This window comes from Mya arenaria, chromosome 10, assembly GCF_026914265.1.
Source record: "Mya arenaria isolate MELC-2E11 chromosome 10, ASM2691426v1".
Taxonomy (NCBI): domain Eukaryota; kingdom Metazoa; phylum Mollusca; class Bivalvia; order Myida; family Myidae; genus Mya; species Mya arenaria.
Genome location: NC_069131.1, coordinates 36730739 through 36799868, shown reverse-complemented (window position 1 = coordinate 36799868; position 69130 = coordinate 36730739). Strand labels below are relative to the sequence as shown.

Sequence of the window (69130 nt, the reverse complement as noted above, 5' to 3'; positions counted from 1 at the left end):
CAACCTGGTCATAATCAGGTTAGCTTGTCTTTTTTCAAAGATGTTTATGAAGAATTCTGACAGAGGAAAGTACACCATTTTGTCCGAAATCATTGGAGAAAATTAACGAAAATGTTCTTTGGCATAGCAAAAGCTTAGGCGGCGGCCCTCTATTAACGTCCAAGACGACATATTTCATGAAGATGGTTACCAGGGTTTTCTCGTTGGGGCTTCATGTATAATAAAAACTTAATCTACTGTAATATTTAGAATAAGGTGTCCGTTAGATAAAATCGCAACGCTTTAGATCGTAAATTTCCAGGCGTAACCCCGTGTTGTACGTAAACTGTGTTTTGGTAATAATATCATAATACAATGTCCGTAACTTTACGGGTGTCTCCGAGCGCACTTTTATGCATTATAAGGTTAAAGACTAAGACATCTTATTGGACGGATTTTGAAAACGTTTATAAAAATGTTCCGAAAGTAATATTCTGCAAAAGTATTTATAACCGCTGCACTTCATAAAATGCCTTGGCTCGAACGTGTTTTATAAATCGAGTTAAATTAAAACGAAACTCAATTGATGAACTATCTACCCTGACGTGTGAGTTTTATCTTAAAGTATCGCTTTATCTTAAAAACATTTTGCCCTGCCACACCACTAAAGCAGTTTGAAGAAAAGAGTCATCAAACTAAAATCAGTTTTTCGCTTAAAGACGTTGCGTTCAATTGAAAACATAACAGAAATATACCCTTTAAATATGTTTCATCATTGAAATGAAACATTTCTTTAGAGCGATATTATTTAAATTCAGGGGTCGACACTTACTTTATTCCCAAAGGATCCCGAAGGAACAATACCAGCTAAAATAGATTGTCCCTTATTAGAGTCAAGTGTCCAATCGAAAATATGTCTTTGTGGTATGTGTTTGTATGAGCGTTTATATGCTGTTTTACGAATAATGAATAATGTATGTTGAAGAAGGAATTATTTAATTTAACATGTGACTTTAGGTCTACGATTATATTGAAAATAAATAAAAACTTATTATGCCCACAACTGCAGAACTTCTTACCAAAACGGCATACTATTGGACAAATGCTTTTCATTTAAGAAATTCACAAAAGCTGGGACAAAAGTTCGGTTATGGTTATGTTGACCGAATTAACTCCATACCCAGTGAAATATTGTACTCACTGAGCGTCCAAGTCGGTATGGGAATCATTTTTTTACCTTGTGGCGCTATTTGTCTCCTTTAAAAAAAGTAAATTATGTTATTCATCATTCTGACTTTTAACATAGTTGTTGAATAATCCTGGAGTCATTGCTTAAGCTTCTATTAACTTTATTTTGTTGAAACCTTGATTAAAACAATATATGTTTTTTTTTATTGAATACGTGCATTTTATATCAAAGTTTTTCTTAAAAGTGCCGGTCGTTGTCCATTAATATTCACAGGAGTTGAAATAATAGTGTGTTATTGTTGTATTGTGTGGTTACATACACTTGTGTTACAACGTTGAAACAGTAGCGACCTTTAGACCATTACTTTTCACTGAAACGGCGTATACGCAAATCATCGTATTATAGATTTAGCTCATGACACTTGTCAAGCTACCAGAATTTACGCTGTTGATGCTCTTTGATTAGTGAATTTCCACAACGTATAGATGTAATGGATAATTATAGCCACTCGATTGCTGGTTTCGAAGTTTTTCTTTTTTTCCCTAACAGTTGATATTATATAATTTGTGTCAATCTTGTAATTTTACAGTTGTCAAGTGCTTTAAACTCGGATTTGGGAACACGGTGATTGTTGTATAATCGACGAAACATACTAGAATTTGTAGTAAGGAGTTGAAGAAGAAGAAAACGTGATTGATAAGTTATGTTTAAATCCTTTTAAGAAGTCGTCTAAGTACCTTAATGACTAAAAAACCGTGTGACGCAAAGGTCAAAATGAAGGACGACTTGAATGACAAGCATGTTAATATTTCGAAAAAGCATCCTTTTGTGTAATTTAATACATAATGGGAATTAAATAATTAAATTGCACAAAAGGATGCTTATTCGAAATATCGAACATGCTTGTCATTCAGCTCGTCCTTCATTTTGAACCTTCTGCTCGGATAGGGAAAATATTCGATATAACCAGAAAATCGAGATATCAGACAGCGACACAGCGAGTTTAGATTGTATCTGTTTTATTAACTCTGTTTGCAGCTATGTTCATGGGGCAATTATAAATACATTATGTTAGAATTAGCAGAAAAGGATTCATTCATAACAATATATTCAAATATATGATAAAATTACGTCAATATAACCCTCTAAACATGTAATTCAAGTCATATAATGCAATATGGGTGGATGTGAATTCAAACAAATAGTTTGGTTGAACGTGTGCATAATTACAATGATAATATGTACAATTCAATTTTAATCAATATTAATTATACTACATTATACGTAACAGTTAGATGACTTATAATATTATTGATTAAGAATTGGTTGAGTGAGCAAAGCAAACGAGCATTGTCTTAACAATACAACCTTTAAATCAAATACTCTTACTGACTTAGAAAAATAACTCATTGACTGACACATTGTCAGCGCAAAATTTGGAGACAGTGGTGTAAATCGGAAAAATGACAGTACGCGGACCTTTTAACACCGTCGAAAGTTGGAATTCTGAATGATTGAGCATAGTTCTTAATGACTGCCTATCCGCAATGGCATTGACTGAATATGTGTGTTATATTCTAAGATTGTGGGTTGTATTCTAAGATAGGATATTATATTTTCAGTAAACACATACATATTTCGGCTCATTTCTAAACATTACGAAACAGAATTACAAGTTTTACTATACAAACATATACTTAACAATATTTTCTTCCAACGTTGTTGCATATATACATGAATTATACAGTATGTCCCTTTCAAAAGCATAAGGAAACACTTTAGACAATCATGAGATGTTGCCAAACAACACAAAACTAAATGTATGACCATAATGAAGAAAGAAGATTATATCTTTCTCCATGACATGTAAATCGTTATATGTATATCATATATTTTATTTTGTTTAATCACACATCTGCGTTAGGCAGTACTATCTTATTCTAGTAGCACGTACATGTTATTAATTTAAAATTCAAGTGTAAATTGTACATTCTGTGTTATGCATTGTTTTTTTAGGTCTTAACACTATATATATATCTTTACGAATATTCTCAAAAATATTAACAAACGTTTCGGTTATGTTTACAATAACACTTATTGATTAGTCAGATATTTTGCTTTATATCGCGTGTTGAACGTACGAGGTATCCACGTAGTCGTTGTGGCATACATTTCTGTTTAAACGGACTTGGGTGTCTTCAATAACCGGAAGTGGAGGTGTTAGTAAGTTGTCAGGGACAATTGCAGTTGTCCTTCTCTTTAAATAATGCAATATAATTTAGATTCAATACATATAAGACGATTAAAAAAACTATGTAAACATTAATTCCATTTCAGAAATGTCATAAATGATACAATCGACTCAAGTGGTATGAAGCTTATCCAAACAGTGTAGCGATTTTATCTCTACATAATTTTTTCTACATTTAATTGCATTAGATTAAAAAATACTTACTAGATCGTGAAGCACAGTTGTCTCAACAGTAGACTGTACACCATCGTACACATGTCTACTAGGATCGCTGGCTACAGGTCCTCTTCGGTGCAGAAACCTTTCATACGCTGTGTAAAACAAAATTGTCCGTTAAAATTATAAGAACAAACACCTTAGCAATCGAAATCAAATACGTTCAAATATGTCAAACATTGAGATAAAGTTGAGGATTCTTGCGGAGTGTTATTGAATAAAATATTGACAATGGGCAACGAGCGATAACGAATCACCCAACTTGAAAAAATAATTATATTATATAAACCAATTGAACATATATTGAAAGGAAACATATTTTCATTTAGGTGTATTCATAATTACCATGAGATTTGCATCGACAAAGGAGAAGCACGGTCAATGCTGTTACAAGTGAAAGTAATACGGTTCCAGATAATGCATAAAGGACCGACGTATGCCATTGTTGAGTTACAACGGATGCACAGATGGTAATTGATTCTGCAATTAGACAAATGTTCCTGCTCAGGTATTCAGTTACATTATGAACGTTTTTGTAACTATATTGTTTAGTCCATCTATTTTTTTGTTTTTATTACGTTTCATTTATGAAATATAATGGCAACAAACGTACCTTTTAAAGCTTGAAAGGAAATTGTGTATGTTTCATGATTTGAATCAGATGAATCGTTCCCGCATTTTGCTGAACACTGTATCCGTTTTCCGTCTACTTCTTTAGTAATGAAGTAGAGAACATTTGAAACACTTATATAGCCGGAGGTACTGATCTTTGTCCATTGTGATGTCGATATAGGGTAAAGATAGACAGAGCTGCTGTTCCATGCAATTACACATGGTATGCATGGTCCACCAGAGTGACAGGTTAAGTTAAGTATTTTGGGACTGCTCTCTTTTACAATAGCTGTCTCCATAAAAAGGACTAAAGGGTAACCGAAAACAACAATCGATCAATGCATAAATGGAATAGTAAACAATAAAATAATGTCAGAATTCATTCAGTTTTGCCTATTTTGTGTTGATCATTGTTTTAGAAATACTTATTGAACACAAAATGCAGTGAGTTCATTTATGCCATGAACGTTCATGATATTTGCGGATTGAAGTGGCACCGTAAAACAACTCATTATATTGTTATTCCTTCGAGACAGTTAGTAAGACGTTGTCTCGTGTTTGAATATATATATCTCAGGAATCACAACAGTCGAATTTACAGACGTTAACTGTGTTGTTGTTGTTACCAGTGCTTTAAATAAATATTATATTTCAAGTAAAATTAGTGTTTACAATTAGAGTAGAAAGCAGCAAACCAAAAACAATTGTTATTTTACGTATGTTTGATCAGATATAGTCGATTTATCTCGTCGATAAAGGCAGTCTCGTTTGATTGACATACAACGTTATCGTTATATAATTTCAAAAAACACTCTCAGGAAAAACTAAAATAAACTATTTATTTGACAATAATGCAACAATTCACCATGGGAAATGTAGGTTTCTTAAATGCGTTATACCTTATCTTATACAATCGATACGTTCCGAGATCAACTTACATTTCATACAGATATTTTTGCATACTGAGTCATGTTTTAGACCAAAATCATATTTGCTTTTCCTGGTGCAGCACATCCTTCTTCCATTCCACAATTTGTTAGCCTTTGTCACCTTTGCTAAACTTGTAAAAGTATGAGATGATTCATTAAATGTATAAGTGTATTGAACATCACCGAGCAAAATGTGTTCAACGTATATGGATATTATCGCAGCTGGGATAGCATTTCGCACTTCACAGATAGATGCAGAGTTTTCACCATCAAGGAATTTAGGAACTGTAAGAACAGGCGGGCTACCTGTCTCTGGAATCGAAACATGATGATTTAACAGCATTCAATTTTATACAAAGTCCATTTTATTCAACAAAAAGGAACAAAGCTTGTCACAATATGTCTCCTATTTGCTTACCTACGCTACATAGAATGCCGTGCACTTCGTAAGGTGTTTCAAGGGTTGCATAAAAAACTTGACATGTCACATTCCGTCTAGACATTCCGGCCATTTTTTGAAAAACGTTTTGGTATCGGTACCACCCTTTATTCCCTTCGATTTCAGCAGGAAGAAATGAGTCCTGTCCTAATAAAAGTATAACATGTACAGGTTCTGCTCCATTTCCAGTTTTGCAATAAACGTCCGAGCTTCCATAAACATAAATGCATTCTATTGTATCAAAGTCAGGTGATTTTGGACCAAGAACTGGGTTACCCGGTCTCTCTAAAAACACAAATCTTTTAAAATCGATTGGAATACATTATAACATTTTAAAATGCAAACGAAAACTAAAGATTACGAATTGATATCTTGAAACAGATTATCAGCAAAAGCAATGTAACTTTAAAGCTGCACAGAATCCGTATTGTATGATAAATAACAATTTAAAATATACGCTCCTTCATTTCTTTCTTCGAAGTTATATATATTCAATATGTACAAATATTCAGATACTTTTTCCTCTTTGTAAGAATCTTTGCGTAGATCTATGTCCTGTTTTTGGAATGTTCGTGTAGTGTTAGTTTGGCGCTGTATAAATTGGTCAAACAGAACTGTTTGACGTCCAAGCCGCGAACAATCGTACTTAGAAGCACAAGAGCTCCACATTGTCCAATAATATAAGCAATTTATAACTAAATAATAAATGTAATTGTCGCAACAAAATCCTATTTTATTGTGGTTGTATAGAGACAATATCCACAAAGCAACAATTAGTAAGTAAATGGCAAAGTAACAATTGCAATTTTTATAACAACGAATATTTTAAATTATTCCTTAAACAATTAAAGTTAATTGATATGAACTGATTGATTAGATTGAGGTTATCTCGTTTTTCGCCTTGGTAGCTTATCAACATTTAACACGTTTTGATTTCTTTAAACTTCCAAAGATCACGCAAATAGGTGTTTTATGAATACGGTCACAGAAACAATAGCAACTACAGGGACAGGCCTTGTGGCAAAATCCTACCAAGATTGTGTAAGAAGACTTAATAATGATAATATACCAAATAGAACCCCAAATGATTTCAAATAGGAAACATGATACAACAAGCACAACGAAACATAAATGAAAGTTTATGTTACCCACTTGAAACGATCAGTGATATATACCTTTCAAATTTAACGATATCATGGATGTTTTAATTGTTTCGTTTGTTGAACATCCAGCGTAGAAATAAGATCCGTCGTATTCGATTGAAGCCGTCCATTTTAAAATGAATGACGTATCATCAGAATATCTTTTAACATTTGTCCCATTCATTGTTTGGAATGTTGTGTCCCCGTCCTTTATGTACCTCCATTCTACGTCACATCCCCAAGGGAGGAACGGTGTCGCTTTCAGTGTTACCTCCGTGTTCACAAAAGCTGCTCCTTCCACTGATATCGTTCCATACCTGTTTCTCGATGCACAGACGTAGCCAAGAAGAGCTGAAAGGTTTCATACTAATTACAATACACATCTCATCCTCAATAACGAAACAGTACAAGTTGAACTATAATTATGTATTAATATTGAAAATCCGATGGCTAACAAACGAGAGGTACACACAGGCTATCGATATGAATAGTCTGAAATTATAAGAACAATTCATGAACCATAAACGTAGGAAGAAATATACGTTGCATTGCCTTTTCTTCTATTACATTAGCATTTAAAGTAAACCTTATACAATTATAAATTAGTAGTGGTAGTGGCAGTAGCAGTAGAAGAAGTAGAAACAGAAACAGTAGGAGTAGCAGTAATAGCAGAAGCAATAGAAAAAGTAGAAGTAGCACTAGTAACTTGTGATTGTAATTATCATAAGAACTCTTTTCTAATATTTAAATTAAAAAGAGTATATCATTTGACGGATTTTACTTATCCAACATACCGCAATTGAGTACGGCAAGTTGAACACATATAATTATCCATTGTCGTGGCATATCTCCGCAAAATTATTCAACCATAAAAATGTTGTTTTTTAGTCTATTTAATGCAAATGAGTAACATTCGTTACTTATTTTTTCAAGAAAATAGAGACCGACCATCCCTTGCATTTTCATAAGGGAAGATATTTGTGTGTTTTTCCCGGTCTATCCACAATTGTTTGACTGGAGTTCCGGAAACCCTTAAGTTATACTTTCGATTTGACAATGAATTGAGTTGTACTTTTATGTATATGAAAGACGTTTTCATCCGCAGAAAGGCCTTATATTTTTTATCATTGTGAATCATACTAGAAAGGAAATTACAAACGTCTTACACTGTTTATAAATGTTGCATCGTTTTTTCAAACCGCAATAAAAAGGACAATGAATTGAGGATGTTCGAATGTTCGAGTTCGTATATGGTTAACAAAGACATTTTAAATTATCGGTATTCTATACTCACTCTTTTCTCTCAAGCCAAAATTAAGGTATCTGATGAACAAATAAGCTCCTTATTTTACCGAGTCATTGGTAATAATGTTTAATTCGACAGTGACCAAACATCTTTTTGTCACCTTAAAAGACAAGCTAATTACTGATAAATAAAGAAACCATCTTACAAGGCCATAAAAATCTCGTTGGTATCATATTTTTTCTCTGCTCTTTGTAAACGATACCAAAATATATGAGGTAGCCAGATTGCCAAACTTTCCATAATCGTACATGGAATACCTTGAGTAGAAGCTTTTAGGGCAAGCAGAGTTTATTGAAATATGTTTGGGGTATTGTTTTACATATTATTTTACTACTCTTTACAATAATACCAAGATATTATTCAAAATAACATTCAAAATTCACATAACTGTTCGTAAGATACCTTGAGAAGCATTTATGTTAGCATGTTGTGCAGTTATGACGTCCATCAACGTCAGCTAGTAGTTTATAAATTGAGAAACGTAGCCTAAAACGTTTTTGTTTTTTTTAAGAGTTTTTTAAGACCACGTACCAATTGCGGAATCGATGTATTGTCATGGCTTTTTTGCCGAGTATATTAATGTAATTCGCTTACAACTGATAAACCAGAAGTGTAGCCTTTTTTATTTATGAACTCTTTCGAACATAATTTCTCCAATCCGAACGTAATTCTTCAGACGTGATATATTTTCCCTTAAATTGAGTAAAGGTGTGTGGGTTTAGTTTAGTTATGTGACACCTAGATGCATGATGTATGGCAACATTGATTTGGCTACTGATTATGTCCTGGGATATTAGGTTGTCGGGATATCATATTGTATTATGTTCCAGCCCCAGAAATGTAGATTTGCATTATACATCCAAGAGTCTGTGGTTTACCGCGTATGTACGGGATGGATATATCGATCCCGTACACGCAACGTATACGGGATGGAGGAACAAACCCCGTACACATAACGTGAACGGGATATGAATGTACGAACATTATACGGGATAGACCTAGGTAGGATGTGACACGGATGATAAAAAATAACAAATACATTCGACTTTGTTATAAAACATTCTTTAAAGACAAATGAAAACGATTATTTATTCAAATTCATAAGATTTAAAAAATACATTTTTTTTAAAAGCAGTAGCATTAGTAGTAGTAGTAGTAGTAGTAGTAGTAGTAGTAGTAGTAGTAGTAGTAGTAGTAGTAGTAGTAGCAGCAGCAGCAGCAGCAGCAGCAGCAGCAGTAGTAGTAGTAGTAGTAGTAGTAGTAGTAGTAGTAGTAGTAGTAGTAGTAGTAGTAGTAGTAGTAGTAGTAGTAGTAGGAGGAGGAGGAGGAGGAGGAGGAGTTGGGGGAGCCGTAGTAGTAGTAGCAGCAGCAGCAACAACATCAGTAGCAGCAGCAGCAATAGCAGCAGTAGTAGCAGCAGCAGCAATAAACTAAGCATCTTGATCTTAACTCCGTTATAGCAATGGGTGTGTTTTGGTTAACCGCTATCAATGAACATACAGTTAATAATGGGAAATATACTCTCTGGTTTGTTGCTTCTTTAAATTCGTTTTAATTTTTATATTTATTTCTTTAAACAAGAAAATGAACAACAATTACATTGTTGTAGCTTCAAAAATAAAAAAAAGTGGACCAAAAGGGGTTGTGCCAACTTTGACCCAAGGGACATACTTTGATGAAATTTGGTAGAGGGCTATCATATGATATAAAATGCTATACATGTATAACAAATATGAAAGGTCTGGGCCATGTTGTTTGAGAAAGGAAGATTTTAAGAGTATATATTCAAATTTGACGAATCGAAAATTTCAAGGGCGTCCATGCCATAAAATGCATCTTCATAGTATTAGTATACATCAAGTCGTAATAACATATTCTATCCCTCACGCCAATTATATTTAATGGTTATTGTTTGTTTATTTTAGGTTATTGTATTTTCAAATATTAAGCATTGCACGCGTGACCAGTTATGGTTGGCAAATACTTCCCTTTCAATACTCTATAGATCACAAAAGCGTAATTTCACCGGTGTGGCGCTTGCCGGTTCACATTGTATGTCGTTTATATTTCTGGATCAGTAAATACTCTTTTCTCGACTCTACTCTTGCTTGATTTTGAGCAATAAACATAAAGGAAGGGAAATAAACGGCAGAAGAAGGCGTTCCTGATCACTATAAGCTTTGTTCAAACATATTTTATTTATCAGCGTACGCACACATAACATAAAGACAAACAGAAAACACATGTTCAATGTAGAGAAAAGGATTAGAACAATAATAGATATATCCTTATAGAGGTTCTTATCCAAACCTTAGCAAAAGTACATAGTTAGTGACGGACATATGTACAGCTTACAATGTAGATGACACAATGAGATTGATATTGTTGAATTTAATAAAAAAGTTATATTTAAGTTAACAGTAAGACATGATTTGGCTAAATTTAATACTATTAAATATGTAAAGAGAATGCATTTACAGAAGACGTACACTGACAAGAAAGTAGCTAAAATTTGAACAACTTTGTGTGATTAACAATCATGCTATGTAATCTTAGTTTATTTTCACTAATCGAATACAACAGTCAATGATTCCGCTTGAGAATAAAATAGTTAAAGGAGTTAAAGAAGATGAAAGAGAATTTAGAGGGTAGGGTGGTTGGTTTAAATGAAATACTTCTAGTGCCTTTTCTTCACTAAGACCTGATTGGTAGTGCTTAACATGTTTTTAGAAAGGAGACACTCCTGAGTTTGGGTAGTTATAAGTAGAAGGAAATAACTGTCACTGGCTATCAAATCCCTTTGAATAAAAAGGTGAACTTCACCGAACAATGTCTTGTTTTGTTCTTCTGTAAGGGAAGTATCAACGTATAGTAAATTCGCTTCGTTTTGGTAATATTGACAAAGAGAGTCCTGTAGACGATAGCTATATTTCGATATTTTTATTTACTTTTATTTCCTTGTGGATAACCCACTTTTAACTCAATGAATGTCAGTTCATGTCTTATAATTGATGGTTTGTTTATATGATTGTACTCACCGGATAATTTCATCCACAAGTGCAACGACCGATAAAATTACATACTGTACTTGACTATACTTATACATATATATAATGTCACAGCACAGTCTCAATGAGGGCAACATTTGTACCAGTTTATATGGTAATCCATCAATACATTAGTAAGTTATAAAGCCGACATTAGCCTGTGTACCTTGACCTTAAAATGTCTCGTGTGACCTTGACCTTGGAGGTATGGACCCGGGTCCAGGTTACTGCACATTGTCTCAACGATGACAACATTTGTACGAAGTTATATGGTAATCCATCAATGCATAAGTAAGGTATAGCTCCTACACGAGTATTTGAACTCGGACTTTTAAATGTCTCGTGTGTGTTTTAGCCCTAACACGAAATGTTTCGGACTTATAGACAGACGGACAGAAAGACAGACAGACAGACGCAGACGCAGACGAAGTGCATTCGAATAATCCTTTCCCAACTCCGTACGCTGCTGGGCTTGCCTTCAGATTAACATTATTTTGGATTTCAACTGTTCATAAATTATCAACAGGGGAGATCAATGTATTTGATCTTTAACGCACATAATTTCATGATGAAAATTTTGTTTATCAATAATAACCGCCATGAAATTGTCAGCGAAGAAAAAGCTATGGAGTGCTTAGATGAAGGGGTTAAACACTCTCTCGAACGCTCTACCTGTTTTTTTATGTACTTGAGTTTATACAGGCCTGTCTGTGCCCTATAATGGTTGCATTATGGCTGGACACCGTCTTAATTTGACTGGTATAGAACGCTTTACTTCGCACATTCAGTCAAATAAATAAGTAAGTTGTGAAAATTCGTGGTTTAAAGGTATGATTTAACATATGTCACTAAAAGTAAAAACAATTGTAAAACAAGTTATTACAACATTTAAATACTCACTCGTGTTGGCGTGATGTTACGCGAGAATGTGGTCTCGTTTTCTTGGGGAAACATACTTGTCATGCTTGGTGACCACAAACCAATTTCATATTCACCTAAGCAGGGAATCGAACCTGATCCCTAGTCGCCTATGTTAAAAGCGTGTACCGCAGCGCTAGCCGGACATTGTATTTGTTACATATTACGATTTTTTCTCATTTAAGTTCTTTTCATTTTCATTTACTATGAATGTTGACCATATTGACTCCTATATTCTTCAAACGGGAATCATCATTGGTGGAACAAATAAACAAAAACAAAATTGTTTTCTGCTTAATCGCCGCCATCTTCCAAATCAAGTAAAAACATTACCCTCCATGTGGGCTTGTGTTATTGGGAAAATATCGGTGAGAACCCACTTGTCACGTTTGATGCCCAACAACCAAACTCACATGCGCCAAGGCGGAAATATAACCCAGGTCGCCTTCTTACCATTGTAACAACCAGACAACAAAATAGTTTTGACTCAATGGATAACATTTTGCTGATTTTGCCAGGTAATCATAGATTCATGTTCTATAGTATCGAATGCCTTTTCACCATCTCGAAATTCTTCTTGGATATCCTGTTTTTGGTCTAGTCTATGACATCTTGTATATGTATCATGACATAAACATATTTCTTACCCACCTTAAAATATGCTCTTTTCTAAAGTCTCTTTAAAACCCTGGTAGTTTGTCTGAAGAGAAGTGTAATGTATATGATGAAGTAGATGTAGATTTCTTTATGAAACACTATAATAACAAGATTATAGCCATATATCATTTGCAAAATTTAAAGAGCAAAACAATTGTCATTATGCAGTTATGCAAATAATATACTAACTTAAATATAGTAATTATAATCTGGGGGTATTTCACTGATTATTGAAAATATCCACCCAGGCCCAAATTCCGATCCCATCTCCCAGCGCCCCCCCCCCCCCCCTCTTCAATATCACATCTACGAAAGCAGGAAAATAACTGCTTTTAAAATGTTTGCGAGTAGAAATGCTCTTCATGTAGTATCACATATCTAATAAAAACGTATGCGAAACATGTTATCAATCGTCAAGGACACTCTTTTGGAGATAATGACCAGTAGTTTTCATATGATATCGGGTTATTTTTTAAAGGGACTGTACACCATATTGGCACCAAAAAAGTGTTTTTCTGTAACGAATCTCAGGACACTTACTTAATAAAATGTTTTACTCTTTGATATCATAATTGTAAAAAAATACCAAAATGTAAAATAAAAATCAAGTCAGAGACCATCTTCGAAACGGTGTCCCCAAAATTACAGTCCAGCGTTATATCAACTGTGTAACGAAGGCTTACCCCTAATGTTGGAATATTAATTGTAAACTATGTGGTACTTTAGTTAGTAAGTTTCAATGCATTGTACACATCGATACCAAATATATGTCAGTTTTCGACAATTTTCTTTTTGTTCGCTACTTCATCATACGGAGTACAGCCCCTTTAGATTGAAAGATTGAAATGTGCAGCTAGTTTTTGTTTTCTTTACATGAACCAAGAAGTACCCAATGTCTTCAGAACCTATCTAAACTCCTTCTAAAATTTATACGTAAGATTTCAAAGACGTTATTGAAAGACTCGCATTTCCCATGGTAAACTTAAATAGTTTTGGTCTTCTAGCTACGCGCTGGGCATTTCTCATGGTACACATAGAGTTTTGGTCTTCTAGCTACGCGCTGGGCATTTCCCATGGTACACTTATAGAGTTTTGGTCTTCTAGCTACGCGCTGGAAATTTCCCATGGTACACTTAGAGAGTTTTGGTCTTCTAGCTACGCGCTGGAAATTTCCCATGGTACACTTAGAGAGTTTTAGTCTTCTAGCTACGCGCTGGAAATTTCCCATGGTACACTTAGAGAGTTTTGGTCTTCTGGCTACGCGCTGGGCATTTCCCATGGTAAACTTAAATAGTTTTGGTCTTCTAGCTACGCGCTGGGCATTTCTTATGGTACACAAAGAGTTTTGGTCTTCTAGCTACGCGCTGGGCATTTCCCATGGTACACTTAGAGAGTTTTGGTCTTCTAGCTACGCGCTGGGCATTTCCCATGGTACACTTAGAGAGTTTTGGTCTTCTAGCTACGCGCTGGGCATTTCCCATGATACACTTATAGAGTTTTGGTCTTCTAGCTACGCGCTGGGCACTTCCCATGGTACACTTATAGAGTTTTGGTCTTCTAGCTACGCGCTGGGCATTTCCCATGGTACACATAGAGTTTTGGTCTTCTAGCTACGCGCTGGAAATTTCCCATGGTACACTTAGAGAGTTTTGGTCTTCTAGCTACGCGCTGGGCACTTCCCATGGTACACTTAGAGAGTTTTGGTCTTCTAGCTACGCGCTGGGCACTTCCCATGGTACACTTATAGAGTTTTGGTCTTCTAGCTACGCGCTGGGCACTTCCCATGGTACACTTAGAGAGTTTTGGTCTTCTAGCTACGCGCTGGGCACTTCCCATGGTACACTTAGAGAGTTTTGGTCTTCTAGCTACGCGCTGGGCATTTCCCATGGTACACTTAGAGAGTTTTGGTCTTCTAGCTACGCGCTGGGCACTTCCCATGGTACACTTAGAGAGTTTTGGTCTTCTAGCTACGCGCTGGGCACTTCCCATGGTACACTTATAGAGTTTTGGTCTTCTAGCTACGCGCTGGGCAATTCCCATGGTACACTTATAGAGTTTTGGTCTTCTAGCTACGCGCTGGGCACTTCCCATGGTACACTTAGAGAGTTTTGGTCTTCTAGCTACGCGCTGGGCACTTCCCATGGTACACTTAGAGAGTTTTGGTCTTCTAGCTACGCGCTGGGCACTTCCCATGGTACACTTAGAGAGTTTTGGTCTTCTAGCTACGCGCTGCATATCGTCTCAATCGACCAAAATAAACATTAACTATTCCATAAATGAATAGGGAAAGAAGCACGCATAACAAACAGTATAAACATCGTACTGTTTTAAAACACCTAGTTGCAAATTATTGGAAATATAAATAGCAAAAGATGTATCGATTTCTTATCATTCATCAAGTGATATTTCACCATTTCGCTACATTCAGAAAACCTCGACTATTTTCTATCGAAAACAATGCCGGTACATCAAAATATAATTTGAAATGAAGGATTGATTAATTGTAGTGCTTTAAGTGGATTTGGTATTACTTTTAAAATGATTGCCCTTGAAGTGTTTTCTTGCATGAATAATAAAGATAACCAGTGTAAAGTCATCAACTTTCTAAATTTGAATTACTGCGCGATCTACTTGCAGCGTAGTAAAATGTAAGGGTATGACATTGTAAACCGTCTATATTCATCCAAGGTTGTTTTCGATGAAAAAAAGGTCAAGGAGCTCCGAATGCCTTTCGCAACATTGTTATAACCTTATCGATAATACAATTTATCATATTTAAATAGAATCACAATGGTATCAGAGCTGAGGACGAATAGAAAGTCAAAACTGTTTATTTTCTTTATCTTGATCACTTTAATAATTGTTTTAAGTGGAACTGGATATGTGTATACGAGACACAGAGTGGGATACAATGAATGTAAGTCGATAATTTAAGCTTCTCTAGTATCAACATATTACACAATTTATATTATTTTTTATTATATGAATGACACACTAACTTTTTTGGCAGTCTCAATACCATAGTGAGGGAGAATCTTTGGCAGTGACATTTATAAAATGGAACAGCCTTACAATTGTCAAAAACTTATGGTTGGTGAAATCATGTCTGAGTTTCAACAAATTTGGTATATTAATTTGTTTTGTTAAATTATCATCGGGATATCTAAATGCAATTTTGTCTAAATAGCGTGTGCTCTCAAAAGCTTAAAAAACTGCAACGATTTTCAAATGTTGTATATAAAAACACATTTTCTGAAATTAAGTTCGATGTTTCAGACAGAAACCATTATCTTTGGTTACGGAGATTGGCGGAGGAATCAGTAAACGAAAGCGGATATTCCTGGAAGAACGTCCGCGTTCTCTGCCTTATTCTCACTTCTAGTTCCGGTAAAATAAAAATGGCCGCCGTAAACGCAACCTGGGCGAGCAAGTGCAATAAAAAATACTTTTTATTGTGTAAGTGTTTAACAAAATTTAATATACTTTTACGTTTTCTAAATTAGACAAACGTGTTCTTTTAAAAAGAATATTTACCGTGGATATATAATATTATTGCCGTCTATTTAGTTGACATATAAAGTATACCACGGTAAATGTTGGGCAAATTGTTCAGAACTAAAGTTAAAGCGTTTTTAACGACATCGACAAAGATGAACTTTTTATTATTGGCTTCGGAATGCAAATGAAACTGATGAACTTCCATTTTCACGCACGAAATAACTTTGAAGTCTCATATCTTGATGAAAACACTGCAGTTTACAAATGCAATGAAACTTCTCAAGTAGTAAAGAGTGTAAACTTATCAATCTGATTTTCCAACCATTGTTGACTTCTAGTCAATTGGTCCGTTATTTTTAACATAATTATAAGTATCATTTTAATACTGAGATTTATTTATTAATATTCATTATTCCTTTCTTCAACGGATAAGGTCTTATATGCCTGCTGTTAACATTTGCATGAATAATTTCTAACCAATGAAACACAGAGTTTTCTCTTAAAGGGGCTGTCTCGCGTATGATTAAATAGGGGAAACAAAAGAAAATTGGCGAAAACTGACATAAATTTGCCATCGATGTGTACAATGCATAGAAATTTACTAACTGAAGTACCACATAGTTTACAATTTATTTAAGTTAAGCAGTTATTTTGTATTGTTTCTATTAAAAAAAGATTACTGGGTATGTCTACCAGGTAGAATTTATTCCTTGTGCGTGATTGGCTAGTCGGTGTTATCACGTGATTTAACCGAGGTAGGTGTATAGCTTATTTATATCACCCGATTAGTATACGCCACGAGCTCAGTGAGTAAGACGATGGACTTTTGGCGACGCGGGCTCTAACCCGGTCTCCGACACAATTTTTTTTTACATTTTGGTACTTTTTTTTACAATTATGATATCAAAGCGTAACACATTCTATTAGATAATTGTCCTGAGATTCGTTACAGAATGAACTTTTTTGGTGCCAATCTTTGACAAAGTCCCTTTAAAAACAATTCCCATTGCCAAGACATTTATAGTTTTTAGTTAAGTATGGTGATCCTGTACAAACATTCTTTATACAACCTAACTTCCCTAGTAACTAGCACGTTTCTTCACAATCACCATAGCAACCACGAATTTTGTTTACAACACTGTTTTTGTAGCTCCCTAAGCAGCAGCTTGCGTCCGACTAGCAAACGCATATTCCCACAACACCCATGGTCATCCTAAGCAACCATCAACCGACTACCTTGGTAATGATTTAGTAGTGAACTGTTCCCTAATAATAATTACATTCTTTGCAACAATCGAAATCCACTTAATTGACTCCAATTAGTATCCAATCACTTCCTTGGTAATATATAAATGTAGCTTTCCTCCCTAGTTCTCTTCACAACAATGAACCTCCTAAGGAATATAAATCTTCCTTAGAAACCACATGTTTCCTTAAAAACCAGTGACCACCTTGCCTTTGGCTTGCTTTCCTATTAATCACCACATCGATTAGCAACCGCTAAAGTTATTAACTTGTTGAAGAACCAACTTTTGCCTCAGCGTTTTAACTTTTAACATAAACCCCGTTTAATGGCACAGGTCAACGTCAACGACATATAACACAAAACAAAAAAGTGAATGACCCTCTTGTCACGTACAAAACCAGTTGAATTGTTTAAAGGTTGATTTTAACTCGTTGTTATTTGTTCGTCTACTTTATGTACATAAACATCAATTAACACAATGTAAGCTATAGTGAGGAGTCTAGGGGTCAGAACTTGAAATATGTTTCCTGTTTAGAGACACATGGTCATGGTCCAAACGCCAATGGACGAAAGACATAAGCGTACAAACACAAACACGCACATACAAACACCACAAACAGGTCACGTACGCCTCAAATTAGCTTTAGGGATTACCACCTTGGAACGAGATTGATACTCGAGTTCTCACATTACGAGTTGACTTGGACTTTAAGCTAGGTTATATATATGACCATATCCTTATATCATCGGAACATGCTAGATATGAGTATTGGTCAATGCATGTCAATGTATTAAATAAAGGTTTATATATCCATGAGCTTATTAAGAGTCCTTGATGGTGAGTGGATAAGGTATATTTTTTCTTTTCTATTCTTGATTGCACCGATATAATTATGATATGATTTAATTATCGATAATGAAGAGAGAAAAACCAAAACTGCAGAAGAGCTATCGGAAATTGGTTTTATCTGGCTATCAGCGATTGTATGTTTATTGAAATGTTGTTGGTATTGTAATATACAGGTTACATGCCCGGCTGGACAATTAATATGTTGTATGTAACCAGCTATATTAGCTCCGTCTTATTTGTATAAAAAGTCCACACTAGGGTCCGGTTTTTTACGGGTTATTGTAGAGAGTTCAACTTGTAATAATGATAATCATAATCGTGAGAATAACCACGATAATCATGAGAATCGCATTCTGAAAAAAGACATATACAATTATAAGAATAAGTTAATACTTAATCTTATATAAATCATATGTATAGACATATATCGGGTATAATTTATACTTCTAAATCAACTGCATATATCAATATGATAACAGTTTATAACACTGAAACGTGACCTAAATCTAGTGGCAACGATGAAAACAAAGTACATAAAAACAAGTATAAACGCAGTACAATGACATTCAAAACATAGCCAACTGTAAATACAATAGGCTATCAAACAAACACATATATAGCTTACCATTTGTGGAATGAAAGGATATAAACAGTTCAATATCTCTCTCTCTCTATCGTGTCTGGTTATGCATAGTCCATGACAGGTTTAGCAAAACATATGTCCAAATCCTGAACAAATACCAAAGTTGACTTCTGAAAGAAGTCCAACCCCCCTCATCAAACTCTGAATAAGAACTGCAATCACGTGACAGATCACATGATTGAAATGGCGGGATAAACTATAATCCTATGCCAACACGGTTATGGTCAGAAGACAGGTAATTAAAAATACAATGGTCACAGTGAATGAACTTAAAGAACATGAAAGTGTACATACAACCAATTCTTAATTAATACAACGAATTGTACTCTGTTACAGTACTAAACTCTAGTGAAATATAAAACGATAAAATTAACATTTCAGCTGGTGAGATACAGAAAACGGATAATGCTGAAATGCTTATCATCCCAGTTAAAGAAGGAAGAGACCATTTAACGGCTAAAGTAAGATATGCCCTGAAGTATGCATATGAAAAACACAGGCACGAATTTGATTGGTTTCTGAAATGTGACGATGACACATACGTCATAATGGAGAACCTACGTCATATGTTGGCTAGTATAGACCATAACAATCCGAGTTATATGGGATTTCACATGAAGGTAAGATTTATAAGACATTCTCATTCTATCAAGGAATGAGGAACAAACACAGCTGTCAAACCTTTTATTGTTATTTAAGGAACCCATCAATCATTAACAATATTATGTCGGTTTTTCTCTTCGCTGGCTTAAATCTTCCAAGATTCCCCTTCCGTCATTGGGTGCCGCTATTTTGTGCGGACCCGGATTTAATACCTAGATACCGCAAAACCTGACGTATTACAAAGTCATCTTCTCAAAATGATCGTTATTGTACTTCGACATACGAAATTACGAAATAAGTCGGAAATGCACGATCTAATGTTGGATTCATAAGAGAGACACACGCCGTCAGATAAGAATCATTAACATGTCAAATGGGTAGCGTTATCAATGAAATACTAAACTTTCGCTCCCCCAGTTTTAATTTATAGATGTATTGTCTCAATTCGATAAAAATTTACAAGCCTGATAGTATAGTGTGTTGTTGCAAGTAAATTATCTGGCATTAGGATGACAGTCAGAATTTCCAAGCGGCTATCGATAATAATCGGAAAATTAAGTTGATAAAATGTTGTTGTTTTTTTCTTTTGAGTCACCTAGTTTAATCTGGGAGTGGGATCATTCTTCCGAGTTTTAATGTGCATTTCTCATTCATCATTCATCATTTTTTTCTTGTTCCATGCTAGTTTAAGCCATATCTCTTTTAAAGATAGTGTTTACTTTAAGTACAATAATTATAAATTTCATAATTAACACCTTATGTCAACAACCATTCGTTCCTTTTTTTAAATATGAACTTCCTGAAAAGAATGTTACGCTTCATTTATAATTTCTTAACAGCTGCATGTCAAGAATGGCTACATGAGTGGCGGTGGCGGATACGTCATCAGTTCTCGTGCCCTTCATGACGTAGTACGCATAGGTTTTAAAAATGGCTCCTGCTTGCTCGATGGCGGCAGTGAAGATGTGGAAATGGGAAAATGTCTTCAGGTAAGATCACCAGCAGCATGTTTCTTCTTAAAATGATAATGGAAATATGAATACTCTATAGAGATTTATATACTGGTCACTAATGTGACTCTTTTGAATTGAGGCTATATACGAAAGGCTTTATAGTGTACAAGTGTTAACATAGCTTGACACGCACAAAATCAAAATCGCGGACACACACACACACTTACACACACTTACACACGCAGGCACGCACACACACTATGATAATGAAAGCGGTAGAATGTTTCGTTTAATTAAACTGTGGAAACTTCAGGGATAATCACTACATGCAAGCACTCTTTTGAGTTCATATATATCATCATCAGTGAATATATATGTGTGTGTATGTAATTTACATTTGTTAATTAAGTGATCTAATATTTAATTAATATCCTTTGTAAATAATTCAAACTCTTTAATTCTTATTTTATGTTGGAACATATGGCTTAAAATATGAACTCAGCATAGCAATTTTGCTTAAATAATTGCTACCTTTGCAACACATATTTTAAGTACTGGTCACTTCCTTTCTGATACAAATCATGCATGTGTATAGAAGTTACAGACAATTTTCTAGTATAATGTCCTCGATTGTATAACTTCCATGTGATTAGGTAATCTGGTGTGTTATATTCAATGCTTTAAATACGATGGATAGTAAAGGATAAATTTTGTAAAACTGTCCGACTTTGCACTACATATGTTTTACCATTTTTTTTACAAATGTAATTTCGATTCTATGTGGAAAACTAAAATAGAACACCTTATTAGTATTAGAACGGATATTTAAGAGAATTTTGGGTTTCAACTGACTGAGGTCGTTTATTTGGTTTAAATCACAAATAAGCTAGCTTCATTGACAAGTAATGTACGTGAAACAAGTCTAAAAATAATTGTTTTTATTGTAAATATTTTAAAATAATTGTTTTTATTCTAAATATTTTAGACCTTCCCATTAACAATATCAGCTCCTGGTTAAAAAATCAAATACCTTTAAAAAAAGTTGATTTTTTTATAAATAAGTGAACCTCCGAAACGCTTACACATGTATAAAATCTTGGTATCTGGTATTCTTGAAGAAACGGGCACCTGTAAAGGCTCTGTGTGGTATTCAAAATCTAGTTCTTATCCTTATCCTTAGACACGCCTCAGTGATTCCATTCAGTCCATTGGCCAGTTATTTTTACAGTCCAATCAAAACACTTGGATTCTACTCTTAGGTTCAATCTAAGGATCGTATTGCATATGGCCCCTAGAGTCATTTTAGAGGCCCATTTATAAGTATATGACATGAATTTGTAAAAGTACATACACATTGCAGACACTTAATATTGACCATTATCTATCACCTTTAAAAGAGTGTATAATTAATATTTGTTGACACCTCAGATGATTTGCTTTCTTTCGTTTATATTTACGTGCACCATTATCATATACAAACATCATAAGTACAACTGAAATTTCTATTTTTACCGTCCAGGCTTCCGGTGTCAAAGTATTATCAACCCTTGATGTGTCTGGAGAAGAGACATTTCACGCATCCAAAATGTACGATCACCTTACGGCAAATCCAAAAACCTTCTGGCTGAAAGACTACGCATGGAACAATAATTCAATGGTAAGTTTAAAACAACAACACTCTTTAATGCACTGGCGATATAACATTGCTGTTTTTTGTTTTCTGAATATGTCAAAACTCTAGAAATGGCCACTTTTTGACGTTGAATAAGCAAAAATGTCCTGTCCTTGCTTTTGACTGCTCATCGTCATCAGTGTGTATGTTTTAATTTATGCACTTAAAATCTGATATGTATCATATACCATAAATACAATGTATAAAATCAGAAAATAAAAGTCATATATTCCCTGTCAGTTCCTTTATTATGTATCAAATATTGGTGTTTATTTAATATAAGTGGACTTTTATGTTGTATAAATAGCTTTTTTTAAATAAATACAATGAGATGAGACTGATAAAGTGTACATTCATTTGTTACTGTATTGCAAAACGTTCGTGCTACATCAAGAGTTGTAAGTGCACTAGCCGTCGAAAAGAAAAAAAAAAACAATGCAAAACATTCAATGAAAATAGCACAAGCAATCGTTCAGCTTATACATTCAATAACTTTTGTGTTAAGGCCTCTAGAAACAGAGTTTAAAAGAATTGACAGAAGCTAACACGTGTGGCCTCCGGGTAGGCGTATTTATATTGCAAGAAAAGTGATAAAACTTACTAACCAGGTGACAATATCCTCCCAAAACACCAAAACCCCTTCAACACCGCCATTTTATTCCGGATCACACATTTCCTTCACTTAAATTTCGGGAAACACAAAACAAGTTGGACTCCCTGCATGAATATGCGAACATTAAGATAAAAAAAAAATATATATGTGCTAAATGTGACCACTACATCTATCATGATCAAAACTTTCATACAAAAAGGTTTAAGAATCACAAATCATGACTATATTTCTTAATGTCTTTAATATCTAAAGGTGAATAGTACTCTCTATCAACAATTCTGTGAAGTATTAGACTAAAGATTTAGAATATTAAAACAGGTTTTTGCAGTTACTTTTATTTTACCCTAATTGGAGAATATAAAGAGTGGTTTATTACCATCATTCATTGAATTAAATGTAGTATCGAATGCTTTTGCGGCGGAATATAGTTCTTGTCTTAAAGCCTGGCATACATGACACTGAAACAAAACTTATCTGCAGAACTACAGAAACTAGCTCAGTAGCCAAACATTTAAACATAAAGTCCGTTTAATGACACAGGGTAAATGCCAAAGACATAGAACACAAAAATAAACAAAAAACAAACAAACAAAAAACATTGAACAACAGCACAAAACTCCACAAACAACACAATGCATATATCCTTACGAATACCGCTACCATACATCGGCGCGTTACCGTAACCGCCTAATGCAGACCAATTTTTCAAGGGTGCTGGTTACGCTACTGTTTTACTGTAGGAATACTGTAGACGATTATAACGTACCGAAATAATGGGTACATCCTGTTTCTCAGCCGCAAAATGCACATTTTTCACAAATTTGCGGTGTGATTGTCATTAAAATAAAAGGATTGTGAATTTTAAAATCAGCATAAGTATACTATGGTACTTTGTCTTAGAAAATGTTACTACACTACGGTATTTCTTTCCAACATAATAACCATGCAACACTAAGCAACGTTATGTCTTTAAAAGTCTGTCATTCAACATTATTCGGCTCTGGCTTTACTATACTTGCTTTAATGAAACAGCAAGCTTATGTTATGCTCTTGTATCAAGAGTGCTATGGTATCACTGTCAAATTTAAGAAATGAGCAAAAGTGCACAGTGGTATTACTGTGAGATAAAGATTTGTTTTACGGACCTGTGTGTTAACTTCGATAAGGTAGACATCACATGGTTGAATTAAACTATAATCAGTCGCACTGTGGTAGCGCTCTCAAATATAGAAATATGCAAAACCACGCTGCGGTATTTTCGGTATAAACATAATACGTGACCAGCATAACACAACTCATTTCAAAGGTGAATGAAGTTGCATTTGAAGGTCATTTAACTCTAGTTACGCTTCCTTTAAAGGATTGACTATACACCAGATTGGCACCAAATCAGTTTTGTTCTGTAACAAATCGCAGGACAATTATTTAATGACATGTTTTACTCTTTGATATCACAATAGTAAAAAAATACCAAAATGTAAAATAAAATCGAGTCGGAGACCGGGTTCGAAACGGTGTCGCCAGAATTGCAGTCCAGTGTTGTTGTATCCACCGTGCTACGAAGGCTTACCCTGAACCGCAGGAATATTTAAAATATATACCTATATTAAACTTGGTAATATCACGTGATAACATTGACTAGCCAATCACGCCTAAGAATGAATTCTACTAAGTAGACATACCTAGTAATCTTTTTAATGGAAAAATACGAAAAAACTGCGAAAATTTAAATTCATTGTAAACTATGTGGTACTTCAATTTAATAGTTTGTTTCAATGCATTGTACACATCGATACCTAGTTGAGGTCAGTTTTCGACAATTTCCTTTTTTTTTCGCTATTTCATCATACGGCGTGTAGCCCCTTTAACTGTTTTAAAGTTAGCCATAAGGTTCTTATAACTTCAACAGGGCATTTATTACCTGATCGCTATAAAGTCATCATGAAAACCAATTTGACTGCAAATATATCAACAGAACATTCATTACCAAAAAGCTGTATAGTTGAAATGGAAATCTAGATAGAAATAGAAATAGATAATAAACCTACAGGACAAATATCACAAGGTCGCTGTAAAGGTTACATTGGATCCACAGTGACCCCTCTTATAGAAGTTGTGTGAGAAAGCAGCATGATTTATTTTATCATGCATTAATACATATCTGTTGATGAAGCAATGATCAAATATGACGGTCACCATATAAAAATCGTTGGTGTTTCTTACAAGCCTGCGAAAAGAGGAATTAAAATGTTCGTTTGTCCTAATGCTGTCATGGGTTATCTCTGGAATTTCCAGGTGTACTTATGTCGAAAGACAGACGTTGGTTTGACTCAAACAGTTGTAGCGAACTGAAGAGAAAACATCACAGGACGAAACCATGTTGTATTTGTCGACAAGATTAAGAGAACAGTTCTTCTGGTGCTTGGCATATCTACACATTCGTATGGCGCATTTAACACCGGGAGGAAATATTGCCCAATCACAAAATCAGTTAAAAAAAAAGAGATGACAAAGTTAGGATGCTCAGCAGAGAGGTACACATGATACGAAAGACCTCGGAAAGGAAGCTTATTTCCACTGCATGAAATTAATCTAAACATGTGTGCAACACGATCACATGTTTCGATCTTATAATAAATAGCTGACAAGACAAGGTTGTGAGGGGGAAATGTTATACAAAAGGAAAGTGGAAAAATCATGCATCGCATTCCGCAATTGTTGACTTATATAAGTACATGGGTATTGTGGACAGTCATGACCATCTCAACATCAATAACAGTGTACAAACGCAAAGCGATCGTTTTTGGCTCTATTCAGTGTGGTTTGCCTTGGATATCTCGCTTGTGAGCATTTTCATCAAGACAACGCAGTCAACACTCGGGCTACCAATAAACTGTTTCAGAGAATGGTAATTATACCTTATTTTACAGTAAATTACAAACATGCTGTAGGATGTTAAGCCGTAACCATAATCACGTTAGATAACATATTGATCGTTGCGTGTACTACCAAAATGAAACATGAACACCATCTTTTAAAATTAACCAGCTGTTTAATATTGTATGTATCTGTATTAGGTTGCAGAACAACTTATCGGTGTCAGATTATAGCACGAGTATAAGGAAATCCAAACAAACAAGCGACATTGCTGAACTTGACCCCTTTGGCTCTGTGCAGTGCAGAGTCAGCTTGCCCAAGACTTTGGCCCCAGAAACACCGTGGAAAGTAATAAACAACTCAAGTATGTAAAACATTTTTAATAATGCATGTTTTAATAGTACTGCATTTTAAAACGTCCCTTAAATCAAAACAATGTATGGTATGTTTGTCTTTTAAGTTTATGAAAATGCATGCATTAAATTATTCTTACTGTTCAATGGCACATCTTTGATTTCAGAGACTAGTACAAGAAAGCGCCGTTTAGATCAATCAGGTATTTAAATAACTTTTCAATAAAGTATTGATGAAATAGTAATAACAAAATATTGTTCAGTTGTCAACCTTTAGTTTCTGTTACATCATTGCGAAGGTCTAGGCAAAAAAGCCGCCAAGAAGAGAAAGTAATCCTCCTACAATATTATTTGGAATAATACTTTTTTACAAGTGACAAATAATGTTTGTTTTCAATTTTGTAATAGTATCAAACATTTCGCGCTTAAAATTGGGACATTTTTTACGAAAGTATGCATATACAATGCAATTGTTGCTTACAACGTGTCTTTATACCAAATATTCATCAATATGTGTTTTTTTACAGACCGATGTTATTGCATTCCATCAGAAACTCCACAAGACTTTGCTGTCGTTTCGTTAATCTCATGGTGTGATTATACTGTAGTTGTTTCCCGTGACATATCTTGGGATTTTTTGGCAAGATAATCGTAACACTCAAATACGTTGATTTATGTTTTGGTTAATGCTTTTCCTTTATGTAGTAATATACATGCGTTATTTGTTGATATAGAGGATCTTTACTTGTCTACCTAACAGTGAATCATATCATTATTGATGATCGTCATGTTTGATTTAATCCATATGTTTTTCCTATGTTCCTATGATGTAAATAAATGAATGAAATTCAATCTAAGATGTAAACATTTTATTACCTTAATGTAAAAATGATTGTAAATTCGTATTTGGATTGTATTCATATAGCTTAAGTAAACATTTATATGGAAAATGAATGAGCATGTGTGTAAAATATCATAATAGAGGATTGTTAATTCCTTTCTGATTTATTTGATATAAACATATTGTTTTGTAACCGTTCTATGTATGTGTAAATAATAAAAGAAATAGAAATATTTATATAACGAAAGTCGAAAACTACAGGGACAAGCCCATTAGTTGATCATTCAAAATTAAATCCTGTTTAGGGGTACAAGTCAAAGACCCAAACAACAATGATGTAGAGACACACACATATTAACACCACTTCTTAAATTATAAGTTTCAATTTTTGTTTTATTACTGACTTTTACATGAAATGATATGTGCCTGGAAAATTGTAATTATTTCATGCATTAAAATTAAGCACGGTTAAAATACCGTATTTTAACACACATGGTCTAGTCATACATTACATTCCAGAGATTGTTTATGTGGTTTACCCACGGTTATTGCTACCTTTGTTCAGTATTCATTATATTCGTAGTGTATTAATGCGAGTTATGTATTGTTCTGAAGTCAACCAGAGCGTAGTTATGCCGATATGTCATATTTATTTATTAGTTAATATTTTTAATGCCGTTACATAATAAAACCGATAAAATACATTTTATTGCATTCACATGTATATAAAAGGTTTTGAGTAGAAAGAAAAGTGTAAATTTTTACATGAACATTACCTAAATAATGAAAATGTATATGTCACTAATTCGTGAAATTTAAAATTGATTTAAAAAGGGTGTTAAATCATGTAATTTTATATATTATATAATGTTTGTAATTAATTTCTTTAATTGTAGTAGAAAGTTGTACTGTGTTTAATTTGATAAACGTTTTACTTAACTGATAACGCATATTGATCATGAGATTTAAGACTCTGCTATTAGCAAAACATGTACAAAATTATAATAATTTGCGGTATTCCGACGCTGTACGATAGCGCTAATCAGAAGCCGATATATTGAGTACGGTTTACACTGCTGCGGTAGTTCGCCAGTGTACGATAGAGGTAATGGGGACACCCAAATTTAGGGTCTGCATTAGGCGGCTATGGTAGCGGAAAGGATATACTATATAAAAATATGTATGTTTATCAAGGATTGTTAGGTACCGCCTTGGAACGTTTAGTAAAAATTATATTTAATGGGGGTTTAAACCAGTTTACGAGCACAAACCACACTCTTATCCCAACAATCCTAAATAAAGGAAACACGTGAAAGGTAAATCTTATTAAAGTTTGCAATGAATTGAGGAAACTTAATAATAAAAGAAATGATAATAAACTAATAGGTGAATCCCAAGTACTTCAATGATAAACGATCCCAACTCTATCCGCCGACGGAGGAATACAATTCAGAGTACCTACTGCAAAAACTTTTTATAGCTACGATGCAGTAATTGTTTGAAATTATGAGCATCACACAACACATGTTCACCTGTTTCAATAGAAATACTGCAAAAGGGCATATTCTTGACTCTTCTGGAATATTTATATATGTATATATATGCCCGTCTGCAACCCAACATCTAAACTTTGCATACGTTACTCTGTGTTGAAGTGGAAAACACATTGTGATATGATTTTCTATTTCATTTTGAAATTTAAAAAAGATATCTGTTCTGAGTTTCTACCAACTCTAGAAGAACCATAAATACAATGTTTATATTTATCCAATCATGTATAAAGATATCTGTGCATTGCTTATTACAGTAGGATTTAGATCACATGTTTTATAATCATATGACAGATAATTTTAATTGAGTTCTATCATTTTCTTGACATTGTCACATATATTTATATTGCCAATTGCTAACATTGACATTTCTCTTAATACAACACTATCTAAATATTTAGTAATTAACTCCATGCTTCTCTTCAATCTTCACAAATCTATACCACTGTTACCCTACTTCCATTTTGCTATCATTAAAGAAAGTGCTCGGCCAGCACTCTCAGCAACACATGAAGTCATTATATTAAATCAAGGCATTATTCAGCAACAGGCCGATGTACATTGATTGACAAACTCATGTTTACCAAATGCAAAACTAGATTAAGTTTACATATTTAGGGTCTAAAATGTACTATATTTCTTTTAACAGGATTTAATACCATGAGATTAGATGTACGCCATGTGTTTAATACATTTACCATACTTTGTCATTTTCATTATCTGATATGAGAATAATATCATCTGTATAGAGTAATTTAGATAATTTCTCATTATCAATACACAATCATTTATCTGGTTATTTATTCTTAATAGCTAATTCATTCACAAACAGGTGACGAGGTTATGGCGATAACTACAAAACTGTCTTAGACAAGATTTTACATCAAACCAATCAGTAATCTCTTCATTAATCTTTACCGTGGATTGTACATTATTATATAGTAACAATTAGTACTTGCAATCTTTTTATTGTATGACATTGGATGATTGCCATAACATTTAAACAAGCTGATTATCAACCTCCTGTGCAGCACATGTAAAACTCGCTGATTATTTACCTCCTGTGTTTGAGATTCGCCACGTGATTTTGTTTCTTTCATCGAAATTTTAATCGATGATTTAATTTACACAAGTAAAGTGTTTTTACAGTAATTGTTTGTAAAACAAAACTTTATTGAAATCCAACAGATTCACTTTTTTAAAACCTTAAAATACCTATCACGCGATAACTGACATAGGTATCAACGCAATTTGATATATTGCTCCATTGTATTGTCATAACTGCGTGACGTAGATGACTCATAGCACGAGATTGGCCCATGGAGAATTTGCAACCGATTTTGGATTGCAGTTTCGATTATTAATTTTGCAAAAAAGAGAGAGAAAATCCACGAATTTAAGTACCCATGATTTGGTCCTTTTCTGAAATTCTACGAAATTTTAAACCCATGAATATAAATTTTTCACAGTATCAGGATTACTTTGAGTGTGTATAGCCGCAACAAGGGACTCACTATTCCTAGTCAGCTTTCACACGTTCAGTAATAGCATTACTAATTTTAACGGACTGGGCTAGCTTGTCAGAAAGTATTTTCTTTGTCCAAAAACGGTCTTTACGTTAAGTACGACTGGTACTTACTGTTTTCCATGCAATTGATAGTTGGTTAAGCTTGCCGAGTATCAATAACGCGCTATCACAAGCAATGCCTGTAACACTTGTTGTTAGGGATTTGGACTTTGGTCTGACCATATCGAATCTCCTGGCTTTGTTTGTATCCAATTAAGCTGTTTTCTTTAGTTTCTTACTATTATTCAAACCAATATTACTATATGAAACGTTTATTTTGCGGCCTCCACCTGCTTTAATAGTGGCTTGCAATTCAGTAGCTCTCATACTGGACACTGGCTGGGAAGCCATAACTAAGTCAATTGGCTGGGATGCCATGACTTAATCAACATACCCACGTGCATCCATATTTGCAACGTTTATCGGAATCAGGGTGAGGGGAACCGGTCTAATCATTTGGGAACTTTCTTACCTACGCACTTGTCAGCACAACGAAAACTGTTAAAAGCTTATGCAATTTTCTCCCTCTGTGTAGTTCGTCTTTAAATCAATTCCTGCACCACGAATGATGATATTGCACATATACATATCTGGTCTTTATTTAAATCAGTTTAATTTGCACGCCATTTTCCAAAAAGATGTTGGTCACCGGGGGTAGCACTTAGATGTGCTCGGTCGTTACATTCTCAGTGCCTACTATGGTTATCCATAACAGATGTACATGTTCCACCAACAGCTCACATAAACTGTGATTTGCTTACGAAACATTTACTATTTACTGATGAAATATTTCAGGGTCGGATGTGCTGCAGTCGTTACTCGGTCACTTACCACTATGTTCGTCCAGATGAGATGTACATTTTCCACCAGCTGCTGTACCACACAGAGGTGTTGGGAATCTTGCGTCCACTTGTACCGGATAAAATCTTTAATTTAACGCCTGTCAATCCTTTTTAATCAAAAATCATATGTTATGAAGTCATTGTTTTAATTTTGACATGTTTCGTTGTTGCAAAATTTATTTTGTATCAAAAGTGATATAATTATGATGAACCGTTCAAAATGTACTAACTCACTTTTAAGGTATTTGCGATAATGAAAAATATGTCTGATTATGTCTTCCCAGTTCATGAGTAGACATTGCTTTTGCCCTGTCCGTCAGTCAGTCAGACCATTAGTCATAAATCATTTCCGGTCAATAAGTATAGAACGCTTGGACCCAGGAACTTCATTCTCGGTATGCAAATTGATGATGAACAGTAGATGACTTCATTGAATTTGAGATCAGAAGGTCAAGGTCGTGGTGACCATGAGGTGTCCTGGTATGCGAATTGGTCATGCATAGTAGATAACCTATTTTGGTTTTGAGATAAGAAGGGCAAAGGTTGACGTGACCTTTAGGGGGAAACGATGTTTTTTCAGTGATTTGAACTTAAATGGTAATATTCATCAACTAAAGAATGCTTGCACCCAGGAGCTTCAAACTTGGTATTACAGTTTATGATGACTCGTACATAACTTCGGAACAGTTTAATATCAGTAGAACAAAGTACAATGTCTCGTTGAGGTAAAAAAGCGAGTTTGACTCAATAACGAAAGAACGCTTAGGCACAGGAACTTCGTACTTGGTACACACATTTGTCATGATTTGTAGATCACCCCATAAGTTCAGCAGGTCAATATCAAACTGACCTTCAGTTGACATATCTTATTTATGCAGTAGATGCTCTTATACGGATGAATAATCAAAACTTCAAGGTAACTGTTGGTTCGTCTCCAACCAAAGTGCAATTTTCTTGTCCATCATTCATTATACTCAGCTGCGACAACACAATGGGGAAGACAATCTCTTATTGATTCATGAAAATTGAATATCGCCGAAGCTGAAGCTTGTTCAGATGTGATGACAGTGATGCACTTATTACTACCATCAATCATCTTTCTAGTGTAACCGGGCTGTTATTTGCATACTTTGTTATGTTTAGATTTTAATGGATTCCTTGCAGATTGTTTTACCGACTGTATTATATGTATGATTTATATCGTTATATTGCTGGTTTAGGTCAAGGGGAGGTTATGTTCCCTTTCCTACTTCCTTTTTTCATAGAAGATCGTGATTTTTATTTTTCAAAATAATCTTTAAAGGCTTACACACGGATGATAGTGACCTTTTTTTATTAATATAAGGTTTTGATGGTAAGCGTTCATACACACACACATTCAAACACACGCACAAACACACACACACGCAAGCACGCACCCACGCACGCACACACACACACACAAAGTGATGTCCCTTTTTATGTTTAAAATATTACTTTATTTATATGAGGAAAAAGAATCAATGGTGTGGTATGCGTTGTTTAGGCTAGATGTGTCTGATTATGTATAATTAGTTGTTTAGAATATTGAGTACCTCCCATTTATTTCTGTGGGTTTCAAACATTGTTTAATGCTATTTGCTCTTCTATTTTGAGTCAAGGTTTCGAAAGATTATTGTCTGTCATTACATTTTGCTGAGTTTATATAACATTTCATTAAGATAATTAAAAAATTACAGATATTAATGTACTTGCCTTTTCGTACTATTCCCAATAGGGCTTCGTGTTTGTAACTTGTTATATTCATTGAGGTCAATGTAATAAAGTTGTTTGATTTGTTACAAAGATGTTGTGTTTTTTTACACTCCCAATATAAATGTTTAATTGATTCTACATTTGAATTGCAAAATGTTCATAGACTGCAGTCAACTTATTTGAGTTTAAACAGCAATGTGTTGGTCGGTAGTATTCTCATAAGATTTGTAGTTGAAGCTACGCAATGTTGCTCCTATCGTTGATTTGTAAATGTTAACATATATAGTTTTCCAATCTAGATTTTCACTAATATCCAGAGTTTCTTTCCATTTTGTTTCAGAAGTAGGTTGAAGAATATTTTGCAACAAAATCGAATAGAACAGTTTGTTTGTTTGTATTAATGTTTAAACTTTTTCTTTAAATTGTTGAATATTAGTTTGAATAATCCCACCTGTAGTCAGCTGACTCTTAATATATAATGGAATTGATCGAACAAGTGTTTGATACTTTATAAAATCTGTATTCCTTATGTTGTATAGGTATTCAATTTGATTAAATTCATAGAAATTGTTTGTTCTATTATTATAGTCAAAAATATGTTCAAGATATTTAATACATTTTTTAAACCATAGTTTGAAGAACAGAGTGTTTCCTATACTACAAATTGTTTGGTTATTTTATATCACTGTTTTAGCTGTTTTCATTGAGTCTGAGTCATATATTTGTTTAATTTTACTCCAGGCTTTGAGGATATCATTTATGAATGAACCTTCTTTTGAGATTTTGTTTATTATGCCATTGCCTAATTCACATTCAAAAACCAATTCATTCCCATAGTTAATAAGCTTCTTTTTAAGAATTGTTTTCCATTGACTTTTATTTTTGTCGTCTAAATATCTTTTAACCCAGATATCTTTGATGGAGTTTAGAAAGAGTTCAATATTTGTAAGTTTTAGTCCACCGTTTTCTTGGTTTTGGTACATAATATCTCTTTTTATTTTGTCTGGCTTCTCGTCCCAAAGGAATTTAAAGATAGATTGTTTAATGTTCTCAATAATATACTTGCTTGGATTTGTAAGCATAGTGAATGGGTATATGATTTTTGGTAGCGCGTATGTTTTCACTATGGTAATCTTACCTATTAATGTTAGTTTTCTATGTTCACATAGTTTTAGTACTTTATGGAATTCGTCGACTTTTTTATTTATATTTTCGTCTATTGTTTTTTGTTTGTTATTATAGAATGTAATACCTAAAACAATTGAGCATTCTGAAGTCCAGATAAATGTTTTTTTTTCCCGAGCCTTATGTTTGTGTTTTTTAGAGTACCCACTCTAATAATGATGGATTTATTTGTGTTGAGGTATAGACCAGAACATTTTGAAAATGATTCCAATGAATTAACCAAAGATTGAAAAGATTTTTCTGAGCCGTCACTGAAATACGTTGCATCATCAGCGAAAAGAGATTGTTTTATTTTGCGGATTATAGCCGAATGAATAATGGACCTTAAATGGCAATGACATACAAATTGTAAACGATTTTAAAATATTTGGGGATGTATTTAATGATGATGATAATTCAATCCAAAATCCATTTTTTGTCTTATAAATGCCGGGGTAACGACACAAGACCACCAAATTATATGTGAGTTATTTAATGCATTCGTTGACTGTTTCTTAAATGAAGACGTTTTGGGTAAGAGTTATAACGACTCCGAGTGGAAAGCAAAACAATACCTGCAATGCTGGTGTGAACCCATGTATAATTAGGCAGATAACTATTTATATGTACAGAGATGTGTGTATAATTTTTTTACACTATTGCTTTTACGTGCTTACCTCTGACAATACTATTCAAAATGGCATATAATCAAGCTTTGTATAATTATAATAAAGCTTGTCATAACTAAGTATATATTGCTAAGATGTAAGATGCTTATGGATTTAGTTCTTTATCGCATGCTCCGATGGAGATGAACTCTGCACTTGTTTCATGCAATACATTTTCATAAATGAAGTTGTTCTCCTCTTGACTTGTTATTGAAGCCAGGAAGGCCTTTGCCTGCTCGCATCTGGTCTTTGCATTGTCCCAGGAGTCGCTGTGATCGAACAGCTTATAGCAAGAAGAATGAAACATGGTCCAGCCATCATCGCATTTCTAGACATGAGATTTTTGTATAAGTGAACTTTTTAGGGACTAACCTATCAGTTACACTTTAAGTTTAATGAAATATTTACTCCAATAAAATGCGCACACAGCTTTTTTAAGATTGATAATCGGTCCGAAGGCCTTGCAAATAATTCAAAGGTTGATTCCGCTTGCCATTGTTAAAGGGCCGTTGCCGATATTTATACGCTGAGAAATAAGTGTATCCTTATAAAACCGTAAATAAACATCTTGGTGTTTGCAATTTGTATGGGTCAATGACAATAGAGGATTTTTCAAATATTCTGTTGATTCAATTTACGTAATTCGATTCTAACGAATGCACAAACATGATTTCATTTAATCTTTTTTAAATTTTATTTCGTAAACAAGTAGTAAAATGTAGCCTACAAAAATGTCATGTATACTTGGTGTATGCTGTTGTTTACAAATGTTCTGTACATTAATTTTACATTGAACGATTTTGATGAATACATCAACAAACACAAAATAGTTAAAATTTTAACGATTTTACTCAACATATACTTTATAGCCAAAATTAATTTATGTCACAATCTTGAAATGCATTAAAGATTTATACCATATTTTGATATATATTATATTTCATTTTATATTCTTTACGATAAGTGCACAGCAACTCTAAATGATGTTTATGCAATTCGTTAAAGCACTACCGACATTTGACAGCTTTTCATAGACATGTCCTCTTATTTTAATATGTGCATGTTTTGAAGCACCCTTCTGCCCTTACAGAGATCAGAAGCGCACCCTCCCTCCTCCATAAAATTCAATGCACGACATAATCAAATATTTCTTTAGCCTTGATTAAATCTTCAGATTAGATATTCATAAAAACATATTTGACATTTAAAACCTTCAATTAAGCACAATTCATAAATTCTATGAATTTTCAAAAGTACAAATTTTCACAGCCAGACACAATGCGACTCTATCTCCCTTTGCATCCCATTCCTGTTTCTGCAACACCTTGTCCCTTTTAAAACCTGGCTAGAACCTTTAGATGGAGAGGATTCAAATTTCAATCAATTCAAAATATTGGAACTTCAGAACCTAGATGAAACCGGTAGTTTAAAGTTTTAACCTTGGGATCGTTATTTGGAAACGTCATACTAGTCAAAGACGCACAAGATTTAACTATGAACGATGATGTTGATAATTTATTTTTATTTGCACATGCATTTAAGGAAAAAGTTAGTATCGAACACTTCGACCACCTTTGTCCATAATATACATAATGTGAATACTTTTAACAGAATATATTCAATCAGAGAATACGTGTACCTTGCAAGTAACGTCGTTTACGGTCCACTGCCCGTCTACGCCACATTTGACAATATTCATGGTGAACGACTTGATGAAGTCTTCTTTACAGTCAAGACGAACCTTACTGCCGATCCTGTTCATATTTCCACTAACGACAACTCCATCCGATAATATGAGCGGTCCACATTCTGAAAAGGCACATTCGGTCGATAGATGAATATTTCAGTGGTTTTAATTACCAGTGTAACGTATTTCTGTCAGATACGTTCAAATATGAATAATTTACTTGTTTCACGTTAACTTTCACAACATGATACACTAGAAGACTAATGTATTTCTTATTAAATTGCATTGCAACTTTATGTTCTGATAATACAAAACAAGATTTAAGCTAAATACAAATTAAAGGAATACAACAAGGGGACCTCTGTCAAGCATTACAGTGTTAGCTTTCAACAACAAATCACGTCATTTCCTACGATTGACATACTTATAATATGTTTCTTTTCAATGTATACACATCAAATAAATCATGTCTAAAAATATATGACCACAAACTGCACATCATATTTTGGGGGAAACTGTGCTCAAACCATTGTAAAATACATAAACGTCTAATAAAAAGTGATATTATAACCAAAAAAACATTCGAGAAATGTGTTTCATGAATTATCTGGACAAAATAGGTTTAACTTATAAACAAAATCATAGCGGTCTTGCTGCATAAAGTAAGCGTCATAGCAACATTGCGGCCTTCAGACACAGCGGCCGGGCGGCCCAAAGGATTTGCGGCTGAAATGCAGCTTGCCAGCGGTGTATTACAATATCAAAACGGTAGGTTTGGAGAAAAAAGGATGAAATGTATGGCATGATAGTTGATTAAATGGTTAAAAATAATCTTATCACGGTGAACTCTCTTGCTGGAGAGAAACGGTTTCTGACATACTCTTATAGCTTGATTTCAGGAAAACAAATATTTTAAAAACAGGTTTGTTAATAACGTTGTTTTCGAAGTGTTTTTTTTTAAATTTATTTTCAATGAAAGAACATTTAACTTTGGTTACTATCACGTCTTGTTCGTGAGGACAGTCCTAACTGTGCAACAAAGGGAAGTAACCGCTTTGTTGCGCTTGTGTAAAAACCTGTGTGTTATTTAGGTAATAACGGCAGATTTGCCAAAACAGTCTTCTTCTTCTTCTTCTTCTTCTTCTTCTTCTTCTTCTTCTTCTTCTTCTTCTTCTTCTTCTTCTATTATAATACATTCATAAATTAGTTTGCAAAAGACATTATTTCACTCTGTTTTCAATAAGATGTCACCGTTGCAGTATATAAAACAAGACATGCTTGTAGTGAGCACTACTTTGTCCGATAAATGTGGAACAATAGATAAAGCTGTTTTAACAAATGCTTTAGTTATAAATGGTTGCACACAGTTTTCAGGAAAGTGAAGACAAATATGTTGACCTTTGAGCTGTAGACAAAGTTCTCATAAGTATGTTAACCGTGAGCTTGACCTAACTACTAATCCACCCAAACAACGAAACTATTGGACATTTAGGGTAATTGATTTGCCAAAGGTAACCTACCACTGGCGTTTCATGGCCCTCTCAAATCGTTCAGGACTGTTTATCATAACATTGAACAATCAATATTTCAATTCTCATTCATGATAGAAAGACCGTTATAGAAAAGACTGTACACTGTTGGCGGTCAAATATGTTCAACAATGAAATTGCTCTGAAAGTATTTTACAAATTATTTGATATTATATGAGAGAAAAATATATTTAGGACACAATATATATTGTACACCTTTTGTTTCGCATGTGCCTGAATTCTTGTCACAAGTTTGTCCCAAGGAGCAAGTCACAGACCCCGCTGATCCACATGGTATTGTGTTCTGAAAACAATAAATAAGTATGATAAAAATGAATAGATTGAAACATCCTTGGAAAAAAATGTTTATTTCATAGTCAGTTTTTGACAATATTCATTTTTCTTCCAATTGTATCATCTGGTGTCTAGTCCCTTTAAGTAAATGCTTTGTAATTGTCGAAACGCTTGATGTTGTTTGAGAAAAAATAAAATATTTTATGATCAGGTATTGATGTAATGAGTTTATTTATAATGGTATCTGATAAGGTAATTAGCCTGAAAACAGATAGGGAATGGTGACATAAGTATTTTGAAATGTACTAGCGATAACGGAGAAAGTGAAAAACATCTTACCGTTTTTGGTATTTTTTATCAGTTAAAATGTTTTCGCCTTCAAATCTCGATATCTTTGTAAAACGGTTGTAAGAAACAGAGAACAATGCTTCAAATATTTTAGCAACCGTTTGTAATAATCACGAACATGATTTATGAAAGAATTGAAGTGGTTATTTAAGAACAATGTAGCAAATCGGATTACGCGATATTCAAAATTGACAAATTCAGTGAAAACGGTCAATTGTGTATGACAAGGAGATTTTTCTGAAGTTTTAAGACCGAAGGGGTGCAAACCCAAACCTGTCTAACCCTATAAGGCTACTAACTACACGACCTTGTCCTGTTAGGCTCCCAAATTTAAAACATCAGTCTGTTAGTCTCCTTATAACACGACACCAGTCTGTTAAGCTGCTTACTACACGATACCGGTCTGCTAACCTACCAACTTTAAAAAACAGTCTGTTAGAATGCTAACTGCACGACACCAGTCTCTTAAAACTCCAGTCTGTTAGGCAGCTTACTACCACGGCACCTGTTAAACTTAACTGTCTTTACTTAACAACACCAGTCCGATAGGCTGCTCATTACACGACACCAGTCTCTTAGGCTGCTAACTTCACGACCTAATCCTTTTAGGCTGCTTACTTCACACTGTTAATCTGTTAGACTGCCAATATCACGCTTACTTTACGACACTCGTCTGTTAGGCTGCTAACTTCACGAAACCAGTCTTTTAGACTGCTAACATCACGCGACCATTTTGTTTTGCTGTTTACTTCGCGACACACGCCTGTTAGGCTGCTAACTTCACGAAAACAGTCTTTTAGGCTGCTAACATCACGCGACCAATCTGTTAGGTCGCTAACTTCACGACACCAGTCTGTATGCTATTTACTGCATGGCACCAGTCTGTTAGGCTTCCAACAGGATGCCGCAAGTTCGTTAGGCTGATTACATCACGACACCAGTGTCTTATGTTACTAACCTCACGACACCAGTCTGTTAGGATGCTGACTTCAAAATACCAGTCTCTTAGGATGCTGACTTCAAAACACCAGTCTCTTATGGTGCTGACTTCAAATCACCAGTCTCTTAGGATGCTGACTTCAAAACACCAGTCTGTTAGGATGCTGACTTCAAAACACCAGTCTGTTAGGATGCTGACTTCAAAACACCAGTCTGTTAGGATGCTGACTTCAAAACACCAGTCTGTTAGGATGCTGACTTCAAAACACCAGTCTGTAAGGATGCTGACTTCAAAACACCAGTCTGTTAGGATGCTGACTTCAAAACACCAGTCTGTTAGGATGCTGACTTCAAAACACCAGTCTGTTAGGTTGATGACTTCAAAACACCAGTCCGTTAGGATGCTGACTTCAAAACACCAGTCTGTAAGGATGCTGACTTCAAAACACCAGTCTGTTAGGCGCTGGCTTTATAACACCAGTCTGTTAGGTTGCTGACTTCAAAACTCCAGTCTGTTGGGATGCTGACTTCAAAACACCAGTCTGTTAGGATGCTGACTTCAAAACACCAGTCTGTTAGGTTGCTGACTTCAAAATACCAGTCTGTTAGGTTGCTGACTTCACGACACAAATCTGCTAACATTACGACGCCAGTATGTTATGTTGCTAACTACATGAAACCAGACAGTTAGGTTGCTTACTTTACGACATCAGTCTGTTAGGTTGCTTACTTCACGCCGCCAGTCTGTTAGACTGCTGACTTCACGAAACCAGTAAGTTAGGTTGCTAACTCCACAAAACCAGTCTGTTGCGTTGCTTACTTTACGACGCCAGTGTGTTAGGTTGCTTACTTCACGACACCAGTCTGTTAGGTTGCTGATTTCACGACACCAGTCTGTTAGGCTGCTTATATCACCCCGCCAGTCTGTTAGGCTACTTACTTCACGCCGCCAGTCCGCTTGGCTGCTAACATCACGCCGCCAGTCTGTTTAGCTGCTGACATCACGCCGCCAGTCTGTTTGGCTGCTTACATCACGTTCCTAGACTTTGGCTGCTAACATAAAGCCGCCATGCTGTTTGGTTGCTAACATCACGCCGCCAGTCTGTTTGGCTGCTTACATCACGTCGCCAGACTGTTTGGCCGCTAACATAACGCCGCCAGTCTGTTTGACTACTAACATCACGCCGCCAGTCTGTTCGTCTTCTGACATCGCGCCACAAATCTGTGAGGCTGCTTACATCACTCCGCAAGTCTGTTTGGCTGCCAACATCACGCCGGCAGTCTGTTAGGCAGCTTATATCACGCCGCAGACTCTAAGACTGCCAACATTACGCCACAAATCTGTGAGGCTGCTTACATCACTCCGCAAGTCTGTTTGGCTGCCAACATCACGCCGGCAGTCTGTTAGGCTGCTTATATCACGCCGCAAACTCTAAGACTGCCAATATTACGCCACAAGTCTGTTTGGCTGCCAACCTCACGCCGCTAGTCTGTTAGGCCAATAACGTCACACCGCAAGTATGTTTGGCTGCCAACATCACGCCGCAAGTCTCTTTGGCTGCAAACATCAGGCAGCCAGTCAGTAAGGCTGCTTACATCATGCCACAAGTATGTTGTGCTGTCAACATCACGCCGCCAGTCTGTAAGGCTGCTTACATCACGCCGCAAGTCTGTTAGCCTGTTTACATCGCGCCACAAGACTGTGAGGCTGCTTATATCACGCCGCAAGTCTGTAAGGCTGCTTACATCACGACACACGTCTGTTAGGCTGATTACATCACGCCGCAAGTATGTTTAGCTGCTTACAATATCACACACTTCTGTAAAGTTGAATACATCACGACACCAGTCTGTTAGGCTGCTTATATCACGACACAAGTCTGTTAGGCTGCTTAAATCACGACACCAGTCTGTTAGGTTGCTTACTTCACGACACCAGTATGTTAGATTGCTCACTACACGAACCAGTCTGTTAGGCTGCTTACATTACGACACCAGTCGGTTACTATGCTACCTACACGATATCAGTCTGTTAGGCTGTTAACAGTATGTCGCAAGTTTGTTACGTGGCTAACTGCAAGAGAACAGTCTGTTAGACTGCTTAATTTACGACCCCAGTCTGTTAGGCTGCTGAATTTACGAATCCGTTTTTGTAAGGCTGCTAACTACATATTTAGGTGAGTAAGGCTGCTAACTACAGGACAAAAACACCAGCCTGTTAGGCTGCAAACGTCACGCGACCAATCAGTTAGGCTGCTGACGTCATGAAACAAGTCTGTTTTGCTACTAACCTACCGACACCAGTTCTGAAGGCTCCTCAATTCAGGACGCGATTCTTGTAAGCTGCTTACAGAACGACACCAGTCTCTTCGGCTTCGAACTTCACGTTTCGAGTCTCATAAACTGATTACTACACGCAACGAGTTTGTTTAGCTGCTTCTTCAGGTCGCCAGTCTGTAAGTCCGCTAATTTCGCAACGCCATGCTGCCAACTGCACGATGCCTTTAGGCAAACATTCCAAACAAACAGACGCATATGCACACAAGTTTCAAACTAACGTCCAGCTAAGGTCAGAGGATACTTTTAAAAAGTTGCATATGCATTTTCGATAAGCATGCACAATGCGTGGCCTTGGTACACGGCATGTTGTTGTTTTTGTTACGAAAATGGCGAACGTTGCTCATGTCTCGGGCCTTTTTAAGAAAACTTATATTATGATGTTTATTTAAAACATGGATACACAATATAACAGATACAATTCGTAAGTTGTATAATGTGTGATGGCGTATCATTCAACAATGCTGCGATATTTTCGAGTTTACGTATGATTTTGTTTCAAAAAATAAATACACAATATAACAGATGCACTTCGTTAGTTGTATAATGTGCGATGACGTATCAGTCAACGCTGCTGCAATGTGGTTTCGAATTTACTAAGCAACTTAAAAAGATACAATCAAACATATCAATTTACTAGCATGATAATATAATATACAAATGTTTGACTGGTAAATGCGTTAGTCAAATCCCCAAGAATGTCAAGCTCACAGAGTTTATAAAGATTGTAAAAGTAAAAGGCCCGACAGGCCACCCTTGCTGTACACTCTTCCCAACACTGTTCTGGAGTGTTCTGGGTAAAGAACACTGTTGGCATAGTTACGTTCGATTTCGTACTAAACTGCAGTTCCGATGTTCGAAACACTGTTGTCTCTACGCGTGAATTTATAAATAAAACACACAGCACCAATAATTGCAGCCGTCCCTGTTTTGTTGCCTGTTCACCAATTTCAAAAATAGCTTCCATTTCCCTGTTGCAGTTGATATATAATAATGGTCAGTCAAATTAAAGACGAAACACGAAGTATCTGTAATCTTTTGAAAACTGAAAGAACAATCGAATGGCATAGACTTGTATATCGCCCGCAACTGCGCAACTGCTGTATTATCTTCTGTTTCTGTATCCTAGGTAATATTACATATATAAACATTATTTTTAATTGAAAATATGCTTTGTGCACTCTAAGAAAAAGAAACTATAAAGATAGTTGAAAACGAGAACGTGACTATATATTTCAGCTTCAATATTTACGTGTTCTTGTGATTCGATTTAAAGCAATTAGCTATGTCCTTTAGAAATGAATAATTCGAAGATCCGATATTGAATACCTTTGAGACGGCAAACCATGAGCGCAGTTATGCTCGGGGTCTGATAAAGCCAAACATAAAATATTAATTTGCCACAAAAAACATTCCTGTTTTGTTTGTCAAACACAAGTAGTACAATATACATATGAAGAATGGTTTTCGTGATTGTTTACCTCACAATCGTATTGTAAATAATGTTTTACCATAAATTATACAATGATTTTAAAAATAATTTTAGAATATTTTATTTCGGAACTTCTCTTTGACCACCAACTGAGCGATTGTATTGCAAACGAGTTTGCGCTGTGATAATTGCAATAAACAACTGCAAACTCATAAGTAAAAAAGTCTCCCAAATCATATTTCTTTGCCAATTAATTGCACAGTTTTTGGTAAATTTTGTTCTAAAAACAGTGTACATTAATCGTACAATGGATGAAATATCCTATAATGATTGGAATCAATCAACAGCTTAGACTAACACTTTTTAGCCCAATGAAGAAATACGTGTTACAACTAATTCAAAATTCACTTACTTGTTTCGTACGTCGACAGTGTTTTACATATTTCTTTACTATAATTTACCACATAGCAGTGTATCTTTGTCTATGTATGATGAAGCCATGTATGATGAAATCATTTGTGATTGACAAAGCTGTGTACTTTGTCATTATCCGAGACCTAAATAGCACGTACACTAGAAACTTGCTTTAAGTTGACATTGATCTACCGTCCACATATTTTAGTGTTGTTTGGAGTCCCCAGTTACCATCACCATTTTAATAAGGTTGTGTAAATTCATAAAGGTGGTACTAGCAGTAATTTATGTCTTTGCTGGGATATGTAGGAATGGAACGGGTTGGTAATTGGACCAGTGTGTGGTTCATCAGGGGGTTGTCCCTGACTTAATTGGAACCGGTCGAGGCTCTACAATAAACGCGTAAGCGCAAAAAACCGTAAAAAAAATACCTTTCTGGGGCCTAGCTGTGCTTGCTAGTACTATTTTCACTGGGTTTGTCTACTGCCCACCAACGTTAGTTTCTGTTGCCAATAACACAACATTTCTGCAGAGTCTTACTGCCCTTGTACCCCAAAATGCCAAGATAGTATCAATGTTTACTGGGAGAAAAAGTGCAGCCGGTGTTAATCAATGCAAAAATACATTATAATGGAGATGTAATGAGTTAAAATTAAAATTGGAAACTCAATTCGTCTAAATCGTTCAACTCCAATAGGTTCCAAGCATTATGGGAGTAAGGTTCTTCCCATTATCATAATAGTAAGTTTCCTCCCAGTATTAAGAGAGTGAAGTTCGTTCAAACATCATCAGAGTAAGTCTCTTTCAGTATCATAAGAGTAAGTTTCTTCTCAGTATCATCAGAGTAAGTTTCTTCCCAGTATCATCAGAGTGAGGTTTCTTTTTAGTATCATAAGAGTATGTTTCTTCTCAGTATCATCAGAGTGAGGTTCTTTTCAGTATCACCAGAGTGAGGTCTTCCCAGTATAATCAGAGTAAGTTTATTCCCAGTAGCATCAGAGTGAGTTTCTTCCCAGTATCATCAGAGTGAGGTTCTTCCCAATATGATCAGAGTGAGGTTCTTCCCAGTATATTCAGAGTAAGTGTCGTCTCAGTATCATAAGAGTTAGGGTCTTCCCAGTATCATCAGAGTGAGTTTCTTCCCAACATCATAAGAGTGAGTTTCTTCCCAGTATCGTAAGAGTAAGTTTGGAGTATTCTTCAAATTTTCATAAGAGTTGGATTCTTCACATTATCATAAGAATGTGTTTTTTTCCACATTATCATAAGAGTGGGATTCTTCGCATAATCATTAGAGTGGGATTCTTCATCTTGTCATCAGGGTGGGTTTCTTCACATTATCAGCACATTGAGTATTTCCACATTATCATAATAGTGGAATTCTCTCCTTTTTTTAACATTTCCATAAGAGTGAAATTCTTCACATAAACATATGAGTGGAATTCTTCATATGTTCATTTAATTATGATAACACAATCATCAAACATCGTTAATACATTATAAAAAGTATATAATCAGGGGTGGGTCAAAGATTCAATATTAGAGTGGGCGTACATTAAGGGCGTAACATTTTGATTGCGCCTTTCCCTTTAAACTGAACTATACAATAATAATAATAATAATAATAATAATAATAATAATAATAATAATAATAATAATAATAATAATAATAATAATAATGATAATAATCGTTAACATTTCCAAGTCGTCACCGACACATTTATGAAAACATATTTTATATGTATCAAATCTGTTTTGTTGTGTTGTGTCTCTTATTAGGCGTCTAACCATGAACCACTACACAAGTGCGATGATGCTATTCGTACAACACTCTGGTTCAACCCCCTCGGATTATGAGTAAAAACAGTGAATATTTCAGCCAATCAAAGACATTCCGCCGTTTTCTTTCAATAGATTTGGATGGTGGATGGCAAAACCGTACCGATTGCCTTTAGCCGATGACGTCTTTCAAACACATTTTGAATTAGGAATACTTCAGATTTTATTCTGTCAACAAAACAAGATTGATGTTAGTGACGATAAAAATATTAGAGTTATAATACTAGTTTTCACTATCAGATATAAGCAATAACAAACTTTTATTTATTGAAAATCCAAAACGGTGGCGTTGACAAAATGATGCCGTCCCATATGAAACAAGCGGTTTGATTTGGCCACGATGGCATCAGAAAAATGATTTATTTATATTTTTGCAATAGATTGTTTAAAGTTATTATTGTCAAACCTCTGGTGAGTGAGACTGCTTTTTACAGCGCCATCGCTAAACTAACTGTTTAGCTGCTTGGCTTGTCGCAAACACCTCTCAGCGGCTACTTCCCTTTGCTCGACAGCTTGCACCGCTGTCACGCATATCACGTCTTTATGATCAACGTTTGGTGACATCATTGATAGACATTTTTGAATGGAACTCTTATTCAATATTGCATTTATTCGTGTAAACCAATTGCTTTGTAAAACGTTATACAACTGAAATTCAGCTATCTTCGTAGGTGGTGTGCTCATCAATGATAATCATTGAGATTCGGCTAGTCTCTGTAATTTCATTTGTCATTGTATTTTCAATTGTCTTGGTCATTGCTGGATATAAGAATGTTGTTATGAATTCAAGTCTGCTGTGTGTCGTCGGGCGTTAACCACCAATCGTTGTTATTCGTCAGCCTTCGTTAACAACTTCTTTTAACAACAACCTCGCCATAATCCGGTTACCTAGTCCTCTTTCAAAGATGTTTATGAAGAATTCAGACAGAGGAAAGTACACCATTTTGTCCGAAATCATCGGAAAAAATTGACGAAAATGTTCCTCGGCATAGCAAAGGCCTAGACAATGGCCCTCTATTTACTCCAAAGACGACATAATTCGCTTAGGCGGTGACCCTCTATTAACGTCCAAGACGACATAATTCATAAAGATGGTTATCAGGGGGGGGGGGGGCTGGCTTTTCTCGTTAGGGCGTCATGCATAATGCGTAAACTGCGTTTTGATAATTATACAATGTCCGTAACTTTACGGGTGTCTCCGAGGCGCTTTTATGCATTATAAGTTTTACGACTAAGACATCTTATTGGACTGATTTTGAAAAAGTACATGTAAATGTTTAGGAAGAAATATTCTACAAAAGTAATTATTACCGCTGCAATTCATAAAAATGCATTGATTCGAACGTGTTTTATAAACTTAGAGTTAAATTAAAACAAAACTCAATTGATGAACTCTCTATCCTGGCATGTGAGTTTTATCTAGAAGTATGGCTTTATCTTAAAAACATTTCGCCGTGCCACACCACTAAAGCAGTTTAAAGAAAAGATACATCAAACTAAAATCAATTATTCGCTTAAAGACGTTGCGTTCAATAACAGAAATGTACCCTTGAAATATGTTTTATTAGTGAAATGAAACATTTCATTAATTATCTTCAGAGCGAAATTGTTATTTAAATTATGGGGTCGACACTTACGATATTCCCTAGGGTTCCCGAAGGAACAATACCAGGTGAAATCGAGTGACCCTTTCATTTAACATGGTGTGTGTGTGTGTGTGTGTGTGTGCGTGTGCGTGTGCGTGTGCGTGTGTGTGTGTGTGTGTGTGTGTGTGTGCGTATGTGTGCGTATGTACGTGTGCGTGCGTGTATGTGTGTGCGATAAAGAATGCCTTTCTACACAACATAGACATGTTTAAGCATATATATGTTCTTGGTGCATTTTGTTAATACGATATATGTTGAAAAATAAATGAGAAAAAACAATCCGCATCCTTAACGATACACAAACGTTTAGTCTTATCAGTATTTACTTTTTAATTCAATAAATAATCCTATTGACATTGCATTTCCTCAGAACGCTTACCATCAAAACCTTACATTAATAAAAAAGTCACTATCATCCGTGTGTAACCCTTTAGATTATTTTGAAAAAAATAACTCACGATCTTCTATAAAAAAAGGAAATAAGAAAGGGAAAATAACTTCCCCTTGACCTAAACCAGCAATATAACGATATAAATCATACATATAATACAGTCGGTAAAACAATCTGCAAGGAATCCATTGAAATCTTAACATATCAAAGTATGCAAATAACAGCCCGTTTACACTAGAAAGATGATTGATGGTAGTAATATGTGCATCACTGTCATCACATCCGAACAAGCTTCAGCTTCGGCGATATTCAATTTTCATGAATCAATAAGAGATTGTTTATGAAAAAAACGCTTCCCCATTGTGTGGTCGCAGCTGAGTATAATGAATGATGGACAAGAGAATTGCGCTTTGGTTGGAGACGAACCAGCAGTGGCCCTTAAGTTTTGATTAGTCATCCGTATTAGAACATTTACTGCATAAATAACATATTCTGCTTGTCAACTGAAGGTCAGTGTGATATTGATCTGCTGATGTTCAATATGGGGTGATCTACAAATCATGACAAATGTGTGTACCAAGTACGAAGTTACTGTGCCTAAGCGTTCTTTCGTTATTGAGTGAAACTCGCTTTTTTACCTCAACGAGACATTGTATTTTGTTCTACTGATCTTAAACTGTCACGAACTCATGTACGAGTCATCACAAACTGTAATACCAAGTTTGAAGTTCCTGGGTGCAAGCATTCTTTAGTTGATGAATCGAACCATTTTTCAGTTTAAATCAATGCCATCACATCGTTTCCCCCTAAAGGTCACTTCAACCTTTGCCCAACTTATCTCAAAACCAATTGGTTATCTACTATGCATGACCAACTCGCATACCAGGACACCTCACGGTCACCGCGACCTTGACCTTCTGATCTCAAAATCAATGAAGTCATCTACTGTTCATCATCAATTTGCATACCGAGTATGACATTCCTGGGTCCAAGCGTTCTATACTTATTGACCGGAAACGGTTTGTGACTAATGGTCTGGCTGGCTGACGGACAGGGCAAAAGCAATATGTCTCCTTATGAATTGGGAAGACATAATCAGACATATTTCATTATCACAAATACCTTAAAACTAAGTTAGTACATTTTGAACGGTTCATCATAATTATATCACTTTTGATACAAAATAAATTTTGCAACAAACGAAACATGTTAAAATTAAAAAATGACTTCATTACATATGATTTTTGATTAAAAAGGCTTGACAGGCGTTAAATTAAAGATTTTATCCGGTACTGGTGGACGCAAGATTCCCAACACCTCTGTGTGGTACAGCAGCTGGTGGAAAATGTACATCTCATCTGGACGAACATAGTGGTAAGTGACCGAGTAACGACTGCAGCACATCCGACCCTGAAATATTATATGTTACAGTAAACGTTTCTTAAGCAAATCACAGTTTACGTGAGCTGTTGGTGGAACATGTACATCGGTTATGGATAACCCTAGTTGACACTGGCAGTGTCACGACCTAGCATATCTGAGTGCTACCCCCGGTGACAACCATATTTTTGGAAAATGGCGTGCAAATTGATCTGATTTATATTAAGACCAGTTATGTTTATGTGCAATATTATCATTCGTGGTGCAGGAATTGATTTAAAGACGAACTATACAGACGGAGAAAATTGCATAAGCTTTAAACAGTTTTCGTTGTGCTGACCAGTGGGTAGGTAAGAAAGTTCCCAAATGATTAGACCGCCCACCCCCCGATTCCGATAAACGTTGCAGATATGGATGCACGTGGGTATGTTAATTTAGACATGACATCCCAGCCAGTGTACAGTTTGAGAGCAACTGAATCGCAAGCCACTATCGCGAGATAGGTATTTTAAGGTTTTAACATAGTAAGTCTGTTGGATGTATATCAAGTTTTCTTTCACAAACAATTATTGTAAAACACTGTAAGGGTGTTAAATTTTATCATCAATTAAAATTTCGATCAAAATAACGTGGCTCAAACACATGAAGTTAATAATCAGCACGTTGTACCTGTGCTGCACAGGAGACTGATAATCAGCTTTTTTAAATGTTCCGGCAATCATCCAATGTCATACAAAAATGAATGCAAGTACTAATGGTTGAACTTGATTCATTATTATTGGGGTTAAATAATAAAGAATATAAAATATATTAATAATAAAATAAACATAACGATTTAGGTACTTACAATTCGTTTAGCGCGACCATATCTATTCATTTGAATACATGTATACTCTTTTACGTAGACAGTATGATTTCAGAGTTTAAGGTAAATATTTAGTTGAGATCTTGAATTCGTGGATAAGCAAACCCACGAAATTTCACGAACATTAATGTCCCACGAATATATGTGATTTTAACGTATACAGAATTCCTGTTATAAGAAAGCTGTCAGAGAGCGTGAAAAAAATGTTGACGTCTAAGATAGAAACCCTGATTTAAAAGCAGCTGACATTTTCATGATGTGCAGGTTAAGGCAGCCGTATTTGAAAAACAACTTTAATTGAATACGAAAATGAGTGTTTTGAATGTCCTATATATTTGACTAATAGGCTGAATTAAATCACTAGGGCATATCTAAGGATGTTGATACGATAAATATTTAAAACTGGCTCTGGAGAACAACAACCCCTAACCGTGTTGCCATTGTTACACTGGAATCTGAAGAGCAGCATCGTCAAGTTCTGAAGGCCTTATCAAAACTGAAGGGTTATAATGACACTGCTGTATTAAATCATGCCGACCAGAGTTAAGATGAATGACTAGAAGCCCATACATGAAAAACATCGTCAGCGCCGCGAACAGAGGGGAACGATTCCAGATGGAGGACACAGGGCAGTACGGTGTAAATGGTTGTAATCCATATCATGCTGTTTCTAGTAGTCAAAATGGGCAATACGGTTGTAATCGTAATATTTATGGTGACAATCGTGCATTTGTCAACAATAATGGTAACAACAATGTTCAAAATAGCGACAACGCCTGGCGATGCAACCAATGGCAACACGGTAAAGGACAACGGGGTAAAGGTCATCAAGGATAAGGACCAGGTCGAAAGCAACGAGAATTGAGAGGTCGTGGCGGATATAGATTGGCATCATTAGGGTTATGGAATGTGAAATTTTGGAGCATTAATGTACATAGTGATAATTGTGTAAAAAAGATCTAATGTTCAGTTTTTGAACTATGTTATCTAGGTCAAGCGGAAACTCTGATAATAAAATTGAATTGCCTAGTTTCATAGGGTATGATAATAACAGAAAATAATATCCATATAAATACTAAAACAGGGTCTGGTTGGGAAGGAGTTTTATTAAAAGATTAATTTCTAAATTATTTTTTTTTGAAAAAAAAGATAGTCATAAAGATTATTTATGGTGTACTGCATCGTCAATGCATGATCAGTCGGTGATTTTATGGAAGTTTAAAATTAGAACTAATACAGTAATTGATATAATAGTGTTAAGATGATGTTGAAAATGTACAATCAATCTACACAAAGTGTGATTTAAAAGATATTCAACACGATATGTTTGAGGATGGTATTATGACTGCACAATAAGATACTATGTTTAGACTAGCTAGAACAAAGGTATTAATGTCAAAATGATGTGGATTTAGTCTTAATTGATTTATGTTCTAAATTGAAATATGTTATATATACTGTGTAATAAGACAAAAAAGTCGGTCAGGTTTTGTGGTCTAAGAAGCTATCTAGCTTAAGCAATAGTGAATGTGATACAGAAAGAGCTTTGTTGAGATACAACGAAACTCATAGTAAAAGACAGTAAGTTTAAAGGAATTTTCAAAGCAAAACGAGAAAATGCTTTTGGAATAGCTAATTATCCTGTTGATGGTTTGCGAATTAATTTTGCCATATCAATTTTACATTTATTATAAATTATTTGTTTTGAGAGGAGCGTTATTCATAGCATTTGGTTTAAAGTAATTATAAGTCTTTTTTCAAAATCAAATGTTTAAATCTCTAAGGACCCCTTTTCGCCTTTTTGTGGTATGTATAAAATGTTTTGTTAAAATTTGAATGAAATGCTTTCAACATGGGCTGAAAGAAACACTGTTTTGAAAGACGATAACAAATATTTCGTTAGGAACGGAGTGCAATATATCATGTTTCATCCGTAGTTATATCATTAGTGCCAGAAAGAAAATGAAGAAGTCTACATTCTGTGCTTTTATTTACTTTTAAGAAAACGTTTGATTTGATTAACCGTAGCATTTTATGGAAAACTTAATGAATCTTCAGTCTGGACAAATGGGAATATCTTTATTGCTCTAAAATCTTTATATAAGAATGTACAATCCACTGTAAAGATTAATAAAGGGATTACTGATTGGTTTGATGTAAACTCTGGTTTAAGACAGAGCTGTAGTTTATCGCCATTACCTCTTCACCTGTTTGTGAATGATTTAGCTATTAAGAGTAAAGAACCAGATAAATGATTGTGTATTGATAATGAGAAATTATCTAAATAACTCTATGCAGATGATATTATACTCATATCAGATAACGAAAATGACAAAGTATGGTAAATGTATTAAACACATGGTGTACATCTAATATCATGGTATTAAATCCTGTTAAAAGAAATATATAGTACATTTTAGACCCTAAATATGTAAACTTAATCTAGTTTGGCATTTGGTAAACATTAGCTTGTCAATCAAAGTACATCGGCCTGTTGCTGAAAAATGCTTTGATTTAATATAATGACTTCAAGAGTTGCTGAGAGTGCTGGCCGAGCACTTTCTTTATTGATAGCAAAATGGAAGTAGGGCAACAGTGGTATAGATTTGTGAAGACGAGAGAGAAGAATCGAGCTAATTACTAAATATTTAGATGGTGTTGTAATAAGTGTGTCAATGTTAGCAATTGGCAATATAAATATATGTGACAATGTGAAGAAAATGATAGAACTAGATTTAAATAATTAAAATGATCTGTCATATGCTTATAAAAACATGTCATCTAAATCATACTGTAATAAACAATGCATGGATAGCTTTATACCTGATTGGATAAATAATAAACATTGTATTTATGGTTCTTCTGGAGCTGATAGAAACTCAGAACATATATACTTTTTTTGATATCAAAATGAAATAGAAAATCATATCGCAATGTGCATTCCACTTCAACACAGAGTAACGTATGCAAAGTTTAGATGTGAGGTTGCAGACGGGCATATATATACTTATAAAAATATTCCAGAAGAGTCAAGAATATGCCCTTTATGCAGTATTTCTATTGAAACATATAAACATCTGTTGTGTGATGCTCATAGTTTCAAACAATAACTGCATCGTAGCTTTAAAAAGTGTTTGCATTAGGTACTCTGAATTGTATTCCTCCGCCAGCAGATATACTTTGGATCTTTAATCATAGAAGTACTTGGGGTTTACCTATTAGTTTATAATTATTTAATTTATTATTAAGTTTCCTCAAGTTATTGCATACTTTAATAAGATTTACCTTTTACGTGTTTTTTTTTATTCAGGATTGTTGGGATAAGAGTGAGGTTTGTGCACGTAAACTGGTTTAAACCCCCAGTAAATTTACATTTTACTTAACGTTCCAAGGCGGTACCTAACAATCCTTGATAAACATACCTATATTTTATATAGTATATATGCATTGTGTTGTTTGTGGAGTTTTGTGCTGATGTTCAATGTTTTTTTTGTGTGTTTTGTGCTTGTTTTTGTGTTCTATGTCTTTGGTATTTACCCTGTGTCATTAAACGGGCTTTATGTTTAAACGATTCAGTGTCATGTATAACAGGCCTTAAGACAAGAACTATATTCCGCTGCAAAAGCATTAGATACTACATTTAATTCAATGAATGATGGTAATAAACCAATGTTTATATTCTCCAATAAGGATAAAGTAAAAGTAACTGCAAAAACCTGTTTTAATGTTCTAAATATTTGATTTAATACATATGCGAACACAGAATTGTTGATAGAGAGTATTGATCACCTTTAGATATTAAAGACATTATGAAACATAATCATGTTTTGTGATTCTTAAACCTTTTTGTATGAAAGTTTTTCATCGAAATGTTCGCATATTCATGCAGGGAGTCCAACGTGTTTTGTGTTTCCCGAAATTTAAGTGAGGGAAATGTGTAATGCGGAATAAAATGGCGGTGTTGAAAAGGGTTTTGGTGTTTTGGGAGGATATTATCACCTGGTTAGTAAGTTTTATCACTCTTCTCGCAATATATATACGCCTACCCGGAGGTCAAACGTGTTAGCTCTTCTCAGTTCTTTTAAACTCTGTTTCTAGATTCCTTAACGAAAAAGTTATTGAATGTATACGCTGAACGATTGATTGTTTACAAAGTAAACATTGAAAATTGTGTGACTTGAGACTGCGTTTTTATTCAAAGTGAACCATTCTTGTACATACTTAAGCTATTTTTCATTGAATGTTTTGCATAGTTTTTCTTTTCGATGGCTAGTACACTTACAACTCTTGATGTAGCACGAACGTTTTGCAATACAGTAAAAAATGAATGCACACATTATCAGTCTCATTTCATTTTATTCATTTAAAAAAAGTTATTTATACAACATAAAAGTCCACTTATAATAAATAAACATCAATATTTGATACATAATAAAGGAACTGACAGGAAATATATCAAATTTATTTTCTGACTTCATAAATTGTATATAAGGTATATGATACATATCAGATTTTAAGTGCATACACTAAAACATACACACTGATGACAATGAGCAGTCAGAAGCAAGGACAGGACATATTAGCTTATTCAACGCCAAAGAGTGGCCTTTCTAGATTTTTGACATATTCAGATAACAAACAACAACAATGTTACATCGCCAGTGCATTTAAGAGTGCTGTTGTTTTAAACTTACCATTGAATGATTGTTCCATGCGTAATTTTTCAGCCAGAAGGTTTTTGGATTTGCCCTTAGGTGATCGAAAAGTTTGGATGCGTGAAATGTCTCTTCTCCAGACACATCAAGGGTTGATAAAACTTGGACACCGGAAGCCTGGACGGTATAAATAAAAAAATCAGTTATACTTAGGATGTTTGTATATAATAATGGGGCACGTAAAAATAAACAAAACAAAGCAAATCATGTGATTGTCAACAAATTTTAATTATACACTCTATTCTAAGGTGATAGATAATGGTCTATATTAGTGTCTGCCATGTATATGTACTTTCACATTCATGTCATATACTTATAAATGGGCCTCTAAAATGACTCTTGGGGCCGCATGCAATAAGCTCCTTAGACTGAACCTAAGAGTAGAATCCAAGTGTTTTGATTGGACTGTAAAAATAACTGGCCAATGGACTGAATGGAATCACTGAGGCGTGTCTACGGATAAGGATTAGAACTAGATTGAACACCACACAGAGCCTTTACAGGTGCCCGTTTCTTCAAGAATACCTGATACCAAGAGTTTGTACATGTGTAAACGTTTCGGGAGTTCACTTATTTATAAAGAAATCAATTTTTTGAAAGGTATTTGATTTTTTTAACCAGGAGCTGATATCGTTGATTGGAAGGTTTGGAACATTTTGACACAATAAAACAATTATTTTTAGACTTGCTTCACGTACATTTTGATAGTCATTTCTTGTCAATGAAGCTAGCTTATTTGTGATTTAAAACAAAATTAATGACCTCAGTCAGTTGAAACCCAAAATTCTCTTAAATATCCGTTCTAATACTACTTAGATGTTCTAATTCAGAATTCCACATAGTTGAGAAAAGTTTCATTGCGATAAAATCGAAATTGCATTTGTTAAAAAATGTAAAACATATGTAGTGCAAAGAAGGACAGTTTTACCAAATTTATGTTTTACTATATATTGTATTTAAAGCGTTGAATTTAACACACCAGATTACCTAATCACATGGAAGTTATACAATCAAGGACATTATATCTGTACTAAAACTGTCTGTTACTTCCATTCACATGCATGATTTGTATCAGAAAGGAAGTGACCAGTACTTAAAAGATGTGTTGCAAATGTAGCAATAATTTAGGCAAAGCTGCTATGCTGAGTTCATATTTTAAGCCATATGTTCCAACATAGAATAAGATATGAATTGAATATTATATCACCTAATTTACTTATGTAAATTGCATACACACACATATATATTCACTGATGATGATATATATGAACTCAAAAGAGTGCTTGTATGCAGTGATTATCCCTAAAGTTTCGACAGTTTAATCAAACGGAACATTCTACTGCTTTCATTATGATAGTGTGTGTAAGTGTGTGTGCGTGCCTGCATGTGTCTGTGTCCGTGATTTTGTTTTTATGCGTTTCTAACTATGTTAACACTTGTACAGTACAACGCCTTTCGTATATAGCCTCAATTAAAACGAGTCACTTTACTGACCAGTATACATATCTCTATAGAGTATTCATATTTCCCTTATCATTTTAAGAAGATCGATGCTGCTGGTGATCTTACCTGAAGACATTTTCCAATTTCCACATCTTCACTGCCGCCATCGAGCAAGCAGGAGCCATTTTTAAAACCTATGTGTACTACGTCACGAAGGGCACGAGAACTGATGACGTATCCGCCACCACCACTCATGTAGCCATTCTTGACATGCAGCTGTTAAGGAATTATGAATATTCTTTTCAGGAAGTTCATATTTTAACAAGGAACGAATGGTTGTTAACACCAGGTGTTAATTATGAAATTTATAATTATTGTACTTAGAGTAAACATTATCTTTAAAAGAGATATGGCTTAAACTAGCATGGAACAAGAAAAAAATGATGAATGATGAATGAGAAATGCACATTAAAACTCGGACTAATAATCCCACTCCCAGATTCAAATAGATGACAAAGAAGAAAAAACAACATTTTATCAACTTAACAATTCGACTAATATGGATGAAAAAATTATGTCTGTCATCCTTATGCCAGATAGTTCACTTGCAACAACGCACTTAACTGTCAGGCTTGTAAATGTTTTATCAAATTGTGACAATACATCTATAAATTAAAACAAGAGGAGCGAAATTTTATTATTGCATTGAAAATGCTACCCATTTCACCTGTCCATTATAATCTGACGGCGTGTGTCTATCTTATGAATCCATCATTAGATCGTGCATTTTCGACCTATTTCGTAATTTCGTATGTCGAAGTACAATAACGATCATTTTGAGAAGATGACTTTATAATACGTCAGTTTTTGCGATATCTAGGTATTAAATCCGGGGCGGTACAAAATAGCGGCGCTCAATAAAAGAAGGGAAATCTTGGAAGATTTAAGCCAACGAAGAAAAGCACCGACATCACATTGTCAATGATTGATGGGTTCCCTAAAGAGTAGTTACATTGAAAGGTTTGGCTGCTGTGTTTGTTCCTCATTTCTTGATAGAATGAAAATATCTCATAAATCTTACCTTCATGTGAAATCCCATATAACTAGGCTTGTTATGGTTTACACTAGCCAACATATGACGTAGGTTCTCCATTATGACGTATGTGTCATCGTCACATTTCAGAAACCAATCAAATTCGTGCCGGTGCTTTTCATATGCATACTTCAGGGCATATCTTACTTTAGCCGTTAAATGGCCTCTTCCTTCTTTTACAGGGATGATAAGCATTTCAGCATTATCCGTTTTATTTATCTCACGAGCTGAAATATTAATTGATCGATTTATATTTCATCAGAGTTTATTTCTAACCAGCTTAAAATAAACATAAAATCGCTGATAGCGAAATAAAACCAATTTTATTTGGACTCCCGTGAGATCCGGTAACTCTTCCGCAGTTTTATTTTTCTCTCTTTATTATCGATAATTCAATCATATCATATTTAATTATATCGGTACAATCACTGGTCATTGGTTTCTAAAGAAACCAGTTTTAGGTTCATTGTTTTGAAGGAAACAAGGGAGGATAGCTAAATTTAATATTACGACGGAAGTCATTGGATACTAAATGGAGTCGATTAAGTGGAGTTCGATAGTTGCAAAAAATGTAGTTGTTATTAAGGAACCAGTTTATAACCAGTTCATTACCAAGGTAGTCGGTGGATGGTTGCTTAGTAAGACCATGGATGTTATGGGAATATGCGTTTGCTAATTGGAAGCAGGTTGCTGCCAAGGGAGCTAAAAGTTGCTTAGACAAAAACAGTGTTGCAAACAAAATTCGTGGTTGCTATGGAGGTTAGTGTTTTCGAAGAAATGTGCTCGTTGCTAGGGAAGTAAGGTTGTATAAAGTATGTTTGTACAGGATCACCATACTTAACTAAAAACTATAAATGTCTCGGCAATGGGAATTGTTTTTTAGACAAAACTTTGTACTTCATTGTTTAGAAATTATTCATGCAAATGTTAACAGCAGGCATATAAGACCTAACCCGTTGAAAAAAAGGAATTATGAATATTAATAAATAAATTTCAGTATTAAAATGATACTTATAATTATGTTAGAGATAACGGACCGATTGACTAGAAGTCAACAACGGTTTGAAAATCAGATTGATAAGTTTACACTCTTTACTACTTGAGAAGTTTCATTGCATTTGTAAACTACAGTGTTTTCATCAAGATATGAAACTTCAAAATTATTTCGTGCATGAGAATGGAAGTTCAGCAGTTTCATTTTCATTCCTGAGCCTATTATAAAATGTTCATCTTTAATAATTTACATCGATGTCGTTCAAAACGCTGTTAACTTAAGTTCTGAACAATTTGCCCAACATTTACCGTGATATACTTTATATATCAACTAAATAGACAGCAATAATATAAAATAAACACTTACACAATAAAAAGTATTTTTTATTGCACTTGCTCGCCCAGGTTGCGTTTACGGCGGCCATTTTCATTTTACCGGAACTAGAAGTGAGAATAAGGCAGAGAACGCGGACGTTCTTCCAGGAATATCCGCTTTCGTTTACTGATTTCTCCGCCAATCTCCGTAACCAAAGATAATGGTTTCTGTCTGAAACATCGAAGTTAACTTCAGAAAATGTGTTTTAATATACAACATTTGAAAATCGTTGGAGTTTATAAGCTTTTGAGAGCACACGCTATTTAGACAAAATTGCATTTAGATATCCCGATGATAATTTTACAAAACAAATTAATATACCAAATTTGTTGAAACTCAGACATAATTTCACCAACCATAAGTTTTTGACAATTGTTAGGCTGTTCCATTTTATAAATGTCATTGCCAAAGTTTCTCCCTCACTATGGTATTGAGACTGCCAAAAAAGGTACTGTGTCATTCATATTATAAAAAAAAGATGTAAATTGTGTAATATGTTGATACTAGAGAAGCTTAGATTATCGACTTACCTTCCACTCTGTGTATCGTATACACATATCCAGTACCACTTAAAACAATTATTAAAGCGATCAAGATAAGGAAAATAAACAGTTTTAACTTTCCATTCGTCTTCAACTCCATCGTGATTCCCTTCAAATATGATGAATTGTATTATCGATAAGGTTATAACAATTTTGCGAAAGGCATTCGGAGCTCCTTGACCTTTTTTCATCGAAAACAACCTTGGATGAATATAGACGGTTTACAATGTCATACTCTTACATTTGACTACGCTGAAAGTAGATCTCGTAGTAATTTAAATTTAGAAAGTTGATGACTTAACACTGGTTATCTTTATTATTTATGCAAGAAAACACTTCATGGGCAATCAAGTAATACCAAATCCACTTAAAGCACTAAATTAATCATTCCTTCATTTCAAATTTTATTTTGATGTACCGGCATTGTTTTCGATAGAAAATAGTCGAGGTTTTCTAAACGATACGAAAGGGTGAAATATCACTTGATGACTGATAAGGAATCGATATATCTTTTGCTATTTATAGTTCCAATAATTTACACTAGATGTTTTATAACAGTACGATGTTTATACTGTTTGTTATGCGTGCTTCTTTCCCTAATCATTTATGGAATAGTTAATGTTTATTTTGATCGATTGAGACGGCATGCAACGCGTAGCTAAAAGACCAAAACTCTTTATTAGTGTCATGGGAAATGCCCAGCGCGTAGCTAGAAGTCCAAAACTCTCTAAGTGTACCATGGGAAATGCCCAGCGCGTAGCTAAAAGACCAAAACTTTTTATTAGTATCATGGGAAATGCCCAGCGCGTAGCTAGAAGTCCAAAACTATCTAAGTGTACCATGGGAAATGCCCAGCGCGTAGCTAGAAGACCAAAATTCTTTAAGTGTACCCTTGGAAATGCCCAGCGCGTAGCTAGAAGTCCAAAACTCTCTAAGTGTACCATGGGAAATGCCCAGCGCGTAGCTAGAAGACCAAAATTCTTTAAGTGTACCCTTGGAAATGCCCAGCGCGTAGCTGGAAGACCAAAACTCTCTAAGTGTACCATTGGAAATGCCCAGCTCGTAGCTAGAAGACCAAAACTCTCTGAGTGTACCATGGGAAATGCCCAGCGCGGAGCTAGAAAACCAAAACTCTCTAAGTGTACCATGGGAAATACCCAGCGCGTAGCTAGAAGACCAAAACTATCTAAGTGTACCATGGGCAGCGCGTAGCTAGAAGACCAAAACTCTCTGAGTGTACCATGGGAAATGCCCAGCTCGTAGCTAGAAGACCAAAACTCTCTAAGTGTACCATGGGAAATGCCCAGCTCGTAGCTAGAAAACCAAAACTCTCTAAGTGTACCATGGGAAATACCCAGCGAGTAGCTAGAAGACCAAAACTATCTAAGTGTACCATGGGCAGCGCGTAGCTAGAAGACCAAAACTCTCTGAGTGTACCATGGGAAATGCCCAGCTCGTAGCTAGAAGACCAAAACTCTCTAAGTGTACCATGGGAAATTCCCAGCGCGTAGCTAGAAGGCCAAAACTCTTTAAGTGTACCATGGGAAATGCCCAGCGACTGACTCTATACAATCCAGTGTTTATATGCGAATCTTTCAATAACGTCTTTGAAATCTTACGTATAAATTCTAGAATGAGTTTAGATAGGTTCTGAAGATATTGGCTACTTCTTGATTCAAGAAAACCAAAACTAGCTGCACATTTCAATCTGTTAAAGGAGCTGTACTCCGTAAGATGAAATAGCGAACAAAATGAAAATTGTTGAAAACTGACATAAACTTGGTATCAATGTGTACAATGCATTGAAACATACTAACTAAAGTACCACATAGTTTACAATTAATTTGTTTTTCGCAGTTTTTTTCGTATGTTTCCATTAAAAAGATTACTAGGTATGTCTACCTAGTAGAATTAATTCCTTATGCGTGATTTGCTAGTCGATGTTATCACGTGATATTACCAAATAAGGTATAGAGCTGAAATATTCTAACATTAGGGGTAAGCCTTCGTAGCACAGTTGATATATTGCTGGACTGTAATTTTGGCGACACCGTTTCGAAGCTGGTCTCCGACTTGATTTTCTTTTACATTTTGGTAAATTGTTTTACAATTATGATATCAAAGAGAAAAAACATTTTATTAAAAAAGTGTCCTGGAATTCGTTACAGAAAAACACTTTTTTGCTGCCAAAATGGTGTACTGTCCCTTTAAAAGAAAATCGTTATCTCCAAATGAGTGTCCTTGACGATTGATAACATGTTTTGCATATGTTTTTAATATGATATGTGCTACTACATGAAGAGCATTTCTACTCGCAAACATTTAAAAAGCAGTTGTTTTCCTTCTGTGCAAAAACTATCGTAGGTGTGATATGAAGGGAGTGGGGGGGGGGGGGGTCGGTGGTCAGGGGACGGGGTCGGAATTTGGGCATATATGGATATTTTCAATAATCAGTGAAATACCCCCAGAGTATAATTACTATATTTAAGTAAGTATATTAATTGCATAACTGCATAATGACAATTGTTTTGGTCTTTAAGTTTTGCAAATCATATATGGCTATTATCTTGTTATTATAGTGTTTCATAAAGAAATCTACATCTACTTCATCATATCCATTACACTTCTCTTCAGACAAACTACCAGGGTTATAAAGAGACTTTAGAAAAGAGCATATTTTAAGGCGGGTAAGAGATATGTTTATTGCATGAAACATATACAAGATGTCATAGACTAGATCGAAAACAGAATATCCAAGAATGCTGTAGAATTTAGATGGTGAAAAGGCGGGTAAGAAATATGTTTATGTCATGATACATATACTAGATGACATAGACTAGACCAAAAACAGGATATCAAAGAAGGCTGTAGAATTTCGAGATGGTGAAAAGGCATTCGATACCGTAGAACATGAAACTATGATAACCTGGCTTTCAGCAAAATGTTTATATTGAGTCAAAACTATTTGGTTGTCCGGTTGTCACAATAGTTAGAAGGCGACCTGGTTTATATTACCGCCTTGGCGCATGTGAGTTTGGTTGTTGGTCATCAAACTGGACAAGTGTGTTTTCACCGAAATTTTCCCTACAACACAAGCCCACACTCTCGCGCATCAACGTGTCAATAAGAGAACCTTAGCATAAATTAATATAAAATTATACGCACTCGTTCTAAAATTAATGTTTAAACTAAAACAATTTTTAATAATATGAAATCTTATGTACATGTATATGACTTATCATGTGGTTTATGAACTGTGAGTATACGATATATGGAAATGTCTTTGCTGTTGTTATATTTTTTCTAGGTCATTCGTCTTTACCTGATCTTACATAGTATTTGCATTATTTAAATACATAACCTTTATTATTCTCGTGTATAAAGAGAAATTTTGTGTTAAATCTCTATTATAAATACTTACTTACTTATGCGTTGTTGACCAGGCCCCGATTTCTCGAAACTTCTTAAGCTTAACAGGCTTAAGTCGCTTATTTCAAGTAGCCATAATACAAACTGAAAATGGATTATGATAAACGAAAATTGGTTTATTCTGATAATCATACAGTTTATTCCTACATAATTTCTTAAATTTCTTTAAAAAGTAAATATAACACATTTTATAGAACAACACAAATAGTGAGATTAGCTTAATCCTGTTATATGGGACTTAAGAAGTTTCGAGAAATTGGGGCCAGGACTTTATTTTAATGCAGTTGATTATTAAGTTGTTAAAGTAGAAAGTTGCTTTGACTTATATTTCTACTTTAACTTATACATTTTTAAGAAAACGTATTTTTTTAAAAATGATGTTGGCCGTTATAACTTGAATGTTGAAATAATTTTGAAAGAAGGGATTTCTGTGTATTCTTTTTATCAGTTTTAATGAGTTAATTTTAACATCCTTTAAATAGTCTCTGGACATAACAATATAACGATGTTAGTTTTAATATTATCACGAATAGTGCTTTAAAATAATGTACATTGTAATCATTGTGAAAAACTGTATAATCAAATATAAGACAGAAAAAATATAGATTCTGGCATCCATCATTCTCGCTAATGATTATTTCTAGGGATGCAAACAAACGGCAAAATTGATATTCGAATATTCGGTAATTCTTTATATTGAATATTCGATTACTAAAATACAATTTTAGAAGTTGTAGTAAATCATTATTATTATTATTATTATTATTATTAATAGCCGGAGCATTTTAATCCTTCTTTGTCGATGCCAGTACGTGCGGCGAACCATGATTTCCCCAAATGAGCCTCTGAATTTCCCCATTTTCAGAAAGAAAAAAAGAAAAACATTTTGAACAAGCAAAAAACAAAATCGAATCATTTCAATTCCACTGTCTTCATGTGAATTAGATGGATTCCTGGTCAAATGGCGTTATGCGCCAATAGAGGGTCTTGCCTTAGGACGAAAAGCCTCGTTCTGGGATTGACATCTACTAAATATAACTATGGAAAAATCAAACCAACTTGGGAAATGGTAAAATAATGAAACGAAAATATGTGTGGATTTTTTACTCTTTTAGTGTACACTAATAGAGGAGATATATCCTGCAGTTTGAAGAATCTAACTGAAATTGCTGATGTCACTTATTGTCATATTACGGGGACTTTTTCTAGTACCCGAAGATATGTCCCTTAATGACAAATGACGCGTGTTAAGTGCATTGTCAGCACATTCACACAACTGGCATTTAGGGCCAATCGTTGTTTAAACAAGACAAACGAACTGTATACACAATAATAGAGTTGTAAGCAAAAGGTTTATTATTCAGTTTATTCAAAAACAGAAAAATCGAATATTCGAATACCGATTTCGACATTCGAACGTTTGATCGAATATTCGTTTGCATCCCTAAATTTATTTCTATGAAGCTCCTTTATTATTGTGGTGACCATAGTAGGTTTTGCGCCATGATAACCTCAATACTAAGTTCAGACTCAAGGGGCAAAACTGCAAATCTTCATTTCATTGTAACTTTTTTTTTCTGTACTGGTGGTTGAATTGGCTTAATATTATTACATAATTTGAAATTTTACAATCGTTCGCATATTTATCTTTATTTAAAACGATTCTTTAAATAAGTGAAAATGTAAAATCAAGTTTATTGAAATCAAAGGATGCAATAAATATTATCAAGAAGAATGATTTTCACCGACCGTAAGGATATCGGTCCTATATCGTTTTCAACCATGGATGGCTATAAACAATAAATTATCAATGATCACATTAGATGGGTATCAATTATTTACGAAAGCCGACACGTTTAGGTGTCCACGCAATTCACCGTGGTCGATAGAGTACCCAATACGTCCATATGTCTCGACCGACTTTTAATGAGGTAGTAATGTCTTATTCAGTGTTTATATGCACTCTAATAACTTACGTTAGTTTTTATTTATGTGTAACATATGCAGTGTTATACTCTGCCATGTAACGTGAAAGAGATTTTGCATAAGGTGCTCTTAATTGTATTCCTCCGTCAGCAGATAGAGTTCTAATCATAGAAGTACTTGGGGTATACCTATAAGTTTATTATTATTTGCTTTATTGTTAAGTTTCCTCAAGTTAATGCATACTTTGATAAGATTTACCTTTTTCGTTTTATCTTTATTTAGGATTGTTGGGATAAGAATGAGGTTTGCGTACTTAAACTGGTTTAAACCCCCAGTAAATAAAAAGTTTCCTGACCGTTCCAATGCGGTAACTAACAATCCTTGATAAACATACCTAGTTGTTTATATATAGTATGTATACACTGTGCTGCTTGTGGAGTTTTGTGCTGTTATTCCATGTTTCTTGTTTGTGATTTTATGTTCAACGTCCGGGTTTATGTTTATACGTTTTGCTACTGAGCTGGTTTCTCTAGCTTTTCGCATAAATATTAATGTCACATAATTGAAGTCCTTGATTAAATTAAGAGAAATTAAGTAATTAAAAGAATTGAAGTGTTCTGCATGTTTAATGTAGTTTTGCTCACATAACTTTTGGGTTTGAAGAAAAATTAAAGAGTTTAGGTTGAATATGCACAGTGGGTATCTAAACAAGCTGTTATCTCTTTTCCCATTGTTTTGGCCTTTTAGTATTTGTTTAGTCAAACTACATCCCGGTGATTTGCTGCTTGGCTTTGATTTACACTGTTTTAGAACATGTATTCGCATTGTGGGTTGCACACATTGATGAAGATGACGTAATCATAATATTTTGAAATAATCATACTTCTATTAAAAATGTCTAAAATTTCTTTTACATATTACATTAATCTTAGCATTTGCTTGCAAAACAAGTATTATCATTGCACAAGTTATCCTTTGATCTTTCAGTATGGGAGAGGCAGAGCTTAATGGTAGAATATTGGTGACAATGTCATATTAAAAAGTAAAAATACAAAAGTGACCTTGTGTTCGTTGTTTCATTCAGTTTGTGCTGTTAGTTTGAAGGGCAATGCGTAAGTCTCAAGATGCCATATTTAATGCTTTTTAATGGACTAGTTAGGCCCCAGTATTTCGACATTTATGAAGCATAAGGAGCTTAAGTGTCTTATTTTATCTCGCCAAACCAATCTCATAAACCTGAATTTACGAAACAAAAAAATGTTTAATCGTTGTTATTTTGAAAAATAAAACTGCACTTAAAAGCTGTAAAACTCGTTTAAGGGTTATCATTCAGAATTTATACTACGGAAATGAAATATTGCTTTAAAAGAATCTTGTAATTGTTTGAGAAATCGACATAAAACGATAAGGCGATAAAACACAATCCATCGAAGTAGGCGTTTGTAATGCGACTTAGGGTATTTTGTGTTTTTTACAACATATGAAATGATCAATTACCGGAAGTTCATATAACTAAACCCCCCGAATAGAGTGAACTTTAAGGGCGTTTTTGTTGATACCAAACTAGTTTCAGTCTTTGTTTGATGGGTTTCGGCGGTTTTGAAACCGGTTTCGTAAATAACGTTTTAAGTAACAAATGCATGATTTTCAGTTTGTGTACAGTTTCAACAACATAGTGGTTCATAAGTACACAGTTCGTAAAACAGATGTTAAACCAAAAATAGTTTAACCCCCACCCCTGGAAAAAAACACGTTTTTATTAGGTTTTAGCTAAGCACAATAATGATTTTTAACCTGCTGAGCACACTTATCTTAAATATCTCATTTATTTTGTTAATCGTCTATTTCAAGACAAGTGATTATATGTTTAATTAGTGGTTAGTGATTTCTTCTATTTTTCAATGTATGCATACGAAGTTGATACAATTAATACAATAAGACAAGATGCGGGAAATTCAAACAGAAACATCGCGTAAATTTTAATCGCTTTCAGCGCTCTTGTATTTTAAAATACAATTGTTTAAGCATCTATAACATCTGATATAAAACTCAAGTCTCATTGACCTAGTTAAATTGCAAATTAATTTATCTAAGTATTGCATATTTTTAAAATAACTTCATCCTTGTTTAGTTCAATTTAAACAGTTAACCTATATTTTAATGGGCTTAAGATGAAACCGCGATTTGTCCTACTGGACTCTGTATTGTAACATAAAAAGTGCAAAGCGCGATGTATTTTGCAATAGGGTCCCTCATACAATCACTCCTGTTTGTTTTGCATTGCTTTGTGCAGTGCTTTTGCGTGTCACTCGGTTGGTCACCACATAACATGTAGTAAGCTGCTATATTCTGCACACCCATTATATACGACTTTTCCGAATCTAAAGTGGTTCGTTTAGGTTGCATTTTATTTTGCGATAACTTTTGCATCTCCTTGTTGGTCAAGAATACAGATACTCATTTAAAATGTTCAAAGCTGACACTATTGTAATATGTCCTTAAAACAAAATTTACTTAAACTTGGAGGGAGGGGGGCAGTAGGTAATGTTTTAGCTGATTTCGAAGATGGCGAATATAAAGCAGAAAACAAACCTGTTTTTGTTTACTTGTATTACCAGTTATGAATTCCCTTTTGACGAAAATAGGAGTCAATATGATCGACATTCATAGTAACCATCAGTTATAAGTCATGAACTGACATTCGTTTAGTTAAAAGTGGTTTATCAACAAGGGAATGAAAGTGAATAAAAATATCGCAATAAAGCTATCCTCGACAGGACTCTGCTCTGTCAATATTACTTAAATGAAGCTAATTTACTATACGTTGATACTGCCCTTACAGAAGAACAAAACAAGACATTGTTCGGTGAAGTTCACAGTAACAGTGACTGTTGTTTTCTACTACTTATAACTACCAACACTCAGGAGTGTCTCCTTTCTGAAAACATGTTAAGCACTACCAATCAGGGCTCAGTGAAGAATAGGCACTAGAAGTATTTTATTTAAACCAAGCACCTTACCCTCTGTCTTCTCTTTCATCCTCTTTAACTTTTTTAACTATTTTATTCTCAAGCAGAATCATTGACTTTTGTGTTCGATAATTGAAAATAAACTAAGATTACATAGCTACTTGTGGAAACAATACTCTACGCGAACTAGCTTAACCTAAGTGAAAACTATTTGGAAAACAAAAGACTATGTGTCGTAAATTTACCTAAAACTACCTCTTTCATAACCTAAGTCATCGAAGCAACGTCTGATGCTTCAGGTAGGGGCCTGGAAAAAGTAAACTTTTCATAACCTTTCAGTACTTTATCGACAATTACTTCGGTAAAGCCATACACCGTCATTTGTTTTAGTTTTCATATCACACGGGCACCCGTGAAAAGGTGTTGTTTTATTGATATTTTGTAGGTGTCCTTAGAAGCATTAAAGCATTGCTGAACTTGGCAATGTGGGGATTCAATACAATATCGATATCAATCCTTTGCTGTGTATCAGCTGGATTCACTTGACTTTATTTGCCTTGTCACGTGCCTTTCAGGACAAAGATAAATCATCGCGATAAATGTTTACGTGTGATAACTGTATCATATGTTTGATGTATCATGGTATCTAATTTGTCGAATGTCATCCGAATTGAACTATTTTATCACATTTAGAAACAACTTAAATGCAACATTATCAAGAGGTAACTTACCAGCTGAGACTTATTTAAGGAATGACAGAAAACCACCTTTTTCTTTTTCAAATATGTTTAATACATCTCTGAATACTTCTGATATAGTTTCTGTCTCACATTCTTCTTCGTCGAGAGCAAAACAATCATCTTTCGAATCGAAATACTTAATGGAAGTGGCTTCATGCGTATCAGAGCAGTAAAGAAAAGTTTCTGATTCCCCCAACCCACTTACTGTTTCTTTATATTCATATTTTCAAACTTTTCTGCCCTTTTGCATGGTGATGATTTTTTGGGAGTTCCTTTTCTTTTCGTATAGTGGGTCTTCCAGGGTTTGCTTGTTTTTAATTGGACAAATCCGAGAAAACGTCTTGAAACTGGTTTCTTTCTGGTTGTCAAAAAAGGCCTTTTTTTCTTTCTACCTTTGACAATCCCCATCAGTAATGTACACTCAGTTATATGGCGTTTATTTTTTGATTAAAGCTATACAAAGTCAACAGTTTTCTTACATTTTAGATACTTAAATGTACCACAGTTCAAACCGAAAAAACTTTGAAGAAATCCTGACAGGCCTTCGAGACGAGTGTACGCTTTTTTAAACTTAATGAATTTGGAGGCATACCAGAAATGCTACGTTAACTAGTACGAGCATTTATCATTGATCGGTGCATGGTTTTTATGGACACATACAACTCCGATGAACACTGAATTCTCAAAGAAACATTTTACATGTCATTTATTATGTTACTTCGGGAGCAAAACATACCCGAAATTATGTTTGTTTTACCTGTTAGAGCATTTAAACTATTAAAAAAATATCTCCAATATGTTCCAGTTAACACCTTAGAAACGACTGCTGTGATATCTTGAACACTTTAAGAACAAGCTGCAAAACTTTTTCTTTCATTATGTGAAATATTTTTTTTTGTTTCTCTTAATATATATATTTGTAATTGTTTTCGGTTTAATAAAATATATATTGCATGAACATGAGGGAAATACAGTTACCAGAGACGAAGTTTTTACCCGAATGTTGACAATATGTACTATCACACTGGGAGCCATGCAATATTCATATAATATCAAGCAACGAGTTCTTCCTTTTTATTGCGGTTTGAAAAAAACAAAAACGATACAAAACGATTAAAGAACAGTGTTAGACGTTTGTCATTTCCTTTCTGGTATGATTAACAAACGTCTTCATACGACAGTAAAACTCAAGTCATTGTCAAATCGAAAGTATAACTTAAGGGTTTCCGGTACTCTAGTAAACAATTGTGGATAGATCGGAAACCAACACATTTCTTTCCATGTGAAAATTTAAGGGATGGTCGGACTCTATTTTCTTGAAATAAGTAACGTATGTAATACATTTGCATTAAATAGACCGAACAAAAAGATCACATTCATGGTTAAATAATTTTGCAGAGATATGCCACGACAATGGACGATTATACGTGCTCAACTTGCCGTA

General features: G+C 34.7%; 2 protein-coding genes across 2 annotated transcripts; one reads left to right on the top strand and one right to left on the bottom strand.

Moving 5' to 3' along the window:
• Positions 1 to 14242: 14242 nt before the first annotated feature.
• Positions 14243 to 14920, bottom strand: LOC128204661 (uncharacterized). Its single transcript, XM_052906060.1, has one exon. The coding sequence runs from the start codon at positions 14918 to 14920 to the stop codon at positions 14243 to 14245; it is 678 nt and encodes a 225-aa protein (XP_052762020.1).
• A 4415-nt stretch (positions 14921 to 19335) lies between these two features.
• On the top strand, positions 19336 to 30924 carry LOC128204660 (glycoprotein-N-acetylgalactosamine 3-beta-galactosyltransferase 1-like). Its single transcript, XM_052906059.1, has 4 exons — positions 19336 to 19567; positions 20369 to 20514; positions 21998 to 22135; positions 30747 to 30924. Exons 1-4 carry the CDS (start codon positions 19336 to 19338, stop codon positions 30906 to 30908), a joined length of 678 nt encoding a protein of 225 aa, XP_052762019.1. The 3' UTR covers positions 30909 to 30924.
• The last annotated feature ends 38206 nt before the right edge of the window (positions 30925 to 69130 follow it).

Bases quoted from the DNA above. Each gene is read 5' to 3' on its own strand.
- LOC128204661 (XM_052906060.1), bottom strand. From the start codon at position 14,920: ATGCAGCGCGTAGCTAGAAGACCAAAACTCTCTAAGTGTACCATGGGA.
- LOC128204660 (XM_052906059.1), top strand. From the start codon at position 19,336: ATGCTTATCATCCCAGTTAAAGAAGGAAGAGACCATTTAACGGCTAAA. The intron at 20,515-21,997 runs GTAAGATCACCA...TTTACCGTCCAG, and splicing joins AAATGGGAAAATGTCTTCAG to GCTTCCGGTGTCAAAGTATT. The intron at 22,136-30,746 runs GTAAGTTTAAAA...GAAATATTTCAG, and splicing joins CATGGAACAATAATTCAATG to GGTCGGATGTGCTGCAGTCG.